At 38.2% G+C, this 72,089-nt stretch overlaps 4 protein-coding genes and 1 pseudogene across 5 annotated transcripts; 2 read left to right on the forward strand and 3 right to left on the reverse strand.

The window, feature by feature from the left end:
- Positions 1-4,192: 4,192 nt before the first annotated feature.
- On the reverse strand, positions 4,193-11,982 carry LOC137965956 (uncharacterized). Its single transcript, XM_068812367.1, has 7 exons — positions 11,556-11,982; positions 10,501-10,677; positions 10,195-10,344; positions 8,284-8,385; positions 8,127-8,197; positions 5,041-5,108; positions 4,193-4,726 (listed from the first exon to the last, which is right to left on the reverse strand). The coding sequence occupies exons 1-7, from the start codon at positions 11,781-11,783 to the stop codon at positions 4,485-4,487; spliced, it is 1,038 nt and encodes a 345-aa protein (XP_068668468.1). The 5' UTR covers positions 11,784-11,982; the 3' UTR covers positions 4,193-4,484.
- Positions 11,983-23,452: 11,470 nt separating this feature from the next.
- LOC137965303 (uncharacterized mitochondrial protein AtMg00810-like) lies at positions 23,453-24,424 on the reverse strand. Its single transcript, XM_068811624.1, has one exon. The coding sequence runs from the start codon at positions 24,422-24,424 to the stop codon at positions 23,453-23,455; it is 972 nt and encodes a 323-aa protein (XP_068667725.1).
- Positions 24,425-34,669: 10,245 nt separating this feature from the next.
- LOC137965305 (uncharacterized mitochondrial protein AtMg00810-like) lies at positions 34,670-35,478 on the forward strand. The gene is made up of 2 exons (XM_068811625.1): positions 34,670-34,740; positions 34,842-35,478. Exons 1-2 carry the CDS (start codon positions 34,670-34,672, stop codon positions 35,476-35,478), a joined length of 708 nt encoding a protein of 235 aa, XP_068667726.1.
- Positions 35,479-36,998: 1,520 nt separating this feature from the next.
- LOC137966022 (BEL1-like homeodomain protein 9) lies at positions 36,999-43,338 on the reverse strand. 2 transcript variants are annotated; one of them, XR_011116174.1, is made up of 5 exons: positions 42,139-43,338; positions 39,320-39,681; positions 38,883-38,943; positions 37,871-38,534; positions 36,999-37,525 (listed from the first exon to the last, which is right to left on the reverse strand). XR_011116174.1 is itself a non-coding variant. In XM_068812461.1 (4 exons), the coding sequence occupies exons 1-4, from the start codon at positions 42,988-42,990 to the stop codon at positions 38,007-38,009; spliced, it is 1,803 nt and encodes a 600-aa protein (XP_068668562.1). In that variant the 5' UTR covers positions 42,991-43,338; the 3' UTR covers positions 37,870-38,006. The 2 variants fall into 2 exon arrangements, 1 of the variants encoding a protein (XP_068668562.1); XM_068812461.1 differs by lacking the exon at positions 36,999-37,525 and having other exon boundaries at positions 37,870-38,534.
- A 9,881-nt stretch (positions 43,339-53,219) lies between these two features.
- On the forward strand, positions 53,220-55,475 carry LOC137965031 (pentatricopeptide repeat-containing protein At2g22410, mitochondrial-like; annotated as a pseudogene).
- Positions 55,476-72,089: the final 16,614 nt, after the last annotated feature.

Consider the following 72,089-nt stretch of genomic DNA (forward strand, 5'->3'; position numbering starts at 1 on the left):
AAGCATTGAATTTTAAATTGGAATCTCAATTCACCCCACTCTAGAGAAGCCACCTGGGCCAACAAAAAGTCTACCAGTGGAAACAGGAAGATGAATTGTCCCAATGACTGCTTCGCAAGCAAAAATTTTGGTAGTGAATTGTTTACTTCCACAAGGGAAAACTTTCACTCACAGATGTGGTTTTCCTTTGAGTGTTTTTAGAAGTTGGGCAATCTTTGTTGTCTACTTATAATTTTCCTAGGTACTTATGAGGACATGTTTTTAGTGTAGCATATCTTATAGACCAAATTCCATCTAGAATGTTGGATCTTAAAACTCCTTTTCAACTTCTTAGACTAGAGGAGGAGATTTTTTCACTACCTTGAAGGGTGTTTGGATGTTTTTGCTTTATTCTTATAGCGAATGTTAACAAATATAAAATTGACCTTTGAGTTGTCAAAGATGTATTTCTTAGCTATTGTAATATTAAAAAATGATACACAAGATCTTTACCTAGTTACTTGAGAGTTTTATGTAACTCAAAATATTACCTATTTTGGATCACCATATTATACCAAATAGCTTCCACCTTTAGGGGAGAGGTTTAGTACTACTTTTCGTATTTAGAATAGTGTGCCTACTTTGGTAGTGAACATTCTGGAAGAGGAAGATAATGTTTAAAGTGTTGAATACCCACAATGTGAAGATAACACACATATGAATTTAGACCATGACCAAGTTGTTGATTTGGATGTTGATGATGAATCTTGTGAGTTTCAACATTCTTCTCTTCCATTTGATGATCTTGATCTTCTTATTGCTAAAAGGAAGGGTATTCACTCTTGAACCCAACATCCACTCTCAAATTATCTTAATTATGAGTATATTGGTCCATATCATAGAATTTTTATTGCAAACTTGTCTTCCTTAATTATTCCCAAGTCCTTTTCAAAGAGAGTGTTTGTTCCTCAGTAGTAGAGAGCAACGTCGGAAGAAATGGTAGCTCTTGAAAAAATTGGGGCATGGGAATTGATTGAACTACCTTCACATAAGAGGCCAGTAACTGGGTTTATACCATAAAGTACAAACCTCAGAAAAATTAAAAGGTATAAAGCTTAAGTAGTAGCTAAAGGGTTCTAGCTAAAGTGTTCACTCAAACCTATGGGAAAGATTTCTATCAGGCTTTTGTGTCAGTTACAAAGCTCAATACTATATAAGACTTATTCTCCCCAGCTTCAAGTAAGGCTTTGAGTTTACATCAATTGGACATTAAGATTGCCTTTATAAATGTAGATCTATAAAAAAATGTAGATGGTTTCTCCTAAAAGTTGTAGAAAATGTATATGTGAACCAAAAAAGACATTTTGTGGATTGAAACAATATCTTTATGCAAGGTTTGAGAAGTTCTTATTGTTTATGATTTAACAAGGTTATCACCAAAATAATGTTTGTCATACTTTATTTATTCGGCATAGTCATCTGATTTGACAGTCTTAATTGTCTATGTAGATGACATGGTGATCACAAATACTAATGAGAAACTTATTGTTGAAATCAAGATAGCATTGACCAGAGAATTTGAAACTAAGGACTTGGAAAATCTGAACTATGTTCTAGGGATTGAGTTATATCAAAAAGGATTTCAGATATTTATCTTTCAAGAAAAGTATATTCTAGGTTTACTCAAGCAGAGTAAGCCACGTGCTCCTCTTGAAGTGGGACATAAGTTATGTCTTACAAAAGGACACTTATTACTTAACAATTGTAGACATCAAAGGTTGGTAGTCAAACTTCTATATTCGTCATTAAATAGTCCTAATATTGCTCATTCAGTTGGCGTTATTAGTCAATGTATGCATGCTTTATGAGTACCACATACAACTATAATAGAACATATGTTGAAGTATGCACTCCAGGTATGGGTCTTTTATTTGAAAAAAAAATGACTTATATATTAAGACTTATATAGGAGCAGATTGGGTATGGAATCCATATGGAAAAAAAATAGTTGGTGGATATTGTTGCTTTGTTGGGTGTATTCTGTATCATGGAAAAGTAAGAAACAATAAATAGTGGCTCGTTCAAGTTCAAAAGTAGAATTTAGAGTTATAGTGCAGCTTATCTTTTGCAGATAAAAATTCTTCTTGGTGATTTGGGTATTTCTTTTAACTCTCCTTTGAACTTATATTGCAAGCTATTATAAATATTACCAACGACCCAATTTAACATGATTGCACAAAACATATTGATATTGATAAAAAAAAAATTTGCATAAAGGCTTATTTCGAAAGATATTTGCATGCCTTATATTTCCTCAAGCTTCAAATTGTGGACGTCTTCATTGAAGCTCTTCCTAAAGCACAGTTCAAGGATCTCACATGCAAGCTAAGACTTCACAAAATCTACATCTCATATTGAAGGGGAGTGTTAAAGACATGCATTGTTTTTATTTTTCTCTCTTATGTAATTTAGTGGTTTTCTTGTAATAAGTGAGAAAGTGGCAAAAGTTATAATTATAAGCAATAAGTTTGCACCACCTCAAATAATAGGGAGAAAGTGGTACCCAACTCCTATTTTGTTGACCTTGGTTGACTCAATTTTTGACATAATGATACCAAAACATAAGCTAGTAAGTTGATAATTGTAGATGAATAAATGCACATTGCCTTCAAGAGACACACATAAAAGGCTCATGAAAAAGAATTGGCTAAATCAACACAAAAGACCTCAAGCTAAAATAAAGAAAAAAGAATCTTAAAGAAGCACTTGTAAAGAAAGATAAAAACTTGAAAATCTAGAGTCTAAGTATCATTGAATGTCTTACGAACTCTAGCTATATAAAACAATAGTCATCCAAATTCCAATTTTTAGGTAAAAATGTGTTTGGAGCATTAGGACATAAAAGGTTTTCTATTTTAAAATCTCATAGAAATGTTTTAGAAACAATTAATCTCTTAAATTTGGCCTCAGTCATGCTTAGAACTTACTTGCATACATTGCCCAAGAGGTATGGTTGATCAATGTCCTAAATGTGTGATTGATCATCCAAAATGTAGCAAACCTTCCAGCATAATGCATGATTGATCATCCTTTATGATACATAATCGATCATCCAAAATGTTGTAACGCAAGACTTATAATACATGATCAGTCATCCTTATGTGCATAATTGATCACCAAAAATATTGCAAGGCAGGAATTATAAAGTATAATCGTTCTTTATGGGCATCATCAATCATGTAGAATGTTGTTAGGTTTGCATAAAGCATAATCAATCATTTAGATTTTCAAAACTTTGAAAAATATGCTTGATTGATCAATAGGCCTCTTGGGATTAAAAAAATATAACTATTGGCATTGAATGATCGATCGATGAAAATGTATGATCGATCATCCCTCTAGAATATCTTTTTGTACAATAGTAAAAAATGGCTAATTTTACTAAGAAACTTATAAGTAGAGATTAAAACTTATCACTACGCTTTGAATGAGACTTTGAGCTATACCAAAACCATTTACAGAGAATTTAGAACCAAAACTTTTGATTTTACCTTTTATATGAGAAAAAGTCCAAATTTACCTAAATTTCCAAATTATCTGCATTCTTCTTGGCATTCCTAGCCAAATCAAACTCCACATACTTCATCAAAAAATTGAAAGTTTTGATCTCACTAAGAGTTAGGTATCTCATTAAAAGAAAGGTGTAACTTCCATTTTTCTCTGTTGTATTTTCACTATATTTGAAAGAGGCTAACCTTGAGAGTACCCATTAGAGCCAAAATCTAGTTATAAAAATACCTCTTGGAAAGATTAGGATACATAAAATTAGATATTATACATGACTTAGAGAGCTGTAGTGAATCTTTTTTGTAAACTAATAGAGCAAATTGGTGATTTTTTTTTTTCCAAACAAGTGTTATTGGTTGGTAGTTACCACTGAGAAAACATTGAGGGAAAAAATTGCCTCTATAATTGTGTGCATGTGCTTGTAATTTTATCTATTTATTTAATTTGATTACACTCCAAGTACTTGAAAGATCCAATAAATGCAGAAGACAAAGGCACATGCATAAAAATAAAAAGACGAACCAACATAGAAATCTAGTACAAGAGAGTATTGAACGTCAAACTTCATTCAACCGCATGTAAGCGCTGCATCACAATCCGAATAAGTGTTCACAAGAACTGCAACTATTAGTGACAAGATTGAAACAAACAAGAAAAGCCCAAGGCTAAAAATTTGTCATTAATGAATAGTGAATGTAACACTACTAATAAGCCCTTGCTGGGACTTCCGAGCTTCAACAATGTTCCCTATCTATACACTATAATTTTCTCACAAAACTTACCACCGTAGCAGTGTTGGTACGTAGCGTCGGGAACAACAACAAAAAAAAAAACTCTCTTTCCTACCTCTATAAAGAACTCAAGTAGAGGCACCAACAACTCAGATTAGGGAGACCGGAAATTTATGTAGAGTATGCAAAAGCAAGCATTCACTGCAATCAGTTACTGGCTGCCGAAGCTGACAACAACACCTTCATTGACTCGTACATCATAAATACGATTCCAACACTTGGAACAACTTTATAGTACTCCGGCAAGATACCTCTGTACAACCCCCTGAAACCTTCTGTATGAATTATGTCCTGGAATGTTCCAAAGAGACCTGTTTTGTATACGCGAGCCCGACCACCTGCCCCTTCCAACTGCATTCTCCGCCTCACAAGGTCCAGAGGGAAAGTTGCTGCAATATTTAGAGCCAAAAATCATCAACCTGTGATTTTTTTTTCTTCCAAAAAGTGATAAACCTATGATTTAAGTGGACCAAAATTTTCAACTTGTAAATGGAACTACACAATGACTAGGCAATAAACATCATCTTTGCCTCGGCTACTTTCAACAGCATAATACACCAGGATGTGACAATCATAGAGTCTGGGTTCAGGAAACTCCAAGCAGCTTAAAACAATGGTACAAAGTATATTATTTATTTAGCTTTAACAAGTAGAGTTGAAAAATAACAATGCCAATCCTAATTAATCAGTTTCCATTACTTACCTGTGGATGATGCAATGCCAGACAAACTCCCAGAGGCTAAGCTAACCAAGACACTAGAATCATGAGGCCTGGTGTCAACGCACACATAATCAGGTATTAGTATCAAGAAATCAACTGTTTAAATTGTATAAGTTTTTTTTTTCTTTCTAGTGTACAACCTATAATTAAGACTGTTGAAGAGTACGCATGAAAAAATCTTACATCACTCTCACAGCAACAAGTCTCACAAAACCATAATTAATATGATGAAGTCCTACAGGAGTCTCACAGAAGAATCACAGTTAAGGGTGTTTTAGTTATGTTTGTTTTCTATTTATGTTCAGTTGTTCAATTGTTCTAGGAATTATCTTTTAATGTTTAACTTTGTGTATAACTGGGACAAAGGTAGTTTAATTGTAAATAAATTCTACTTGTTTCTTCTATTATAAATAGAGGCTTACTGTACTTAAAATAAAAACATGTCAACAAATTATCTCTTTTCCAAGAATACAACATGGTATCAAAGCAAGTTTTGTGACTTAACTCGGTGAACCCACAGAGATAATGTGATCCTTTTCTAGTTTATCATCTCTAGTAGTTTAGGTTCATATTCTACCTTTTTCTTTCTTTCTTGTCCCAATATTTGTCGTTTCCTTGGCGTTCACACCCCCATAATGAACTTTCCGTATTGCAAATTATATACTGATGGAAAGATATTTGAGTCTACTTTCCAATGCAAAATGAATCTTATAAATCGGAGTTTCTACAAAAAGAGGTCGATATTTGAAGCAGCAACAAAAGTTCGAGCAGCAGAAAGCTTCAATTTTTCAGCCGTTTTATGACTTCAAGAACGAGACTTTATATGAAGAATTATATGTCAAAATAAATATCTGTAAGTCTACTTTCTAACCTATTAAACCAATTCTCAATCTCGAGTTTTCTACAGAGATCAATATCAAAAAAGTCAATAGTCATGTTGGCCAAAGAAGAAAGAAAATTCAATTTGGCCACATTGCAAGATCTGAAATCTATTAGATACTTTCTCTCAAACAAAATATATTTCATGAAGGAAAGTTATACTCGAATAAAAGATATCGAAGTTTAATTTCAGAAGGAGTAACTTTCATGTCTGTCTGATCCGTATGTAAGGAAATATTCTCATTGGAGTCGATAAGGGTCATGCTACAGAATGAATCAAATTAAGTGGTCATAAAAGATTCAAGATCAAAGTTTTTTTGGTCAAATAGGATGCCAAAATTAAAACTCTTTCAGTCTAGTTTCTTGAACAATAAACCATTTGTGATTCTGAGCTATATTTGAGAGATATCGAGATCAGAAATACCAAAGGTCAGTTTTGCCGAAAATCTCTCCTTTTTTTTTTTTTCTATTATCTCTCCATGCATTGACATGAATTGAATTTCTATCTTAGAATCCTAGTTTTTTAGCCAAATTTCTCTTCTAATCAAAGAGTTTTGGTCAGACTTCATCAACCTATGATGTGCTCGTTCAAGGTAATGAATATCCTGCTTTGATGTTGCTTCAAGTTTATGCTTTTGTTACTTGGTTGTGTATCTTCTACATCGTCAACTCCGAAAAATTGCAATTACTCCAAAAAAGTCATACTTGGTAAAATTTATTAAGTTCTAGTCTAAATTCATTTGGAAGTATCAGTGTTGCATAGACACCTCCTTCTTCCGATTAAAGTTGTTTTCCTCTAGTATTTCTTTAGTTTATCATCTTGTGTTTTTATTACTTCAGAGCAATGCATAAACCCACTATCTAAAAAACATATAATTGTGTCCAACATCTAGCTTGAATTAAGCCTTTTATTCTTCACCCAATAGGTGATTTGTGATTGAGCTACCTTTAAAAAATGAATAGTCTCTTTATTGTGCCCTAAAGTTGGGTTCTTTTTCCGCCTTCAAAATTGAGCGGAGTGTGTTTCAAACTATGACCATTTTGACTGGTGTATGGAGTTTTGTCGTACGGCTATGAGTGATTTTCTTCCCCCATATTGTGTTTTGTCCAAGCTAAGTTTCTATATTTTTTTTATCCCCAACTTGGAGGAGAAAAGTAGAAAAAGAAGTACAACAAAAAGGTATGTTATTTTACATGTTCTGGTAATTTTTATGTAACCAAAGGGGTAACAAAAGATGAAGTTTTTGTTAAGTTGTGGAGCCTAATCAACGCCTTACGCTGAGTCCGTATGCGGATCGACCTTCACAATAAGGTCATCGTGGGGGTTGGAAGGGGGGCGGGGAGCCCTCGAAAGGTTCCTGATATATTGACTATTGTTTCATTAAGGGCAATTTGGGGATTTCACTCTTGTATCGTGGTTACGCTAGTTTTCTCTTTATATTTTAGGCACCACTATTAGGGTTTTATCATCCGAGGAGCATCATTAGTTGCGATCGAGAGAGGTTAGAGAAAAAAACTTGTAAGTGTGTGCGATTTCTCTTGTAAACTATTTCATCTTCATAGTGGATTACTGCAACGGCATATGACAGGACGTAGTCTCACCTTGAGGAGAACATGTATAAATCTTCTTGTTATTTTTGTGCTTTCTATTTTTTCTTCTTCCGCAATTATTATTATTGCTCTCATTAGTTTGGAATTAGGGCATTTAATTTTTAACAATTTTTGCATCTATGAAGAATATTTTTCAACAAAAGAAAATTGAAGCCAATAATCTTTTTCATTGCAAGCTAAAGTTATAAATAAACTCGAGTTTGAGAGCGAGTGTTGAAGAGCAGGTACGGAAGAGTCTTACATGACTCTCACAACAAGAAGTCTTATAGAGCCATAATTAATATGATGAAGTCTTACAGGAGTCTCATAAGAGGAGGTCTCACAGAAGAATCTTAGTTAAAGGTATTTTAGTTATGTTTGTTTTCTTTTTATGAGCAATTATTCAATTGTTCTAAAACTTATCTTTTAGTGTTTAACTTGGGGTATAACTAGGGAAGGGTAGTTTAATTGTAAACGGATTCTACTTATTTCCTCTGTTTATAATAGAGGCTTATTGTACTCAAAATAAAAACATTTCAATGAATTAATTCTCTTTTCTAGAAATTCAACAAAGACGATCCTTGTAAAGGATTTCGTACCTTCTTGACCGCCATGACGATCTCAGTGTCTCATAAACAGAAAAGCTGATTGCTATACTAGGTCCAACACCCTATACATTGAAACAATCATGTTAAAGATCTGGCAGGTGACTGAGTACAATACACAAAAAACTAAAAGCACCATAAGAGAACATACCAATAATGTAGCTCCTAGGCCTTTATACAAGCCCTTGATACCTTCATCTCTACAAATGGTGTACAGAGTATGAGAAATGCCTCTGTAGTAGACGACATTCGTCTGCAAATCAAGAATAACGATAAGTAAGAATACCAATTACAAACTACAATCCTTCCATAATAAGATAACAAATAGGTGCCATATAAAAATTGACATACAAAAATTTACATTGGATAAACTAGCAATCATTGGTTACTTTAAGGTAGACAGAACTGGAAATCAGACCTCATTAATATCTACAAGCAACTAAATTTTATAGAAAAAGCCTGAAAAACATATTTTAAGGACGATATCAGCAAGTTGTTTAGAGGCACCAATTAACCACCATAAATTGGTGGTTTTATTCAAGCTGACAGAATGCAACATGGATAAGTTATAAAGAATGCAGATCTATACAGAAGTCTGGCCAAAACCAAATCATCTGCAACACATCAACAAGGACACTGAACAGCAATACTTGAAAAAATACTTACATGTGATGAGTAATGTAAGGTCAGCCTGAAGTCAAGACAGTTTAAGGAAATGGCTAATCCCACACGGCAGCATTGCACTAACAGACAATCAGGTTAGGATGACACTATTGGCAGATTCAGCACATCCACTTGCTTCTATCGTGCACCTTCTCTCTCAGTTGGATGTCCAAGCACCACGTACTTTCTTGTGGTTTAGGCACTTATATGATGAAATTATATCTCTATGCAGTTATTTGCAAGGGACCTGACAGCACACTCATACTGCAGCCAACAGTGAATCTGTTCAGCCAATAAAGCAAGGAGTCTCTTGCTCCTCATTTGTCTTTAGGAATTCTTTCTGCTTGAGGCTTCCCTGTTTTCCTTCATGTAAGATTCTTTATTTATTAACAAAATGTAAGTTAACAAAAAAAGAGTTTGTTAAGGCTCACACGCAGTTTATAAAAAGGGAGGTCATCTACCACAATAAGCATCCCTTGCACAACAACTACAAAACTTTCCCTTTGCCACAAAAAACTTCAATTACTTCCTTAAGTAATACAACTTGTACCTTTCTCTCTATTCATCCAAACTTGTTAGTCTTAACACACCAAATTTCTCTTGCATTCGATGCATTGCTGACAACAATGTGCGAGTTGTCCACGCTTATCAGTATCTATGTTTTTAAAACAAAACCTTACTTCCCTAGACTAAATGAGGCTGTCAACCATCCAAACAATCTTTTTACCAACAAATTTCTTTTTTTTTTTTAAAATTTCAAATTTCAACAAATTTTTCAATCCCGCTGACCCATGTTTACACCACCCCTTTTCTAATTTACTAGTCAGTGTCTCACAATGTCAGTTAACTATGTCATAGGAATCTTCACTTCAGGAATAATCACCTTTGTCATTCTAAAGTATTAAATTGACACTGATTTTTATCAGACCTCCAACAAAACTGACAATCAGTATGAAATTGACAAACTGATTTTTATCATACCTCCAACAAATCTGACAATCTTAACACACAGATGGAGGATCACCATATGATGACTCACTTATTTGCAGTAGCACAACTTGATTATCAACAAAGACAATTAACTCATAGCCTAGAATTTTAGTGCTCATAAATTACTTTCTGTGACCATAAAAGAAGTAAAATCAATCAGAAACCATTCCAAGGCTCATTCACTTCCTTTTCGTTTCTGAGAAGGAATGCAACTCACCACTTCAATCATCCAGTTCTAACACCATGCACGCGTATCCAATTAACCCGATTTAAAATAATACATGCATATTTATACACACATACACACTCCATTAAGATCCCCTTGCTTTTTAGGAAAGAAAGATGACAGAAATCATTACACATCTCATGCCTATGCAAAAAATAAAACTTTGACAAGTTCTAGAATTACCTGTGCTGCCAGCCGTGTCCTCACAAGATCCAGTGGATATGTCATCGTTGCTGCAGTTACACCGGACAATCCACCACCCAATAATCTTACACAAAGGTCTGCACTTAAATTTTCTCTGTGAGCCTCTAATCCAGGTATTGACTGAATTAACTGCAGAAGATAAAAATAAGACTACCAATATATTTATACAAACAAAAAAAAATGAAGAAATAAAAATTTAGCAAATAAATGCTTTAGCCTTTTGTTCACACAAAGTTGTAGACAAATAAAAGTAAACGAAAATATTTCACTTTTTTTCTCACTGACATTCTTGTAGCGCTCATAAGCATAGAAGCTGATAGAAGAATAAGGAAGACGATGTGCGATTGTGACCAAATTGCCCCTCCAAAATGCTCGAAATCCTTCTTCATGGACAATACGTGAAGCCTCTCGGATTATACTTGCATTCTGCAATTTTGCAACATCTGAATGCATGCCTTGGACCTTTACAAAATGGAATGGGATATCAAATTAATTACACTTGAGATCAAGTTAGAAAGAGAAAAAGCATTTTTTCTTCTCATAAAAAAGAAAGCCACTTGACACAAGAACTTCATGTTGCATATTGAACTGATCAAAATCAAAAGTATATAAACAAAAATAGCCATTCAAGCAGGAAGCTGGTCCAAATAAAACAGGTTTTCAGACTCAATAATTAATATTCTGTATAACCCAACATTTCCAAAGAACATACAAATATGCTCAGGTATGCCGTTAGTTAGAATGGCTACAAAAGTAACCCAGAAAACGGCTACAAAAATTACCCAGCAACAACACAGTCACTTGCAGGAATACCACAGAAACTCATCTGCTCATGAGGAGAATTTTGCAAAGAAAAGTTCTCTTTATGAAATATGTTCAAAGAACGACTTGATAAGTTACAACAGGGGCTTCACTGTGTTTGGTTACATAGTTATCAAGTCAAGATGTTCACCGGTTTATTAAATAAAATTTAGTTTTAATAAGAGGAAAACACATTATTCACAAAGACCTGCAATACCCTAAAAGGTTTTAGGTGATATCAAGCCGATTACATTAGAAAACACAAGTTCAACATTTTTACTTGTTTATGGGGCAAGGTCACACCTTTCAACACAGTGATGATCAACCCTCAACTCCATAAAACCAGGGGAAGCAATGATGCTTAGATGTGAAATATTTCCAATTCATGACCCGAAACAATCAAATAACCGAAAAACAAAACCCCAAACACCTTTAGGATTTAGTCCTTAATTCCAACATTTCACCAATAAGAACACCTTGAAATTTCCCAATGTAGCTCTATCAAGAGCATAAGTACAAAAGTTCAAATTCCCGAATACCTGGAAGAGGATAGTGAGGCGAGCGAGCGGCGCGGTGCAGGTCTTACTGACAGCACCAGCGATGCCACCAGCAAGAAGCTGAGAAACTGTGCCAATCTGGGATTGTTGTTGCCATGACTGTTGTTGCTGTGAATGATATTTACGTACACCTCCTTCACCATGGCCAGAACTTAGAGGTCTCTGTCCACCGCCGTCGACGACAACTCCAACTCGGGCCTCCGTCTGCATTTCTCCCTCTGTGTAATACCCTGAAATCCCTAGGAAAACCCAACCTTGCTTCGCATAGCTCTATTTCCGCTGAGAAAAACCAAGAAGGGAACAACTGGCCCGTTTATTCCAATGGAGAGAGAAGCTTCAAAACCCGAAAGGGCGATTCAAAAGCTCTTTAAACCTTTTTAACGTTATTCACGTTGAGGAGAAAATTAGATAAATCAGAAAGTTAGGGAGAGAGGAGGAAACAGAGATTGTATGGTATAACACAACCCTAAAGAGTTATCGTTAAGATTGCAAGGCTCCAAAGCGTAACTTCGGAGACACGAATCGAACCGACACGGCCAGAGCGACTATTGGTTCAGACTAATAGGCTGAGATAGGACTAGTGGTTTATTCTTCTACTCTTCCTCTATCATCTCTGTTTTTTCTTTTGCCTTCAACTTCTATTGATTTAATATTTCACTTGGCATTTGGATGTTGTTATTCACACAAAGGCACTCAAAGCAAGGACATAAGAGTTTTAGTAGTGTTAGTTTTACCTTATTTTGTAATAGTTTTCTATAAATTCTGAGACATTTCATTTTGTTACAAATCCAAGATGCTTATCATTTCAAATCCTCAAAATCTAAAACATCTTATCTACCCTTTTAAGGGTAGAAGCTAACCAATCTAGATTCATTCATAATGGTATTTGAAAATTGAGATGAGAGCATTTGTTTATTCTTCTCCTCTTCTTACATCATCTCTAGATAGTCGAACCACAAATCTTTTCTTTGAATCTAATAGTTTTTTTCCTAGAAATAGGAGCTAACAACCCTTCAAGTCCAAAAGGCCCTTCTTATCTCATTGATTGTGATATACATAGTGAGGAACTTGTAATCCTCCCCAGATGCTGCATTGGGATTAAATTCGGTATTCTTATTTTTTGCCTTTGTAATTACCTCTCGAGCTAGAATCTTTTTAATTGATTAATAGCTAGGTTGTAGATGTCATGATTTGAAGTTACCTACTCCCCTTTCTCATCTTTAAACTTCTTTATTTAATTTATTAAGGAAGCATAAAAGAATTGACAGTTATTATATGCGTATTTTCTAAAGTTTTGACTAGCTTTTGGTTATACTTTGTCTTTTTTTCTTAATTGTTGAATATATTTCTCCAAATAATTGACCTTCATTTTACTATTAACAAAAATATTTTCCATTTTTAAATTGTCTTATCTAGTTTTGCATTCATATTCCCAATGCTTTTTTGCTCTATTTCTACAATCTAGTCTTAAAGTTTTTTAGTTTTTCACATATCAACATAAAAAGACAAAGACAAAATACTATTTTTTAATAACAAATTCAATTTCATTGTAGAACGTATTTATAAACACAAGATAGTTACCAATGAACAATTAGGTTTCATCTTCGAAAGTTGGGCAAACAAAACATATCTAATTGTTGCATAGAGTGATTAAAGTAATTTTTAATGATAAAATTATGATTTCATTCTTAAAAAGTTGGCAATGAAGTATATATAGACATGGATGTTATTCACAAATGAACAATTGACCCTATTCTTGAAATGAAGCTTCAAATTTGAAAGATTATAACCTTCTAAATAATCTCATTAATCTTTCTCTTTGTTTTCTACTTTTTTTTACTCACCCATGATTGCAAAGAAATTGTTGACCTTGGTTGACTTACTCCCAGATTGTGATGATAAAAAAATCAAGCTAAGTAATTGATAAATTTACAATTCGTAGTATATCATATGTGTTTCCTTCAAGTGACTCAATTACAAGGTTCATAAGGAAGAACTGAAAAATCCAACACAAAACCTCAATCCAAATGACAACTCAAGATACATTGTAGAAACACCTTGGATAAGAAAGAAGAATTGAAAATCTAGAGCCTAGTCAACATTAGAAAACTTTTCAAGAACTCTAATATATAAAGAGGATAATCATCAAATTTCAAAACTTTTATGTAATTTTTTTTTTTTTGGAGCATAGGACATGCATATTTTTTTTTTTTTTTCAAAGCTCATCCAAATATTTTGAAACCGTTAAAGCAACAAGTTCTGAATTGTATAGACTAAAAAACAACATGAATGGTCAACCTTTATAAGGCATGATCAATTAACCTTTATAAGGTATGGTCAATCATACAAAAGAAGCAAGTTGTCAACATAAAGCATGATTGGTCAACCTCTTTAGGAATGATTGATCATCTAGTATATTGAAAGGTAGGTTCATAAAGCATGATTGATCAACCTTTGACGACATGATAGATTATACAAAATTTTGTAGGTATAAGTTATAAAATATGACCAATCAATCCATGTATAGATGATCAATCAACCAGAATCCTGCCAAGCCAATGTATAAAACTTGATCGATCAACTTATTACAAAAGCACAAAAAGTAACCTTAAAAATGGCAATATCAATTATAAGGCAAAAAAATATAGCCACTAGGGGTTGATGGATTGATCAATGAAAATGGTTGATCAATCAATCCTTTAGAGCAACTTTCTATACAATGGCTTTAAATGGTTAGATTCACCAAGAAACATAGGAATAGGGACTCAAACTCATCCCTCAATCATTCTTGAGCCTTTATTGGCAAACTTCTCACTCAAGAAAGATTTTTAAGTACACATTTTCAATATTTTTCAACAAAGCAAGGGTTCTTGGGCTGTGATTATCAATAGGGGAACATTAAGAACAAAAATTATTGGCCTCTTTGTAGTTTTGCATTTTGTTTATATTTCTCAATTTTATTTGCATAATGAACACTTCAAATTTAATTTTTTTTCTCAATTCACCGCCTCTTGAGAAGCCACATAGGCTGACTTTGAGAGAAATATATTCAAGGCATATGGTTCCAGCTTGTAATTTATCCTTGATGAAGTGACATTCAATGTCAATATGCTTACTTCTTTCATGGAAAACTAGGTTGGATACAATGAGTATCGACTTAATTATCACAATGGAGTTTCATCGAAATGTCTTTGTTGAATCCAAGTTCAAAGAGAGGAGATTTAACCGAAACCATATCACTCATTGCATGTGTCATAGCCCTATGTTATGTTTCTGCATTTGATCAAGCAACCACATTTTTCTGCTTGCTTCTCCAAGTTACTAAGTTACCTCCTACTAACGTACAATAAGCCGAGGTAGATTTTATATCATCTGAAAAACCAGCCCAATAAGCATTTGGAAAACTTTCAATGTTAGTATAACATGTGTACAAAGACAAAGTCCAAGAGATTTCTTCAAGTACTAGATGATTCTCTCCAAATCTTGCTAGTGGAAACTTGAATCTTATGCATATTATTGAATTTATGGAAAATATAAATACTTTATTGACGTATTAAAATTAGAGTACACGAACCTCTATTTATAATAGAGGAGGTAATAGAGTCCAATTACAATGAAACTACCTTTGTCGCAATTACATCCAAACTTTAACCCTTAAAGATAAGTCCTAGCATAATTAAATAACTCAATATAAATAGAAGACAACATAACTCAAACTAGAACTCTTCTATGAGGATGTGACCATAAGATAAAGATGTCATCTCGTGGCTATATTTGTGGGTCCCACTTGATCTTCTAACCAGCACATGGTTATCTTTATGAGTCCTTCTTGATCTTCCAACCAGCTTGTGGTTATCTGTGTGCGTCCCACTTGATCTTCCAACTTATGTAAAAAGGATGTCAACTCGTGGTAATCATGGTGGGTCCTACTTCTTATGGGGCTTGGGCTCATCTTACAATACTCTTGTATATGTGTGTCTTCCTTGTCGTGTGACCCATCTTATAATACTCTTAGATATGTAGGTCTTCTTTGGTCGTGTGGGTTTTAGCCCATCTTCCAACACTCTGTTGTGCACCTAGCCAATACTACCCAAAAGACGGGCATGTTAGGTAGCGAAAAGCCAAATACATAACCCATGCCCACAACATCACACCCGCCCTCACGAGCCGACGTCCACGACAGCTTAACACATAGTGATGAGGTCCCACAGGTCCCATAACCCATAGGGTGGTCTGTGTTTTGGATTCACGATTGCCCACGCCGCGCCTCGAACTTGGGACATAGCGCTAGCTCCGATACCAAATGTTGAATGTTGTGCACTTAGCCAATACTACCCAAAAGATCGGCTTGTTTGGTAGTAGAAAGCCAAGTACATAACCCAGGACCACAACATCACACCCGACGGAGGCTTAACACATAGTGAAGAGGTCCCGCAAGTTCCATAACCGACAAGGTGGTCTGCATCTAGGATTCGTGATTGCTCACATTGCACCTCAAACTCGGGACGTAGTGCTAGCTCTAATACCAAATGTTGTGTACCTAGCCAATACTACCCAAAAGACCGGCTTGTTAAGTAGCAGAAAGCCAAGTACATAACCCAGGACCACAACACACTCTCCTTCAAGCTAGGGGTGAGAGAACATCATGAACTCCCAACTTGCTGCAAATGATGTATAAGATCTTTTTGTATAAAATGGCAGTCCTCTATATCTTCCAACACTCCCCCTCACATTGGTGGCTCTTCCATGAGGCCCAGTTGGCATAAGATAAGTGAGAGTAAAATCACTCTAAGTCATATGACATTGCACCATACTCCAGTAGGTTGGAGCACACTCCTATCTTCTATAGGTAGTGGGTCTATATGCAATACTCAGAAGTGTAATAAAATTCTTCCATCACCGTGTCCCTCCATTGAACAATGACTCTCAAGTGGTAGGGGTAATAAATATCAATTAAGGGGGGTATAACATAGATGTAGTAATAAGCTCTTCCATCACGGTGATGTAACATAGATGTAGTAATAAGCTCATTCATCATGGTGTCCCAACCTGGGCATAGACTCTCACAGGTAGAAATTAATAGGTAACATCGATATAGTAATAAGCTCCTCCTTCATGGTGTCCCAACTATAGCAACACTCATAAAGTTACAATAAGGGTTGGCCCAAAGATATTTGTGAGAGTCAAATAAAGGATGGTATGAGAAAGGATACTGAGGCCACCACTTCTTCAATAATAATATCTCATCTAAAGATACACAATAGCTGCAGCTGAAATGAGCTTGAACCCATATAACACGAACCAAAATAATAAACCTTGTAAAAGGACCCATGAAATAATCCAATGAAAAAATTTCCTCTTAGATGCAAAAGCTTCATCTTTTGTGCTCCCCCTTTCTTGAATATTTTGGTCACATAAAACTTATCTACGACATATGGTATAAAATACTTCTTTCTTGTACTTCTTCTACTTCTCCCCCTCAAGCTGGGAGGTAATGGCAATGATCCCTCCTTGAACCAAATATCATAGATGTAATAATAAGCCCAAATAACATAGATGTAGTAATAAATCCTCAAACCAGGCAGAAGTTAGATATTTTCCTGATATAGCAACTCAAAAAGTGACACAAAATAATTGGCCTAAATTCGGATATTTCAATGCAACAGGATACCAGCATGACCTTTGATTCTTCCAATGTGTACATATCTTTAAATATAGATTAGATTGACATGAACTTTTATCCTTATGAAACTTGAATTAAATACCTTTCATCCAAGTATAACTTCTCTTCATAAATTATACTTATTTAGAGATAAATAATTTGATAGATTTCGATCACTGTAATCTGGCAGAACTATGTACTTTTTTCTCCTTTTTCCAACATGACCAATGACTCTTTCAAGATCAATATCTCCTTATAAAAACACAGATCGAGAATTTGTTGAATATTTAAGAAAATAGATTTATAGATGTTTTTTTAGTATACAATTCTCCATATAAAGTCTCGTTCTTCATAGCATACAGTACCTCAGAAGTTGAAGCTTTTTGCTGTTGCTCGGACCTCTTTTTGCAATCTGACCTTTGCTGCTTCAAATATCAATTTCTCTTTGTAGATAACTCAGATCAAGAATTGTTTGAATAGGTAAGAAAATAGACTTATAGATATTTATTTTTTTATATAATTATCCATATAAAGTCTCGTTCTTGATAGCATAAAATACGTCAAAAGTTGAAGCTTTCTGCTGCTACTTGAACCTTTTTTGCAATTTGACCTTTGCTGCTTCAAATATCGATTTCTCTTTGTAGATAAATCCGATTGAAAAAAATAATTTTTCCTTGAAAAGTAGACTCGAATATATTTCCTTCAATATATAATTTGCAATATGAAAGCTCATTATAGAAGTGAAAAACCTAAAACTACTAACGAGTGAAGGGACTGAAAAAATAAATACAAACTTAAACTGCTGGAGATAATAAATAAAAAAAATCACATTACCTCCTCTGTGGGTTGAACAAGTCAACTCACAGAACCTGCTCTGATACCATGTTGAATTTATGGAAAAGATAAATACTTCATTGACTTATTATAATTAGAGTACATGAACCTCTATTTATAATAGGAGAAGGTAGTAGAGTCCAATTACAATGAAACTACTTTTGTCCCAATTACACCCAAACTCTAACACTTAAAGATAAGTCCTAACATAATTAAATAACTCAATATAAATAGAAGACAACATAACTCAGACTAGAACTCTTCTATGAGTACGTGACCATAAGATAAAAATGTCAGCTCGTGGCTATCTTTGTGGGTCCCACTTGATCTTCTAACCAGCTCGTGGTTATCTTTGTGACTCCTTCTTGATATTCCAACCAGCTTGTGGTTATCTTTGTGAGTCCCACTTGATCTTCCAACTTATGTGATAAGGATGTCAGCTTGTGGTAATCATGGTGGGTCCTACTTCTTATGGGCTTGGGCACATCTTATAATACTCTTAGATAAGTGGGTCTTCCTTGGTCATGTGGCTCATTTTACAATACTATTAGATATGTGGGCCTTCCTTGGTCGTGTGGCCCATCTTACAATACTCTTAGATATGTTGGCCTTCCTTGGTCGTGTGGCCCATCTTACAATACTCTTAAACATATGAGCCTTGTTTGGCCATGTGTTAAGCACCTAGCCAATACTACCCAAAAGATCGGTCTGTTAGGAGCGGAAGACATAGGTATTTAACCCAGGACCATAACATCACACCCCACCTTCGCGAGCCGACGACCACGGTGGCACAATGACATTGGCCCAACCGCGATAATACGTAGATGTGACCTACCAGTAATTTTAATCTAGCCTTTGCGCGCCCCGGGACTCGAACTCTAGACGTGGGAGCCCGTTCTGATACCAAATGTTAAACACCTAGCCAATACTACCCAAAAGACAGGCCTGTTAGGAGCGGAAGATATAGGTACTTAACCCAGGACCATAACATCATGTAGCCCATCTTACAATACTCTTAAATATGTGGGTTTTCCTTGGTCGTGTGGGCTTGAGCTCATCTTCCAACACTCCCCCTCAAGTTATGGGTGAAATAACATCATGAACTCCCAGCTTGCTACAAATCATGTATATGATCTTTTTGTATAAAATGGTAGTCCCCCATATCTTCCAACACATATATTGATTATAACACTTAATACAAAAGAAACGTTAGGTTTAATCACAGTAAGATAGATCAATTCCCACATCCACATCCAACACATAACCTTACGTTCATGTTCATGGGGATGTCAACAGGTTGACATCCCGACATCCCTATTTCCTTGTGCAAATCAAGCACATACTTTCTCTATGATAATATGGCACAATACTTGGACTGTAACACCTCAATTCCAAGAAAATATTCAAGAAATCTCAAGTCTTTTGTCTTGAATTCTCTAGATAACCATTCTTTCATCTATTGGATGCCTTTTGAATCCAATAATATCACAATAATAACATCCACAAGTAGGAGAATAACTCCCTTGTTAGTATGTTTTACACTACGGTATGATCCATCACACATCTTTTAAGATTGAACCAAAGCATCACTCTACTAAATTTATCAAACCATGCTCTCAATGACTATTTTAGCCAATATAATGATTTTTGTAGTTTGCACTGGAGCTTCCTCTCAACCACAAATCCAGATGGTTGATCCATATTGACCTCCAACTGGAGTTCTCCATTAAGGAATGCATTTTTAACATCAAGTTGGTGTCAAGACCAATGAAACTTTGTAGCAAGGATGAGAAGAATTCTTATTGAATAGAGTTTAGCTACATGAGAGAAGGTCTCCTCATAATCAATCCTATAAAATCGAATATAACCTTAGATACTACCATCTAGATTGTGTTTGACAGTGAATACCCACTCATATCCCACAATCTTCTTCTGTGGTGGTAGGGAAACCAACTGTGATGTTTGATTTTCATATAGTGCTGCCATATCTTCTTCCATTGCCACCCTCTATTCTAGATGTTTAAGAACCTCCTGATATGACTAAGGAATAGATATAACAAGAAATGGAAGCAAGAAAATCAAAACAACTGCGAGATAAGTGATGTGATGACATAAAATTAGAAATGGGAGAGGTGGATGGTGGAGTACAAGACTGGGTGGATTCTATTTCAACTGCATCCTAAACTGATATCAACTGTACCTTCTTATCGTTTTTAGGATTCTTGCTTGTGGATGAAGATTTTTCTTTAAGATTTGGTCACTTGTTTGTTCTATGCCCTGCCTTTCCACACTCAGAACAAACATCAATCTTTTAAAATATTTGTCTTTGTTCTCTACATTGGCCCTTTCTAAAAAAATCTTCTTCCTATACATCCTTTGAATATGTCTAGTATTGAAACTCATTTCAACGGGGCTTGCTCTCTAGTACCATCATTCACATTGGATTTATCCTTAGGAACAAGAATTTTCTTTATAGGTGTTCTTCTTCTTTTTCTTTTGGTTCCAAACCATATGCTTGAAAGATGCCTAACAACTCTTCCAAACTCATGAATCTAAAGTTAGTATTCTCACAAATAACAATTTTTCTCATGTTCCATGACTTTGAAAGTGCCTTGAAAGCTTATCATTGTGTCTCGAAAGGGAAATTTCTTCCCCAAGTATGTTCAAATCATTGATGATATGAGTAAGCCTAGAGTCTATATTAGCATTGGGTTCACCTATTTTCATTTTGAATTCATCGTATTGGCCAACCAATAGGTTGATCTTAGAGTCATTGACTGTTATGAACTCAATAGCGTGCCGGGTAACTCAGCGGCACCGTGGGTGAGTCTCTGACTACTGCATCTTTTAATTACATTTATGTTTTTATGCTATTTCGGTTTACATATGCCTCAAAGGTATTTTTGTAATTTTTGCCCTAAACTCATGTTGGCGTGAACTATTTGTAACGCAGAACTGTATAGGTTGATCTTAGAGTCATTGACTGTTATGAACTCAATAGCGTGACGGGTAACTCAGCGGCACCGTGGGTGAGTCTCTGACTACTGCATCTTTTAATTACATTTATGTTTTTATGCTATTTCGGTTTAAATATGCCTCAAAGGTATTTTTGTAATTTTTGCCCTAAACTCATGTTGGCGTGAACTATTTGTAAGGCAGAACTGTAAATGAATCGTCAAGACTCATTTTACCTCCAAACAGGATCTGAGCTCTCCTTCTAGAGCTCAGGATCTGGAGTTCCCCTTGAGCTATAGTTATCCCCCCATAATCCTATCTTATTGTGTTAAATCATAAGGTTTCCTACAGATCTAAGCATTGAACAGCAGCCGAAGCTTCTCTGGTTTTAGTTGCTGCTGTCCGTGGTGTTTCACGGCAGAAACCAGGCACAGGTAGACGAAGCGACATCTCGGGGAGCTGCTGCTGAGGTGGTCGGATAAAAGCCAGTAGGTGGCGTCCTACAGCAGGGTAGAAGTGTAGTTGTGTGTTGAGAAGGTCCCTAAGCCCGACGACAGCAGAGTAGTGCTGTCGGATTTCCGTTAGGACAGCAGGGCTCTGTTCAGACATTGAGCTACAGGCGGTCCCTTGCTGTCCAGCCACCGAGCACGACCACGGTGGAGTTCCCTTTTCCCGGTGACGGCAAGGAGGTAGCCATCCGATCTGGCCAACCTCCAGCGAGCTGCCCTGTCCATATCGATGAGCTACGGTGATAACTAAATTTCACGATTCATTAAGCAACAGCAGCAAGCGGTTGACCCTAACCTACCCAGATCTGTGGGCCCTCTCTCTCTCAGACACTGTTGCTGTCTAAATCCAGTCCAAATCTGTGGGCCAGACCAGTCAAAATCTATGGGCCCTCTCTCTCTCAGACATTGTTGCTGTCCAAATCCAGTCCAGCCCAGATCTATGGGCCCACGCTCTCCCAGACACTATTGCTGTCCAGATTCAATCCCGATCTGTGGGCCAGACCAATCTAGATCTGTGGGCCCACTCTCTCACAGCACTGGATCCATCCGTCCATCGCGATCCATGACTCGGGACCCTAACATCTTGATATCAGAGCAGGGTAACATGGGGGACCCGTCCCACAGTGAAGAGTTAAAAAACCTTGCTAGAGAACGACAGACAAAAAAGAAGCTCAAATGGCAGAGATGATGGAGCAAATCACAAACAGAGTTTCTGATATTGTGGCAGGATTAAACCGACCCCCAAACACTATACGAAGGATGGAAGAACACTCTTACAATAGAGGAGGAGAACAACATTCTGGGCGCAATGGCCTTTTGGCACATGGTGGAAGGTCAATACCCAAGTACACAAAAATTGATTTTCCCACCTACAACGGGTCAATCAACCTCTTAATTTGGCTACATAGATGCGAAATTTTTTTTGCCCACCAAGGCACATTTGACATGGATAAGGTGAGTTTAACTGTCTTCCACTTGCTGGATGAAGCTCAACTCTGGTTCCATCAAGTGGAATTGGATTGCCTGGTCGTTCATTGGGAAGAGTTTAAAGAGTTATGCATGATATGGTTCGAACCGCCAGCTTACAGCAACCCTTTGGGGGACTTGGTCTTGTTATGAAAGACCGGTTCAGTGGAAGCATACCAGACTCAATTTTAGGAAAAATTAGCTCGAGCTAACCACCTAGTTCGACAAGACCAGCATGTAAATCTGTTTATAGTAGGGCTTCTTCATTGAAACTGGAGGTGGAACTCCATGCTCCTACTGATTTGGGGCGAGCGATGAATTTAACTCGGGCAATGGAAACAAAATAGCAGATTCGGAATAAGAAGAGGGGCTGGCAAGGGGGTAGTACCCTCGGTTGTCAAGAGGGGAGGACTAATTCGCCTCTGGTGACAGGGTCACCAGCGCCCACCACCCAAATCGACGCCTAGACATCCTGTGGCAGCATCTGTAAATTACTTTGATTTTTTAGATTAGAGTGTTTTCATTATTCTGTAAAAGTCATAACTATTATATTCGATTTCACTAGAAACCCTATTCAGAACGAAGAAGAAAAAGAGAAAATGACAAGGATACCCTTAGACAAGAAAAAGACAAAAATGCCCTATCTACATGCACCCCCCCCCTTAAACTTATGACGGAGCAAGTAACATAAGCTTGCCTATGAGATGATGAAAACGAGAAGCGGTATGCGATTTCGTGAAGACATCAGCAAGTTGAGATGTGGAGGAAACATGGGGCAAGGTGAGAGAGCCTTGTAAGTAGTGATATCGCACAAAGTGACAATCGATCTCAATATGCTTCGTACGCTCATGAAAAACAGGATTCTTGGCAATCTGAATGGCACTTTGATTATCAGAAAACATAGGAGTGACAGACAGTTGAGGGAAGCCAAGTTCTTCAAGTAATCGACGAAACTAAATTAATTCAGCAGCAGCGGTTGCCATAGCCCGATATTCTGCCTCGGCAGAAGAGCGAGAGACAACTGATTGTTTCTTACTCTTCCAAGCCACCAAAGAATTACCAAGGAAGATGCAATACCCAGTAGTAGATTTGAGATCTGTCAGATCACCAACCCAGTCAACATCAGAGTAACCAGTGAGAATCAAAGAGTCGAAAGACAAAAGTAAACCATGATGCAAAGTGTCACGTAAGTCACGTAAGATACAGAGAACGACCGTCCAATGTACTCTACGTGGTGCGGAAGAAAACTGACTAACCACATGAACAACATAGGTAATGTCAGGACATGTTACCGTCAAGTAAACAAGTGAACCAAGTACCTCTCTGTATCGTGTAACATCAAATAACAATTCACCATCTGTAGGGCTAAGGCTATGATGGAGTTCAATAGGAGAGTCCATAATCCGATTATCTGTCAATCCTGCTCGACTGATCACATCGGAGTTGTATTTCGATTGAGACAAAATATAACCTTCAGGAGAATAGGCAACTTCAATACCCAAAAAATACCGTAAGTACCCAAGATCCTTCATTTCAAACATAAAATGAAGTTGTTTTTTAAGGTCTGCAATCCCATTATCATCATCACCAGTCATAATCATATCATCAACATACAGAAGAACCACAATATGCCCCACAATAATTTTACGAATGAACATGGCAGAATCATAATTTGAAGCAACAAATCCAAGACAAATCAAAGAGGAGCTAAACTTTTCAAACCAAGCTCGAGGAGCTTGCTTGAGACCATATAAAGCTCGTCGAAGATGACAAACATGACCAGAAGTATGAGGAAGGCCTGGTGGTAGCCGCATATATACCTCCTCGACCAAATCACCATTTAACATTGCATTCTTAACATTCATTTGATGAGGATGCCATTTTTGAACAACATCAATAGAAATCAAGGTGTGAATTGTCTTCATTTGAGCAATAGGAGCAAATGTCTCATCATAATCAAGTCATTCGGTTTGTGAGTATCCTTTAGCAACTAACCGAGCTTTGTATCGCTCAAGTGTACCATCAGACTTAGTTTTTACTTTGAAAATCCATTTACAACTAATAGCATGCTTACCTGGAGGAAGTGGAACTAACTCCCAAGTACCAGTTTGGTGCAGGGAGGTAAGCTCATCATTAATGGTTTGTAGCAAATTTGCATGTGATGTTGCTTCCTTGTATGACTTAGGCTCAACAAAAGAGTGAATCTTAGACAAAAAGGTCAAATAGGTGGAAGAGAACAAAGATGAAGATGGACTATACCTCTGAGAGGGACGACGAATATAAGTGGAAACGCGAAGTGTGGCGGATCACAAGAGTCCAGAGAGTCGAGAGGGAGAGGCGCTATAGGAGAAGGTAAGTTAGGTATCTGCAGGTGACTGTTGCAAGGGCATATGAGAGGAAACAATAGGAGGAGAACACTCAGGATGCGGTGGTGAATCAGTGGACGGATGGTAAATGATTAATTTGTCATCATGGGGCTCATCAAACACAAAAGGATCAATGTGTAACAATTCTGTATCATGCAAAACAGGAGTAGACAAGGGAATGCGAAAGCAAAAGACCTGTTCCAAAAACTTAACATTTCGAAAAACAAAAGTCTACCAGACTCAGGATGATTACATCAATATCCTTTTTGACCAAAACCATAACCCAGAAACACACATAATGCAGATTTTACAGACAGTTTAGTGCGATAGGAAGTGGGTAATAAAACAAAACATGCACAACCAAAGACACGCAAATGCTCATAGGTAGGACGAACACCATACAACCGTTCAAAAGGTGAGATACGGCCAAAAATGAAAGAAGGAATACGATTAATCAAATAAGTGGCAGTATGAAGGGCTTCCCCCCAAAATTCAGATGGGCAGATGCATGGACTAGTAAAGAGCGAGCGGTTTCAATAATATGACGATGTTTGCATTCTGCAACACCATTCTGCTGAGGCATATAAGGACAAAAAAACTGATGAATAGTGCCCTCAGACTTAAGAACATTCAATAAAGATGACATATATTAACCACCTGAATTAGAGCGAAAAAATTTAATGTGAGTGGGAAAATGGGTTCTCACCATAACACAAAATTGAGCATAAATAGAATAAAAGTTTGATTTTCGATGCATAAGAAATATCCAAGAGAAACGAGTAAAATCATCGACAAGCAATGCATAATAGCAGGCCCCACCTTTAGTGGTTACAGGTGCAGTCCCCAAACATCGGAGTGAACAAGATCAAAAGGAGAAGAAGTAACAAAATGACTTATTGTAAAAGGTAAATGACATTGTTTGCCAAGATTACAACCAACACAATCACCAAGATTGAAAAATTTAATAGTAGAATCTAACATATTATTTGTGATCATAAACTTTAAAAGAGAAGCAAAAACATATCCCAAACGAGAATGCCATAAGTAAAAGGGATTATTTATAGAAAGCAAATCATGCAACGAGGATTGAACTGAAAGACTAGACTCCTGCAAAGGTACTTGCAAATTCAAGTCATCAAGCAAGTAAAGACCACTTTCTCTATGGCCTATCCCAATCTGCCTCCCAGACTTGCAATCCTGTATAAGACAATGATCAGAAGTAAAGGTAATAATAAGACCTAAATCAGTAAGTGTGCCAATTGAAAGAAGGTTAACAGCTAAATGGGGAACATGGAAAACATCAGATAAAGACCAAGTAGGGTGATTAATAGTTCCAACAGAGGCTAATGGCATGTGAGAGCCATTAGCAGCATGGATGTTAACTGGATTTGGAGGCTGAACACAATTATGTAAAAGAGACAAATGGGGTGTTATATGGTGTGTGGCCCCAGAATCTAAGATCCATTTATGAGTGTCACTAGAGCCAGCTAAACAAGATATACCTGCATGAGATGCAAATTGAGTACCAGGAGCAGACGACTTGCCAAGAATGCGTGCGATCTCGACTGCTAATGATGATAGATCAGGCGTAGAATCACTTAAAATCACTACTAATAGGAGCATAGGTAGAAGGTGCATATGAATAATCCAAATATCCAACGGCGGCAAATGAACGAAAACCTCGATGCTGAGGTTGACGACTAGAGTCATGATGTTGTTTAGGATCGAAATGGCCTTGATTTTTATTATTTAATATGGGGCACTGTCATTTTCAAATACCTTTACCATGACAATAGGAACATTCATCTATTGCAACTCTCCCTTTAGATTTCCCTGAGGACTGATGGGCATTGGAGTGTGTTCCAGAAACAAGTACCTGTGATATATCAAGAGATGATGTCTTACTGGAAGAAATCCCACCCAAAGACCTCAACCGCTTCCTCAGCCAACAATTCAGATACAACTGCAAACAAGGAGGGTAGAGGATCTCTATGGATCATGGATCCTCTTATTATTTCAAAATCACTACGAAGAGCCATAAGAAAATCAGTAAGCTTGCGATCATCACATGCTCTGGTATATTCAGGTAGCTTCCGAAATGAAGGGGGGTCCACCATATATAATTGATCCCAAAGAGGTGTCATAAAAGAGTAGAATTCTTGAATGGTACGGTCACTTTGCTTAGCGGACCAAAGTTCTGTCTCAATCTGATACCTTTTTGAAAAGTTTGTCTGTTCATACAGAGTTTCCAAATAGTCTCATACTTCTTTTGTAGTCTCATACTTCAAAAGTTGCATGCCGATAGATTGATCAACGGAGTTGTTGATCCAGGTGATAATTTTTGCATTATCAGTCAACCACTTCTTATTTTCTTTTATGAAGTCAGTGGATGTAGATTCTGGAACAGTAATATTTCCATCAATGTAATCCCACAATCCTTTCCCAACTAAAAAATTGCGCCTCACTAACTTCCAAAGAGAGTAATTACTCCCATGTAACCGGATAGAAATAACATTCAAATCATTTGAGTAACTAATAGAATCCATAGAAATAATTGTCAATTGACTTTGCAAATGTAATTCAACAGTGCTAATTCTCCCAATACTAACCAAATATCAAATATCCAACTATGCAAATATTAATCCCAATACTTCCAACAGAACTCTAACAGCGGTGCACATAATTGTACCGAAAATTGACCAAATTCAAATAATCCTTAAGTGAAGAATCGAGCCCAATAGTTGCAATAGGCTTTCACAACTTTTCGCAATCTCAGAATTGTTCAATAAATGAACACAGAGTATATCTAATACGAAGATTTAACCTATAAATACCAACACTATATCGGACGGATGTAGATGCCGGTTTGAAATTCGATAGGTCAGGCAGAACACGGTTTCTCAGCAACGGAAACAGAGCCAAAGAAACCATGTGGGTCGGACAGAAAAAGATTTGTCAGCAACGGAAACAGAGCCGAAGTCTAAGTAGTAGAGGCAAGAGCAAATTCGACTCCCAGGTTCGAAGGGAGCGCCGAACCGACAATTCAGCCAGAGACCGAGCTTTTGCGGGGCTGCACGACGTCTTCAAGAACCAGAGGTCGCCAGATGATGAGGGAATCGACGATGCAAAAACTGCACACGAGCAGAACGAGCACAAACAAGCAAAACAAAAAAAATTGAATGCAAGAGCAAACGACTTGCCTTAGAATGCAAAATCGAAACAAAATCACTCAATTTCCCACTTTGATACCATGTAAATTACTCTGATTTTTCATATCAGAGTGTTTTCATTATTCTGTAAAAGTCAGAACTATTACATTCGGTTTCACCAGAAACCCTATTCAGAACGAAGAAGAAAAGGAGAAAATGACAAGTATACCCTTAGACAAGAAAAAGACAAAAATGCCCTATTTACATAAACTTATTTACATTAACAGCATCCCCTAAAAGCAGCAACCCTCCATATATCAGAAAATTAACACGGATGAAAATGGTTGACAGACGAGCGAAGAACCTATGCTATAATTGTGACGAACCTTACCGAGCAGGCCACCAATGTAAACGATTATTTTGGTTGGAATTGGAAGCATGGGCCGAGGAAGATGAACCACAGTAGATATTCCAGAGGAGGCCGAACCAGAAATTTTCTTACATGCCATTACCGAACAGAAGTCGGCCAACACCATGCAAGTCAGAGGCAAGGTTATTGACCAGGAACTCTAAGTGGGATTAGTGGACTCAGGCAGCACACATAACATCCTCAACGTGACCGTGGCAAAACACCTCCGACTTGGGATCCAACGTTACCCCTTTGCCACGGTTTCAGTCGCCAATGGTGAGAAGGTTCCAAGCTACAGGGTCAGTTAGGAGGTACACTTTTCCGTTGGTAACACTCCCTTTACCACTACATTTTTTGTCATCCCTCTCGTCGAATTTTATATGGTGCTCAGGTTAAGTGGTTGCAAACTTTAGGCCCCATTTTGTGTGACTTCTTGGTGTTAACAATGAACTTTGTGTCATAAGGCCAACTAGTACTGTTAAGGAGCAGTCATGCTACCGTCGGGGCCCCTGTCCACCTCTTACACACACAGCACCCTCTGGACCGCCACATGAACCAGTTACTAGGGGAGTTTATCGACGCCTTTTGGGAGCCACCCGGGCTTTTCCCATTGAGCTCCTGTGACCACAAGATTTGTTTCAAAGCCGGATCAAATGCGATGATGGTTAGACCCTACCGGTATCTGCCCCTTCAGCACGATGAACTTGATGGGTCATGCAAGACCATGTTGGAATAGGACCTTATCCACAACAGTCATTCCCAGTTTTCTTCGCCAACTATACTAGTTAAGAAGCATGATGGCACATAGCGGTTCTGTGTGGACTACAGGGAGCTCAAACGCTTTAAATGCTCCTTTGGGACAACACAGGTCACCTCTCTTGATAACATCAATTCAGCAGAAGGCATCACAGTGGACCCAACACAACTTGCAGCAAGCACCACCTGGTCTCCACAACACACCATTTCGGGTTATAAAGATTTTTAGGGCTATCAGGCTATTATTGGAAATTTATACAGAATTACGGTCCACTGGCCAGTCCATTGATCAATCTTCTCCAGCGCCACACCTTCATCTGGGCGGATGCAGCCACAAAATCCTTCATGGCCCTCAAGCGGGCTTTCGCTTCCACTCCAGCCCTCCAATTACCGGACTAGAGGCCCTATTTATTGAGCTTGGGGATAAGCTCTTTCTCCAGGGGGAGAGTGATGTTATGAACTCAATAGCGAGCCGGGTAACTCTGCGGCACCGTGGGTGAGTCTATGTATACTACATCTTTTAATTACAAATTTTTTTTATGCTATTTCGGTTTAAATATGCCTCCAGGGCATTTTTATAATTTTTGCCCTAAACTCATGTTGGCGTGAACTATTTGTAAGACAGAATTGGAAATGAATCGTTAAAACTAATTTTATCTCCAAACAGGATTTGAGCTCTCCTTCTAGAGCTCAGGGTGGTCCTTGAGCTCTAGTTATCCCCCCATAATCCTATCTTATTGTGTTAAATCATAAGGTTTCCTACAGATCTAAGCATTGAAAAGCAGCCGAAACTTCTCTGGTTTTAGGTGCTGCTGTTCGTGGTGTTTCACGGTAGAAACTAGGCACGGGAAGACGAAGCGACATCTCAGGGAGCTGCTGCTGAGGTGGTCGGAGAAAAGCCAGTAGGTAGCGTCCTACAGCAGGGTAGAAGTGTAGTTGTGTGTTGAGAAGGTCCCTGAGCCCGACGACAGCAGAGGAGTGCTGTCGGATTTCCGTCAGAACAGCAGGGCTCTGTTCAGACATTGAGCCACCGGCGGTCCCTTGCTGTCCGGCCACCGAGCACGACCACGGTGGAGTTCCCTTTTCCCGCTGACGGCAAGGAGGTAGCCATCCGATCTGGTCAACCTCCAGCGAGCTGCCCCGTCCATATCGACGAGCTACGGTGATAACTACCGGTAGGTAGCGTCCTACAGCAGGGTACAAGTGTAGTCGTGGTTGTGTGTTGAGAAGGTCCCTCAGCCCGACGACAACAGAGGAGTGCTGTCGGATTTTCGTCAGAACAGCAAGGCTCTGTTCAGATGTTGAGCCACTAGCGGTCCCTTGTTGTCCGGCCACCGAGCAAGACCATGGTGGAGTTCCCGTTTCCCGGTGATGGCAAGGAGGTAGCCATCCGATCCTGCCAACCTCTAGCGAGCTGCCCCTTCCATATCGACGAGCTTCGGTGATGACTAAAATTTCACGATTCATTAAGCAACAGTAGCAAACTGCTGTCCCTACCCTCCCAGATCTGTGGGCCGTCTCTCACTCAGACACTGTTGCTGTCCAGATGCAGTCCAGATCTGTGGGCCCACTCCCTCACAGCATTGGATCCATCCGTCCCTCGCCGTGTTATGTGATCCATGACTTGGGACGCTAATATTGACCATTCTAGTTCCTCCATGGGTCACTTCCAATTTATCTCAAATTTTCTTCGTTGTTTTACAAGTTGAAACTCTATTAAACTCATTTGGTCCTAAGGCACATAGAAGAAGGCTAATAGTCTTAGAGGTTGTTCTATGTTGCTAGTTATCTTTCCTAGTGAGTTCTCCATATTCTTTGGAGACCAAGTTGCCATAAACTATTTCTAATGGTTTAAATGGTTCATTCTTAGTTATATGTCAATCATCGATTAAAGGAAGAACTTCATTCTTACCTTCCAATATGCATAACTGACTCCATTAAATATTGGGGGATGGCTAGCTAATTGCCATTTGGGAATGAACATTTTATCTTGAGATGCCACTAAAATCAACTTAATGAAATCAAATAAAATTTTGATTTCAAAAAGTTTATGCCTGCTCTAATACCAATTATTGGCTCAGGTAGCTTCTTAAGACGGGAGTGAATTGAGAAACCACTTGGATTAATACAACACTTATAATATAAACCATAAAAGGTCATTTACATCAATTACCTAAACATAAACTTACAATAGCTCTACTAGACTACAAAAACCTAAACAATGTTGAAGATACTGCATTAAGAGACTGATTGAGAATCAATTGAGAATCATTGCCCTGTTTAGGGCCTTCCTTGCAGAGGAATTTGACCTTCCATTACAAGAGCTAATCAAGCTCAATCATTCCTTTTCTGTACAAATCAAATCTCTTGTAATCAACTGTAAATCCTTGTAATTGGGATATCACTCTTATAAATTAATGAAAGCATAGCACCCCATCAGTGTGGTGAATTTTGAAAATTGTTTTCATGGTATCAGAGTTTTATCTGGATTAACATCTTGTGATCCTCATGGCCTCAAATTTTTCTTTCGATCTCCTCCCCTTCAACACCTTGATTCATATGGTCACCATCAAGCTCTCGTCCTCAGATTATCTTCTATGGAAGAGTTAATTTCTTCCCCTTCTTGACAACCAAGGATTGTTGGCTCACGTTGATGGCACCCTTGTGCCACCGCCTCTGTCTGAGCCTCCCTCCTCTCAGACGCCAAATCCCAAATTTCAGGCATGGAAAGCAACAGACTAGCGCCTCCTCAGCCTTTTGCTGTCATCTCTTTCCGAAGAGGCCATGGCAAAAGCCGTTGGCCTGACCACATCCCGTGAGGTGTGGATTGCTCTAGAAAATTCCTTTAGCCACCGATCAAAGGCCCATGAAATTCGTCTCAAAGACGACCTCCAACTAATGAATCGCAGCACCCGTCTAGTCAGCACCTATGCTCGTGCGTTCAAAGCGTTGCGCGACCAACTCCATGTCAGCTGTTGTCCGGTTGATGACACCAATAAGGCTCATTGGTTCCTCCAAGGTCTCGGCCCAAAGTTCTCCGACTTCTCCTCTGCCTAAATGGCCCAAAACCCCTCCCTTGTTTTTCTAATCTGGTGTCATGCAGCGAAAGCTTCGAAATCTTCCAGAAATCCCTCGAGCCTTTGGCTACGGTGATTCCCACAGCTGCCTTCACAGCAAATCGAGCTCCCTCCCAGCATTCCGGCGGCTCCTCTCGCCAAAATCGTGGTTGTGGAAATCACCACAGCGGTTCTTCCAGTCACGGGCAGAGCCACTTCTCCAATCACGGCCATGATAAGGGCCCAGGCGGCGATTCCGGCCATGGCCAAGGTCGTTCCACCACCGTCGCCGACCACCGCATTGCCAGATCTGCCGCCAGGAAGGGCATTATGCTGACCGTTGTCGACAATGGTACTCTCGGAATGACAACATGGCGCATCTCGTTGAATCATCTAATTCAGCATGCTCAATGTCCAAAAATGCGTCTTCGTACCGGTTCATCGACACTGGTGCCTCGACTCACATGACCCCGGCCCACACTTCTCTGGATCATTCTGTCACCTACACGAGTAAGGATCATGTAATTGTTGGGAATGGTGCGTCTCTCCCTATTACTCATACCGGTCATCTTTCTCCTTCGTCAGATCTTAAATTATTAAATATTTTGGTGGTTCCCCGTCTTACTAAAAATCTTTTGTCCATTAGTAAATTAATGCATGATTTTCCTTTATCTGTTACATTTACCAATGATTTTTCACTATTCAGAATTGCCAAACGGGAAAGGTGGTGGCAACCGGTAAACGTGATGGAGGCTTATATGTGCTAGAGCGTGGCAACTCCGCCTTTCTTTCCGTTTTGAAAAATAAATCTTTGCATGCTTCATATGATTTATGGCATGCTCGTTTAGGACATGTTCATCATTTCGTTCTTTCTTTCTTGAATAAAAATGGTCAGCTTCATCTTACTTTGTTATTACCATCTTCAAAATTATGTGATACATGTCAACTATCCAAAAGTCATTGTTTACCTTATTTTCGCAATGAAAAAAGGTCATCTCATGTGTTAAAATTAATTCATTGCAATATATGGGGTCCTTCACCCGTCACATCGAATTTGGGGTTTATCTATTATGTTTTTTTTATTGATGATCATTCTCGCTTTACTTGGATTTATCCTTTGAAATTGAAATCTCACTTCTACAATATCTTTCATCAATTTCAAAAATATGTGCAAAACCAACATTGCGCTCTTATAAAAAAATTTCAAAGCGATGGTGGTGCCGAATTTACTAGTAATCGTTTCCAAAACCACCTTCGTACTTCTGGAATTCATCATCAGCTATCATGTCCATATACCCCTGCTCAAAACGGTCGCGTTGAACGCAAACATAGTCATATTACTAAAACTGGTTTGGCTTTGCTCTTCCATTCCCATATGTCTCGCTTCTGGGTTGACGCCTTTAGCACTGCTGCCTACATCATCAACTGCTTGCCCACACCACTTCTCGGAGGTAAGTCCCCTTTTGAAATTCTTTATGATCTTTCTCTAGATTATGCAAATTTTCATCCTTTTGGTTGTTGTGTTTATCTATGTTTATGTGATTATATGCCTAATAAATTTTCTCTACGAAGTCTTCCTTGCCTCTTTCTAGGATATAGCTCCTCATACAAGGGTTGTCGTTGTCTTGATCCCATCACCTCTCGGATATATATCACTAGACATGCTCAGTTTGATGAAACTCATTTCCCATCTTTAGCTTCTTCTCAAGCTCAACCCCTGTCCTCTCTCCAATATTCCAATTTTCTGGAACCTAGTTCTTCTACTCATCACATGCCTCCATCTCTTCCGGTGCCCCATTCCCGACATATTACTCCATCCGGCTTCCGTTCGTGTGTTATTTGTATTGATCCTGTGGATGAGTCTTTGCAGGCCCCTCATTCTCTTATAGGACGAACTCTGCCGCCAGCTGATTCCACTCTCCCTGGATCCACTGCTCTGCCACCCACTGCTCCTGTTGTTGCTATTCCGATAGGTTCTCATCCTATGCTCACATGTGCCAAGGCTGGTATTTTCAAACCCTGTCACTTAGCTGATCTTGCGTATTCTGGCTCTTCGGGTCTTCTTTATGTTCTCTTAACATCCACTGAGCCTAAAGGATTCAAATCTGCTGCCAAGAATCCTGCCTAGCTTGCCGCTATGGATGAGGAGGTTCAAGCTTTATAAAATAATCGTACCTGGATTTTGGTACCTCAACCGGGTCATACAATATTGTGGGTTTTAAATGGGTCTTTCGGACCAAATATTTGCTTGATGATTCTATTGAGCGGTTCAAAACTCATCTCGTCGCCAAGGGGTTTACATAAGTATCAGGTCTCGATTACACCGACACCTTCAGTTCTGTCATCAAAGCTACTACTATTCGAGTTGCGCTCTCGATTGTTGTTACTAATCGATGGTCTCTCCGTCAATTGGATGTCAAAAATGTTTTCCTCAATGGTTATCTCAATGAACAAGTCTATATGGAACAACCGCTGGCGTATATTGATCCTCGCTTTTCTGATCATGTTTGCAAGCTTCAGAAAGCTCTTTATGGCCTCAAGCAAGCCTCTTGAGCTTGGTTTCAGCAGTTCAGCTCATTCCTTACTCATCTTGGCTTCCACTGCAGTCGGGTTGACCCTTCGCTCTTCATCTTTCATCGGCACTCTGACATCCTTTATTTGCTCTTATATGTCAATGATATTATTATTACGGGCAACAACCTCTCTCTTTTTGGTAACTTCGCCAGCAAACTTCATTCTGAGTTCGCTACAAAGGACTTGGGTTCCCTCAACTACTTCCTTGGTCTTGAAGCTACACCCATCGCTGATGGACTATTTCTTAGTCAGCTGAAATACGCGTGCGACATCCTTGCCCGGGCTCAATTACTTGACAGCAAGCATGTTCACACTCCTATGGTGGTTTCTCAGCATCTATCCTTTGATGGTCAGTTATTTTCGGATCCCACTCTTTACAAATCTCATGTTGGTGTTCCTCAATATTTGACCATCACGCGTCCCGATATTGCTGATGTTGTCAACTCAGTGAGTCAATTTCTAAACTCTCCCACTACTGACCACTTCCTTGCTGTTAAGCGCATTCTTCGGTATGTCAAAGGCACTCTTCATTATGGTCTGTCCTTCCGTCCATTTGCTTCGCCAAGATCTTTAATTGCTTATTCTAATGCTGACTGGGCCGGATATCCTGACTCTCGTCGCTCCACCTCGGGTTACTCTATTTACCTTGGTGACAACTTAGTCTCCTGAAGTGCCAAGAAGCAACCTACAGTTTATTGTTCCAGCTGTGAGTCTGAATATCGTGCTCTTGCTCTCACGGCCGCCGAACTTCTCTGGCTCACCCGTCTTCTTCGTGATCTCAAAGTTTCCATTCCCGAGCAGCCACTTCTCTTATGCGATAAACAAAACGTTCTTTTCTTGAGCTCCAACCCTATTGTCCACAAGCAGGCCAAACATGTTGAGTTAGACATTCACTTTCTACGTGAACTTGTTGTTGCTGGAAAGATTCGCACTCAATATGTGCCCTCTTACTTATAAGTTGCGGATATTTTTACCAAAAGCGTCTCTCGGCCTCTATTTCAATTTTTTCGATTCAAGCTACACGTCTGTCCTAATCCGACGCTTAGCTTGCGGGGGGCTGTTGAAGATACTACCTTAAGAGAGTGATTGAAAATCAATTGAGAATCATTGCCCTGTTTAGGGCCTTCCTTGCAGAGGAATTTGACCTTCCATTATAAGAGCTAATCAAGCTTAATCATTCATTTTCTGTACAAATCAAATCTCATGTAATCAATTATAAATCCCTGTAATTGAGATATCAGTCTTATAAATTAATGAAAGCATATCACCCAATCAGTGTGGTGAATTTTGAAAATTGTTTTCATACACAACACCAATTTGTCTATACATTTCGAATCTTAAGGAATCCAATACCTTTTCCAAGTAAATATGTAACTAACTTGATCTCCAACACAACAAGACCAGGCACACAGACTATCTAAAAAGCCTGAAATAGAATTTTGGACTAGCCTACACAAGGTCCAGTTACAATGCAAGAGACCTGCTTTGCAACTTAAGCAGACTCGACGCCTCTTGTATAAGTAGATTTTGTAATAAGGAATCAATAAATTAAATACACCCATTCCTATGTGCCCATCAAAGTGAGAAAAAAAAAAGCTAAATTTGAAACCACTCAACCTGTTTTGAGATAAACAGTGAAAGATATACCATTTTTCGAGATTGCAAATGAGAGAAAAGAGAGATGTAAATCCCTTTATGTTGATCGCATATTTTTTCCCTTATACATGTCTTTCACTCTTATCTCCTTTCTCTTCTCTAATTTATCCATGTTTCTTAACAAGTTCTTCCACACAAATTCGAACTTCTCGTCTTTTATGGAACAGGTAGACTCAACGTACAGTTTTAGACTTGGACACACGTACTCAAACTTGCATGTAGCAGGTTTTTACAAAAACTCTGACATGCTTTTACTCATCCTGAGTTCACTCGACTGAATCATGATCAATCAACTCATCCCTACTATGAGTTGATGTGGAGAATAGCTGAGAACTTTTTTTTGGAAAATGAAAGAGGATTCCCACTTCTATTGCCACAGAGAAGGGGAGAAGAGTAACTCAATTTTCTCTTTCAGTGTATGTTTTTTGTTAGAATTATTGTATTTCATTAGAGGCAAAGAGCTTGGAGATGATCGAGTTTTAAAAAGAAGGTAAGACTGTCATATACCGTAAAAATAATTTGACACCCAACGATTTAATTGATTATACCAGATTTCTCTCATAACTTACGATTTCTGAATTATACATAAGAAAATCTAAATACTCATTAGCCAATCTTCATCACCTAAGGTATTATTGCTCAATAAGCCTCCAAAGAAGGACAAAAAAAATAAACGTAGACAGTAAACACCAGGCAGGTCCGGCCCCAGCCCGAGGTTCAGGATGATCCAGTCGGTAGCACTTTCGGAGACTTAAAACCATTTGTCCCACCATAAGAAAAGCTTGAAACAGTGCAAAGCAGTACACCGATACTTCACAAACAGTCGGAGCCAAATATGGAGCTTCCACTCCCAGAAGTCTACAGGGTCATTTGCCAGATAGAGCTCATTTCAGTTTCACAAACTCAAGAACGGTACAACACAGGAGCACCCTTTTTATTTGACGTAAGAGAATCTTTCCACTTCTCCTTTACATTAGTATCCGCGTTATTATCCTCAACATCACGAGTTTCGAATTTTGAACTGATCGCAGCAGAGATGAATAAGACCCTCTTTTTTTCCCTGCGACACACCAGCGAAGCTCTACATAATGAGATTCGGACATAAAGATAGACAATCATTACCAATCTCTTTACGAGGACCAAAAAAGCACTTATCAACTGAACCCATGCAATACTTCAACATTATTGGGATACTGCTGAAACCCACTAATGGTTTTCACGACCAACTCAATTTTGGTGATCTGAAAAGATCGACCCAGAAAGGTCTGAGATGTTACTACTTGCAAATGAAGCTGATTACCAAGTACTGACAACTACCCTCTATCCAGAGGTGTTCACAGTAGAAGGAAGAGTGTCTAAACATATAGATATATAGATAGACATATAGATATAAAGCCTTGCATACCTTTTAGACCATGAAAAGAAATTCTTCCATCAATTCTGCTCGTCCAAAACCTTGATGATCAGCAGCACTGGGTACATAGTAGTCCCCTCTAGATTCAGAAGGTGAGAAAGAAAGTGGCTGACGTTAATTATCAATATCAACCCACAAAGTCATGTAGGTAATGCCCTCCAAGATCCCTTTTTAATTGTCTGCTTTGGTTATCAAACCCACCAAAACCATAGGCATTATTGCTCTCCTCAATGCCAAAATGAGGGACAGCCAAAGGCAGAGGTTCAGACAAGTAGGTCACATTGTTTTGATGGAGCCCTAAAGTGAGGGAAACACCAGCATTTCCACGTGCCATGCTCCCACCAACTCCAACTGGAGGTAGATGGCTGGCCATGCTGTCATAAGTGAAATTCATCAACTGACCACTACCGTTTGGAATCTCAGAAAGTTCATTCCCACACCGTTTTGCAGATATATCTTGGTTTCTTTTGATAGAGCTATTCTGAAAAGGTTCACTGGAAGTGATAATCGGATCTACATGAGAACTGCTTTGTTTGTTCACATTCTGGCCATCACCTTCTGAAACCTTTTGACCTTGACTCATTTCTAGAGAATGGATTTCTTCAACCATGGGTTTCCAGAGCCTCACTCTAGCATTGATGAACCAGTTTGAGACCTACACATACATCATTGATTATGATATGGTTTTATATTATAAAAACACCATTTGGTAAGAGATGAATGGTTCACCATATTCTTTTTAACCCAACAAGTACCGGTGCATCAGCCAAAGCCTTAAGAATGTTCACTAAGGGCATTATAAAGGTAACTTCTGCATCCTATTAATCTACCCATAAGCTGGTATAATGTGAAAATCAGGTCGAATCAACTGATCCAGTTTAAAGGTTAGTAATCGGCAAGACTACAAAAGGATGGGTTCAATAAACTTTGATTCAAAAAGAGCACACAAGATACTCTAGTGCAATATCTGATTCACCAGGAAGACGGGAAGAACTTTAATTACCTGGTTCCTAGAGAGACCAGTCTGCTTGGCCAACATCTGCTTGTCTGTGTCAGTTGGATACCTGGAGAAAATAACAAATAGTTGATAAGAAAGATCAACAAACTTATCTTTCAATGCAAGATCACTAGGTGAACTTTGATGGTTACAAAAGCCAGAGATCCTCAAGACAGATTGGGGTTACCAAAAGAAACAAATGAAATGAGATTCAACTTAGATGGAGAACTCAGCCCCACATTTAATTTTGGAAAGCATCTATAAAACATACAACATCAACTGCAGACCAACTGCATCGCATTAGGCAGCTCTGAAGGCATAGTGCAAAAAAGGTTTACCATGCCATTTTGGCAAGCTTTACTTGTACATTGCACTGCCCTTTCAACCTTTTATGACTCAGCTTTTAATTTACAGGATGGAGAAAAAAAGCTAGATCTACTTACGGATGCAAAAAGTGTTCAAACAACCATGCTCGGAGAACAGCTACTGCTCGTTCAGGAAGCCCTCTTTGAGGACGCCAAATATGAGGTTGCTCAAGAATGCCTGGGCTATGAGCTGCTTGTTGATGGTGAAGGCTGTGATCGATTATCCTGAACTTAGGAACATCGTCCTTAACAAAGCTTTCTTCACCAATAGATTTGCGGAGCTGATCATTGATTGCATCTTTTAAGCACTGGAAGTGCTTTGATAAAGTTTTCAAAGCCAAAGATGTGAAAGGGGCTGCCATAGTGAGACCATGTACAGATTCAAATGATGCAACAACGGCTTGCATTTGTTGGTGGTATTGTTTGTATCTCCTGTAAACCTATAACAAAAGAGCCAAAACCAGAATGAAAGAGAGAGAGAGAGAGAGAGAGAGAATGTGTCCATTACAGAAAAATCACAATAGGAACAGTATGAATCAGGGGAAACCAGATAAAAAGTAAAATAAACAGGAACTGAAGACCAAGTTAAGATCTGCTGCTCCACATGGAACAGCAAATCTGTTTCCAACCAATCCAGTGGAGCTGTGAATAGGACCTATTCACATGGGGGTATGCCCACCCCTCAAAAACAATCAAGTGAGAACAAAAAAATCTATAAAAAGGTGCTGAATGAGCGCAGAAATGGCAACTCCTATATAGAATGTTTCCACAAAATTCTACACAGCTAATATTTAGTGGCTTTATTTCCAATTAGCCTACATAGGCTTTATTTATGGGTTACTGCACATCCATAGGTTTCAAATAATAACAATGCAACCCTCTGATATCAGAAAAATTACTAACATATTTAACTCATGTTTGGCATACAAAAAAGACATAAATACTCACATGCCTGTGATATTACAAGTCTTTTACAGTCCAGATTTATGAGTAATTCAATGTGGACCCATAAAAGTAATATAAGACCAACTAAACACTCATCCTAGAAAAAGTGATGGGAGACATGCCCATAAATTGATCAAGTCAGCCCTACATGACTTGCGCTGGCAAACATTGAACAACTCATCGTGTCTTTTAACATACTAAAGATATTAGAGTTAGCTAAAAGCACTAACTGATATGGCATGTAAATAATTACAGCAATGTCATAGGTGTATGAACACAAAATTTCAGAGTCCAGGTGAGATAGATATGTATGCCATATTTCAGGGGTGGTATCTAGGCAACCAACTCTTACCAATAGTAAGTGATACTGTAACAATTCTAGGCACCCAATTGGTGGCAGGTGCAGCAGCAGACAAGATAGAACTACTTTATGTACAAATAAATGGTACAATATGTCACTATAATTGATAACGAACCGAGCTTATTATTTTAACATATAGCCACTCATATTGTAACTAAAAGTAAGTTAAGTTAATCACATATTTACATACAAAATTCTATAGAGGCAACAAAATAAATTTGGTGCGAAAGCAAGCTAAAACATATAGGAAAACCCTTGTAAAATAATAAGCTTCATCTCGTATACATGCCTCACCAACAAGTTAATGACATTCAACACTATTTATATCTTTTGGACTCTTCATCAGCTTTGAGCTTTATATAAGACCACAAATTAGCAAGAAAGGTGAAAATCAATCCATAACTATGGTAGACTTAATGGCTTCAAGAAAAGCACCTTTTAGGTCATCCATGTTACCCTGTATAAAGATCAGATGCTAATCCAATTTATGGAATAGGAAGTTCCACTACAGAAGAGTTACAGTTATATGAGATAATCAATAAGAACACAACCAATACTACAAAAAAGTTATCCATTTGGAGAAAAATGAGAAGGCTGGCTTGTAAGCAATTCCAAAATGGACAAGACAGATACTGAACTCTCGCTTGTTTCACACTTTAATGTAATCTAACATTACCACAACATAATGTCTAGCATTCACCGTTAATGGCCAACCTAACCTTTGAAAATACTATGTTTAGTTAGGATTACAGTTGAAAATCTTATGTATAGTAGTCTTAAGTACCCTGAAACTACACGACTAAAATGATCACCTTCTAATGTATCTTGACGGCCACTCATAATGAAGATTCACAAATGACACCTCCAAATCAGTAAGCAGAAACCTCGAATAAAAATGGCTAATTAATATTGACAAGACTTGTCAACATCTACTTGGCAGATGACAGTCTTGGATGCCTCCTTGAACAAGGGAAGCTGACACTGATCTATGGCCTGGAAAGAGAGAATGCATCACTACCACCTGACATGTGTTTCAAACTGAACAATTTTACAGAAAAAAAAAAAAAAAAAACCAGTAGAATTACCTTCAATTTTATCTAAGGTTTGAACCTCTACTGAGAAGAAACACAAGCATACACCTTAGATAACGACTAACAAGGCGATTTGGGAATAGTGAAAGCTATTTGCGTTTGAGACAAATAAATAGTTACTTGAGCAGCAAAAGCAAGTTACTGTTCCCAACCCAACAACCCAATACAGAGTAAATGGACTGACGCAAATGAGAACCAGGGAAATGCTCTTGTACTCGCACAAAAAGTGAGAGCTAGATGTGTTAGGGTGCAAGAGAATAAACGTTCACCAGTTACCAACAATGAGATATATGCCATTGAATCCTAAACTTTAATTGAAAGTTGAAAAGCTGCCGACAAAACATCATGCAGAAAAAAAATCCTCTTCGCTCACTGAACTGCATTGACGAGAACAGCTTAAAAGGGAGCTTTTATTACGCTATTTAATGGTAAAGAACGTTAAGTAGCAAAAACAACGACCAACAGGAAGATGAAAGTAGACTCGAGATAGATACCGATACCTCATCCAACATCGATATAAGCCTTGTCTTCTTCCTCCGATACTCCCCAGAGTCGGCACTGGGGCCAACCCCTACTGGGTCGTCGATTATTTCGCTGTCACTCATCCTCTCCATCTCCACATCCATGGCGGAGATCTTCTCGAAGTAAGCTCCCTGACCGACGTTGCAATACTCCGCCAGCAGCTGCTGGGCCGGCTTCAAGAACCTCGACCCTTTCAAGACCTCAGCATAACCCGTGAAAGGGCCGACCGGACCGGCGCTCCGGGAGATGTCTCCACCAATAACTGCATAGCTTCCCACACCTTTGTCGCCTAACATGGAAGCATCGCCATTGAATGTGTGAGAAGAGAGCGAGAGCGATAAACCTTGCGTTGCTAGCATCGAGCTTTGACCCATAGGGAAAGTTTGCGGAGGCTTAAATAAAGCTCTAGCATCGTGAAAGGACTGATTGAAATCTCGGAAACCCGAGGGCTCGGAGGCAGCATAAAGAAACGGGTTACTCATACTGCTTCCGGGGTTTATAGAAAGAGAAGGCGGAAGATCGAACAAAAGATGAGAAGAAGAAGAAGAAGTGGAAGAAGAAGAAGAGGAGCAGGAAGACGAAGAAGAAGAAAAGAAGGGATCGCTCCTTTCAAAGGTTTGTCCGAAACCCATCAAGCTGAGGTTTTCCTCCTTGACAGCAGGATGAAGAGAGAGCGGACCCTGTGGATGGATGAAACTATCCCCCGTCACGCACCCTACCATGGGATCATAAACCGAGTGTAACCCCGTACACCCCTCCAAACTCCGCAGCTTATCACGTCTACTCTGCTGCGGGACATGAAAAGCTCCAAGCTCAAAGCCCTCGGACATCTCAGCGGCAAAGGATTGAAACCCGATCAAAAGAAGGCTAATTGAGGAAGGTGCAAACTAAACAGTAGAGCAAAGGCAACACGAACAGTTCCGAGTCCCGACCGAGACGATGCAAAGTATCAAGGACAGGTAAAACACCAGATTTAATGATGATGTATTAGAGTTCTCTACTAATCCCTACTTCTCTTCCACTTCCAGTTCTGGCAAACTCGCTGAATGAGAGAGAGAGAGAGAAATGGGTTAGAACTGCTGAAAGGAAAGGTATGATGGTGACCGACAGATGCCACGCGAGTGCAGGAGCAGAGGCCATGAAGGTAAGGCCTGAGCACCCACCTAGGGTGACCGACACGGCCGGTGGAGGAGCTGAAAAGAGGACAGCAAGACGCCAGTCCAGGGTCAGTAAGAACGTCTGACAGTGGATTTTGGAGAAGATGGAGTGTAAAAACTAAAAAAGAGAAAGAAGATAGCTTTTCTTAGGTTCAGATTTTAGAGAAGCCGCTGTAGCCTAGCCTGGAACAGGTGCTGCTGACGCAGGTGGAGAGCCCCCACCTTTAAGGCTTTAACGTACTCCTCGATCCTCACATCATTTTTTTTTTTTTACTACATTACCCAAACCTACCTCGTATTTATTTATTTTACTCCCAATGAAATTACCGATTAACCCCCCCTTCTCTTAATCGCCATCTCGATCAGGGGCAGTTTGGTTATTTTCCGGTTGTCGTCATCGTCCACCACGCGTCGGGCATCTGACAGGGGAGGCCGTACGGTTTTGAAAAATAAAGGAAGAGTAAGAAGACGGTCAAAATGACGTCGGCGAGTACGGGCACTGCGGGTGGGTAGGGGGGCTGGCGACCGCCAGATCTATTGCTTGCGGGGACCTGACCGCCCGTGACTGCCGTCGATTACCCAAACGGAGGGTTTTAAGGAAACTTTCTGATTAAACACCCGTGCCTCCTACTGTTCATTTCCTGCGCTTTCTTTACAGGAAAGACGAAAATGGTGGAAAGATCTGCTCACTCCTTTCGCGCTCTTTTGCTCAAGGCTAAAGAGGAAAGACGGGATTAAAGAAATGGCTTCCGTGATATTCACGGAGGAAGAGGCAGAAAGCGAGAACTGTTCGGCCCGTCAACGGACGCTGGTAAAAAGTTCCGCAGGAAAAACCCCGGAAAATATATTTTCTTTGTTTCCCGAAAAAGAAAGGAAATCTTCTCCGGAGTTGTGAATTTTTCTCGAGCGGAGCAATGGCGCAGCCGCTGCGTTTGCTGAAGGCCGTCCCTGCCCCACTGCCCCCTCCGTTGAACTCCCGGACATGTCGACGAACGGTGTACTGTCGACCGTATACGTATCTGCAAGTAGGCGTTCCTCTATTGTAGACGGAAGGCAAGGGATGCGTTCACGGGAGAGATTCTGAAGAAATCGGAAAACGAGTACGTCCAGGGTTTGATCAGTAATTAATTATTGTGGACAGGGAGGTCTTCCACGACAAAAAAGTCCGGACAAAATTCTCCGCGATTTGTTCAGTGACTAATGTCCCTCAATTTCACTGCCTCTAGCTGATGTCTCTCTCTCAAATATTGTGCTTCTTGTTAAGTGGATTAATTAATAATGACAAAGCGCAAAAATAAATGTCTAAGTGTGTTTATACCAAGGGACTTGAGAAAGTGAGTTTAGAACACAGGAAGAGAAAGAAAAAAATAAATAAAAAAAATAAATAAAGGGTTTTTTTTTCTCTGTTTGAATACGAAGAAGAGAGAGAAAATATATAAAAAAAATTTATTTAGTAAGTACAAAATAAAAATTAGTAATACTTTAGAATTTTGATGATTTTCTCTTAATTTTATGTGTTTTTTTAGAAATAAATCCATTAACTAAGAGAGAAAAATAAATTTCTCTTATATTTTCTTTTCTCTTTGAAAATCTATATTTTCACTGGAAAAATGATTTTTTTATTTTTTATTTTTTTACATTTTCCAAACATACCCTTAGAATCAAGTATATATTGGCTCTATAAACATGGGTGTCACATGTGCTACACTAAAAATTGTTTTTAATAAATTTTATAAAAATAATTACTTTTAGCATACCTATATAACTTTTTAAAATTATATTAATTAAATTCAAGATGCATATATTTGGAGGAAGTATGTATCCAATTGTCTGTTTGGACTACATGAAAGCCTAGGAGTCATGTCTTAGAAAATCACAAAAAAATTATGAAAAATAAAAAATTTAATTTAATTACATTAGTATGCACACATAACAATATAGAATGGAAATTCTAAATACTCTTGAAAAACTAAAAGTGAGGAGCTTGGAATGTATGTGGTAAGACAATAAATAACATAACAACATAAGTATGACATATTTTGTTATAATAAATTAATAAATAGCTCTTACACAAATTACAAATGTAAAATATCAAAAGAAAGAGGAATTCTAGTGTGGAACTCATATGCAGGCCTACCTTCCAAGAACACACGTTCATTGATACAAATTACTTTCGAATTGTGGCTCAAATATTAATTAATTTATTTTTATTATTTTAATTCATATTATATATTAACTACTAATATTTATTTTTTATTTATATCATTTTGTTGTATACATACTTATTTAATATTTTAATCTCATCCCTATGTACCATTTTAATTATTTGTAATTTTAAATATTTGTTTAACTTCATAAGTTAAAATCTTTGAGTGCACAAAAGTTATTACATGTTACCATTAAAAAAATGGTACATACTTATAGTTTACAATTCAACATGTTACCTAATTATTTCATTATAAGCTATTAATTTAGGTCTTATTAGTAAAACTTAGGTAGGTTTATTAGTGTTTTACTAAATTATACGTGTAACACACTACAAAAAAAAATAGTTTTCCGATGAAATTATTTTCACTAGTAAAACAATCTTTACACCTTTGTCTTTATTGGTGAATTTTATTTTTCATAGGTAAAAGATTTTCGACCAAAAGTTGCTTGCCCTAAGAAAACTTTTATTGTTTGGAAGATCCCCGTTTACAATCATTTTGATTATAATAAAAACTTACGACAATAATAGTGCACATTAAGTATGTCTTGTAGCACGAAATAGGCCCAAAGAAAATTTTTGGCAGCATTTTTTGTCAAACAGACAAGACCATCTCAATAGGCCTGAGAAGACGATTTGTTGGTTGGAGGAAGAGATTAGTCAAGCCTTTCCTAATCTCTCCTTCTCCTCTCAAATTCATGGTTAGTACCTTTCCCCTCCTTTCTCGTCTCTTTTTCTCTTTTCCTTTTAGTTCTATTTCAATCTCCCTCTCTCCCTCTCTCACTCTACTTTACTTCTTTCTTTCCCTTTTTTTTTTTTACTTTGTTGGATTTAGGATCCCGTGATAAGGTCCTCGATTAAAGTGGTGGGAGAGGAGAGGAAAAAGAAGAAGAGGAGAAGAAAGGAGAGGAAGAAAGAAGAGAAGAGGAAAAAGAGAGAAGGCTAGAGAGAGATGGAGCTCATGAGAGCTTGGGAGAAGGGAAAAAGGCTAGGGAAAAATTTGAGAGAAGAGGGGAAGGTTTGAATGATCTACCCCTCACTGTGAGCTTTTATTTATAGTTTATGAGAGAGTGTTATAATGATTACAATGCCTTTTAAGGCTACAACCTTTCAAAAAGGAAAAGGCATAAGTGTCTATACATCATCTTACATAATTACACCCTTATGTCATCCTTATGAGATAACACTTATTTACCCTTTGTGCCACCTACTTGACGTGGACATGCATATTAGCTTAATGCCACTTGAGGTGTCTTCTAACACTCCCCTTCAAGCTGATGGGGAGAAAACATTGTAGATACCCAACTTGCCGCTCATAGTGGTTAAGATCTTGAATGTAACTGGTTTTGTGAGAATGTCTGTCACTTGCCCTTCCGATCAAACATGACTAAGAGATAAGATACCAGCCTAAAATTTCTCTCGTATAAAATGACAGTCTACCTCAATGTGTTTTGTCCTCTCATGGAAGACATGATTTGAAGTGATATGAATAGACACTTGGTTGTCACAATATAATTTTATAGAAGCTCCTTTATAGAATTTCAATTTAGTAAGAAGGGAACTGATCCATATAAACTAACTTACTATGTGGGTCATAGCTCTATACTTTGCCCCTGCATTGGACCTTGCAACCACATTCAACTTTTTGTTTCTCCATGTTACTAGGTTACCTCCAACTAAGGTACATTACCCCGAATGGACTTCCTGTCAACGGGTGATCCAACCCAATCTACATATGAGAAACCTTCTATGTTATAGTGACCATGATTCGTATAGAGAATCCCTTTTTGCGGAGCTCTTTTTAAATATCTTAGTATCCTTTCCAAGGTTTGCCAATGGGTAAATTGTGGTTTGTGCATATATTGACTCGCCACACTCACTGCATATGATATATCTGGTCTTCTCACCATAGATCAATCTTCCCATAAAATTCTAATATTTACCTATATCAACATCTTCTCCAGAGCTTGCACATAACTTTACATTAGCATTCATAGGAGTATTTGCATGTCGACTCCCCATCTTCCATGTATCTTCTAGTAGACCCAAACATACTTTCTCTGAGATAATACAATTCCATGCTTGGACTGGAATATCTCAATTCTCAGAAAATATTTTAGAAGTCCAAGATCTTTTATTTAAATTCTTGACATTATCTTTTCTTTGACTTCTTTTATGATGTTTCCATCACTACCGATTAAGACAATATCATCCACATAATCTGCTAGTATTACTTTCCCTTGTAAGGTATCCTTGATGAAGACAAAATGAACTACTGAGCACCAGTTCAATCCAAACCATAACATTGCTAGAATAAATTTATCAAACCAAGCCAGAGGAGATTGTTTAAGTCGAAACCCCTCAACCACAAACCAAGTGGTTGATGCAAACATATCTCCTCTTTTATGTCCCCATTCAAAATATCATTTTTGACATCTAATTGAAATACATGCCAAAAGGAATTAGCATTTAGAGATAATAAGATGTGTACAAAGTTTAATTTAACCACTGGGGAAAAAGTTTCCTCATAATCCACTCCATAACACTGAGTGTATCCCTTGGCAACGAGTCGAGCTTTGAGGCGAGCAACAAAACTATCAGGATTATGTTTTATAGTAAAACCTCATTCACAACCCATGGGTTTCTTGCCGGGAGGAAGATGAACAAGGGCCTAAGTATGATTCTCATATAAGGCATGCATTTTTTCTTCCATAGCAACATTCCATCCTGGATGTTTCAAAGCCTTAGAGGGATCCGTAAACTCCACAAGTGTGGTGTTGGCCGAGTCTTCAGAGGGGCAGAGGAAGATTTGCATCAAGGGGCACAACTAGTTTTGGAGATGGTGGCATTGATGAAAGACCCGGGGGTGCATCTTTTGAAAAAATAAAAGGGTGCATACTAAAAATAGGCGACATCCCTCGAGGCAATTATCCTTTTAAGAGAGGGATTATAATAGACATAGCTTTTTTGGATACTAGAGTAACCCAAAAAAAATGCACTTAAGTGATTTCGGCTCAAGTTTACTCTTTTAAGGAGATGTGATATGAACAAAGGATGTGCAACCAAAAAATTTCAAAGGAAGGGAAAGAAGTCTTCAAATGGAAATAATAATGAGTATGATAATTTATGGCTAAGGACTGACGAAGGTAGCCTATTAATAAGAAAGCAAGTTGTAAGAATGGTACGAGGCCAATAGAAGTAGGGTACCTTGATAGAGTAGAGGAAGCCATGAGCTACTTCATGGAGATATTGGTTTTTTCTTTCAGTTACACCATTTTATTGAGGGGTTTAGGCACATGATGTTTGATGAATAATGCCATTATCATGACAAAATGATTGAAAATCACTAGATAGGCACTCTTTAGCATTATCTAATCGAAACACTTGTATTTGTTTTGCAAAGTGAGTAGACACCACAACTTAAAAAATTCGAATAGGGAGAAAATTTCAAATAGTTCTTTAAAAAGAAAGAGTCATGTGACTCAAGTAAAGTCATCAACAAAGGTGACAAAGTACTTGAGATATGTTCAAGACACAGAGTCCCCATACATTAGAATGAATTAATGAAAATGGAGCAATACCTTTAAGTTCAGTTCAAGGAGAATATGATGTCCTCTGGTGTTTGCTTAATTGACAAAATTCAGAATTGAAATTTGGTAAAACTTTTAAGGATGGAAATAAGTACTGAAGTGTTGTGGTGGATGGATGACCAAGCTAGTTGTGCCATAACTTGCCTCTGCCATATAAGTAACATTCCTAGTGATTAGAGGCAAGTTCAATTAATACAGGCCCCCTGTTCATGATCGCCACCAATCATCAGTTTCGTTGTGAGATCCTAGAAGACACAAGAAGAAGGTGAGGTGGTGATGGAGCAATTAATGTTAGGAATTAAATGCCCTAATTTTAAATTAACGAGAACAATAATAATAATCATGGAATAAAGGAAAAGCAAGCACGAAAGCAAACAAAAAGATTTATACAGGTTCACCTCAAGGTGAAACTACGTCTTGTCTTCCGCCGTTGTAGTAATCCACTATGAAGATGAAATAGTTTACAAGAGAAATCACACACTTACAGGTGTTTCTCTCTAACCTCTCGGGCTGCAACTCAAGATGCTCCTTGGATTAAGATGATTAAACCCTAATAGTGGCGCCCCTCAATTATAAAGAGAAAATTAGGGCAACCGCTATACAAGAGTAAAATTCTCAAACTGCCCTTAATGAAATAATAGTCAATATATCGTGGATCGAACGGGGGCTCCGCCCCCTTCCAACCCCACGGCGACCTTACCGCGAAGGTTGATCCGTGACCAACTCTGTGCATCAATTAGGCTCCACAACTTAACAATTAAAATGTTTGGTTAACTGGCTAATAGATAACAAGTTTAAAGAAAATTGAGAGACAAATAAAACATCAATAAGCAAAAGAGATGGATTAACAAGGGATGATCCCTTCCCAAGAACTTTGGTTTGGGATCCGTCGACAATGGTAATAAAGTTACTTGGTAGACATGGAGATAGAGAATGTAACAAATTCTTATCGCCTATAAGATACTCAGAGGCCCCAGAGTCTATAATCCAAGATGAAGAGGAGAGTTGGAGATGGACCCAAGCCCATATCACCAAGGAAGGCCCACACGTCTAAGTGTATGGAAGATGGGCTCAAGCCCACAAGACTAAGTAAGATCCACATATCCAAGAGAGGTGAAAGATGGGCTCAAGCCTACATACCAAGGAGAAGGTCCATAGGCCCACGATTGATGACATTATAGTACATAAAGAGTTATCTCATAAAGATGACATTGATGTAATTAGTTTAAGTTTTAGGGGTATTATTATAATATTATAATCTTATTCATTTATAAATTGAGCCTCAGGGGGAGGGTTAGGACAAGTTCATAGCCCTTTTTTCCTCGTATTTTCTCCCAATGAATCCCTCTCTCTTTTTCTCCATAAGATAAATCCGCTTAGTCTTGAAAATCAACGAGGAGGAAGTGGTTAAAAGCATGCTTGAAGTAGTGGTGGTAGTAATAGTAGTTGAAGGTGTTGGAGAAGATGGAGGAGATACCATCACAATTTTCATTTTTTGGAAGAGATCATAACTATCATCAATGAGAGTTTGATTTCCTTGTTGTGACTTGGACTAGGCAACATTCCTCATTTTGAACCGAGGCTTGGTTGATAGTGACCCGGTCTGGTTTGCCATGAAGCTTCCAACAGGTATCCACCAAATGGTGCAATCCACCACAATGAGTGTATACCCAATTGTCTGATCTTGAAGGACCCGAGCCATTCCTATCACTTCTTGCTTAACCTCTATAATTTCTACCGCACCCTCGGGTGTGTTAAGTTTTGGAGCCAAATCAATGTCCTACGCTGAGTTAGTATGTGGATTGACCTTCCGGGTAAGGTCGTTGTGGGGGTTAGGAGGGGGGCGGGGAACCCCCCTCTCGAGGGTGTGAGGGCAGAGCCCCTATCGGATCCACGATATATTGATTTCTGTTTCATTAAGGGTAGTTTGGAGATTTACACTTGTAATCTGGTTGCCCTAATTTTCTTTTTATATTTGGGGGCATCATTGTTAGGGTTTTTGTTATGGACCCTATTGCTGGTCGAGTCATTCAGAGGCGTCGTGACTGAGTCAGTTACTTAGTCATTAAGTTAATTTACTTTTTAAAGTTAAATATCATGGAGGGGCATATCTATAATTTTGTGCGCTTGAACCTTGTTAGCTTGAACCCTACTTAAGGGTGAAAGGAATGAGAAAAGGGAAGTCTTGATTTTAGGTTAAATAAGGGATTTGGAAATCTCCGCAGTGAGCTCTAGGGTGTGTATTTTTCTCAACGAACCTAAGGATGTGCATTCTCCTCAATGAACTTAAGGTTTCAAGTTCCCTTTTGAGCTTGGGTTTCTCCTCCTTCTTCCCAGCGACTCGTTGTGTGAGATCCGGGACCGCAACAACTTGGTATCAAAGCAAGAACACAATGAGCGATTCTTCAATATTGGAGAAAATACTTGCCATACTCCAGGATATGAGCAAAACAGTAAGAAAGATGATGCGTCATTCTTCCATTGACACGTCTGAGAAATGAACCACAATCGAGACACGTCTTGTTAGGGTCTCAGAGGGGAAGGTCACCGTTCCGGAAGAAGACAGTGCAGCCTCTATCTTGACGAATAATTTTGGCCATCCCAAAGTGAGTTGACCTAAATTCTCCGAGCTTAGAAATCCAAAGCCGAACTCCAAATGCAAAGCCCAAAGTCTGGAAATCCGAAGTCATGGAGACTAGAAATTTTTGAGCTGCCTCTGTCTCAGGTTATAATTGCTGTCGTCCTGAAGTCGTTCGACCTCAAATCTCCGAGCAGGGAAATCCAGAGCCTGGAAATCCGAAGTTGTGGAGGTTGGAAATCCAAATTTGATGGTTCCTTGTGCAAAGTGCTCTTCGAAACAGCCTAATTTTGGTTCGGAAGTCGTCAACGAGTGCCAACCCCATGCTAAATTTTGGGTACTGTTCACCGAAAAAAAAAGGTCAGGTTCTACTTCATATGAGGCTTAAAAGTTTTCTACCCAACAACTTCACTTTTCCACCGTTAGCGGTTTATACGAATAGGAAGGCAATAAAAATCCAGAGACTTTGATTTTTTAGTGGAAATAGTTGCCTTGGTGGAAGATGAGAAGTCTGGACCAATGTGTTTCGATCTGAAATTGCTCCAACAAGATGAGGCTCCTGATAGTGGTGTTGTTGACGGAATGGAGGTTCCCTTCGTTGTTGCTGCGTGTGAGAACATAATCAGGTATGAAATCTTTGTTAATGATTTTATTGAGCCACACAACATGATAAAAATGTGTGTTCGATAGCGTGACCCAAATATAGTAGTAAGGTATGCAAGTCTTCTACCACATCCTCATATCGTGTTCATTTCTATCATACATTGATTGGAAAAGAAATGAGAGCTGATGTCTGCCTTGATTGCCTTTGATGTATCCAAACTGAAGTTCAAATGCCATAATATGTATGTATGCCGCACTATTATTGATGTTTGTGGGCTCTGTGTTGATTACTTAAGGTCTAGGTATAATTTTGAGGGGCTGCTGGCTCAAAGGATTGTTCCTAATGTGTATGTCTTCAGCGGCCTCATGAATGTGAATGACCTTGATTTGAGTTATACAATGCATATCTACAAGCAAATGCAAATATTAAATGTCCCTGCTGATCTGGCGACATATAACATACTCCTAAAGGCCTGTTATCTGGATGGAAGGATAGAGAGGCCACAATACATTTACGAGGAAGTAAGACATATGGCATTAGTTGGGACCTGCCGATTGCATATCATAACCTACAACACAATTATAAAGGTTTTTACAGATGCCAAAATGTGGCAATTGGCATGGAAAATAAAAGCAGAGATGGTCTTTGATGGTGTTAGTCCCAATGTTGTCACCTGGTCATCATTGATAGGTGAAATTGCCAAAGCAGATCCAGTGGAGTGTGTAATTCACACATTTGTTGAAATGCTCCTCTCTGGCTATGCACCTAATGCTCAATGCTACAATGTGGCTCTTAATGCTTGTGTCGAGTCTTGCCAGTATGACCGTGCTTTTTCATTACTTCCATCTATTGATGAAGAATGACTTACAAATGGGAAATACAAATAATAACATTGATAGTGGGGACAACTCAGGTGAAAATGGGGCATGTAAGGTGGTTGCGCAAGGTTTTCTTGGTGAAGGTACTTGTGTTCTGTCAGAGATAGTAACTAAAAAAAGTAGGAGTTTAACCCTCCATCTTCAAGTGAGAAATTTTGTGCATGATGGTATCAAGTACATGGGAACACTTATAGTCTGGGCTGAAGAAACAGTTGCTGTAAGCAAGGTTGTAGAAGTCAATATGCAGCTTTTGAAAGCAATGGGGAATCCTCAGAGTGATGCACTGAGGATGATGAGATCAGTAACCTAACACTCGAGATGCTAATCATGTCTATATAAGAGGTGATCACTTTCCTGCTCAGCAGCTTTCCGTAGAGGCCCAAGAGGAATTTTTAGTTGTAGAGGAGTTGAAAGGACAGGCAACTACAAAAGTTTTATGTATTCAGAACAATAAACATGATCAATGGCAGCTAGATTTGCATGGCCTGCATGCTTCTGAAGCTATTTTTTCACTCAAAGACCCTCTTCACAGGATTAAAACTAACATGCCTTTTATTCATTTTGTATCAATGCTTTCTCCTGCTTATCGAGATGGAGTGAGTATGTCTTCTTCATCAAAATCTGTTGTGTGTCTTGAGATGAAGGAAGAGCTTCAAGCGGTAAAGAGATAGTAGTAGTGGCTCACTCAGACCAAATCATCCTTTGAAAACTTGCAAATTTTAGAGTTGTTTGATCTTGTCATTTTGACTACTGCCTACAAACCAGTGCTGAACATACAATCAATTCTGGAAGAGTCTGAAATTGTGAACTTGTATGGTGCACATATTTATTTGAGTACCTTGACAACACGGGGATGCAACAACCAGCATAGTTTTCCCACCCAACAATTTAACTATGGCTAGTTCCCTCCTAACTCTGCTAACATACCAAAGATGTGGACTAGTATGATTGCAGGGTATGATCAGAACGGGCAACCTGAAGAGGCTATTGGCTTCTTCAAGAAAATGGTGTCTACTGGTGTTAAGCTAGATGGTATTGTTGTTGTTTCAGTCCTCTCTTCTTGTGCCCAGTTGAAGGTGCTAGATATTGGTCTGTGGATTCATGACTTGGTTAATAGAGACAATATTCCTATGAGTAGCAAGATGGCAGTGGCCTTAGTTGACATGTATGCCAAATGTGGAGAAATCCAGGATGCCCATTGTGTATTTGATAGCATGGAGTAGCAAGTTCTACTAGCATGGAATGCTATCATTGATGGTTACTGCAAATTGGGAGATCTTACTAGTGCTCACTCACTCTTTGATCAAATGGACGACCAGGACATCACCACATTCAATTCAATGATCATTGGGTACATACAAGTTAAGGGTTTCACTGACGTTTTATTACTGTTTCCAAAACTACAAGCCTAGGGTTTAAAGTCTGATCCATTTACCATAGTGGGTTTATTCACAGGTTGCTCCAATCTGGGTGCATTAGATCAAGGGAAACTATTGCATGTTTACATCAAGGAAAGTTTTATTCATCAGGATGTCATTCTGGGAATAGCACTTGCCGACATGTATTCTAAGTGTGAGAGGATAGATCAATCCCACTTACTTTTCAACTGCATGTCGTAGAATGATGTTTTGTCTTGGACAACTATAATTTCAGGCCTTGCTATTCATGGGCAGGGAAAATTGGTTCTTGCATTTTTTTAGCTATGCGAACAAAGGCCTTAGGCCAAATAAGGTAACATACATTGGTGTTTTGTGCGCATGTAGCCATTTTGATCTTGTTGCAGAGGGCATTGTCCATTTCAAGGAGATGTTATCGATGTACACTATACAACCAGAGATTGAGCACTATGGGTGCATGGTGGGTCTTCTAGGCCATGCTGGTCTCCTAAAAGACACACTTAGTTCAACAGAGGCCAATGGAACCAAATGCTATCATCTGGGCATCCTTATTGGGGGCATCCAAAGTTCATAATGATATTGCTTTGGCTGAAAAGGCAGCTAAACATCTTCGTGTTCTCGAGCCACTGTAGGATGGAGTTTATGTACTCTTATTCAATGTTTATGCCGATTTAGGAAGGTGGGCTGATGCAGTTCATATCAGGAGCATGATAGAAGGCCGAGGTATTAGAAAGATAGCAGGGTGCAACTCTATTGTGGTGGGCAGTTGTGCTTGAAAATATCAAAAGGAGGATCAATAGGATTAGCAAGAAACTGAAGTTGGAAGACTATGCGCCAAGCACATCAGAAGTGTCGTCCTACCAAGCCTCCCTTGCCTTCGAGTTTGAGGACAAACTCTTTCTCCAAGGGGGAGTAATGTTATGGACCCTATTGTTGCCGAGTCATTCAGAGGCATCGTGGTTGAGTCAGTTACTTAGTCATTAGGTTACTTAGCCTTAAGTTAATTTATTTTTTTAAGTTAAATGCCATGGAGGGGCATATATGTAATTTTGTGCTCTTTAACCTTGCTAGCGTGAACCCTACTTACGTGTGAAAGGAATGAGAAAAGGGAAGTCTTGATTTTAGGTTAACAAGGGATTTGGAGTTCTCCGCAACGAGCTCTAGGGTGTGCGTTCTCCTCAATGAACCTAAAGATATGTGTTATCCTCAATAAAGGGTTTCAAGTTCCCCTTGGAGCTTGGGTTTCTCCTCCTCCTCCTTCATTCCTGCGAATTGCTGTGTGAGATCCGGGATCGTAACAGTTTCATCACCCAAAGTACTATCACCTGGAGTAAGATCATCAGTTGGAGGCTAGAAGAGGTTAGAGAAAAACACCTGTAAGTGTGCAATTTTTCTTGTAAACTATTTCATCTTTATAATAGATTATTGCAGTGGCAGAAGACAAGACGTAGTTTCACCTTGAAGCAAACCTGTATAAATCTTAATTGTTCTCGTGCTTGATTTTTCTTTCTTTAGTGATTATTATTATTGCTCTGGCTAGTTTGGAATTAGGGTGTCTAATTCCTAACAAGTGGTATCAGAGCTTTGGTTCGTGATTGATAGCAATGTTTGTCGGAGAAAGATCGGCACTCGGAATCAACAAGTTCGATGGTATGAATTTATCGTTCTGGAGGATGCAGATCGAAGATTATCTATACAGTAAAAAACTGTACACACCACTTTTGGATATAAAACTAGAAGGTATGAAAGATGACGAGTATAATCTCCTCGATAGATAGGTTTTGGGAGTAGTCCGATTAACACTGTCGAAGAACGTTGTGAGTTGTCGAAGAACGTTGCTTACAACGTGGTGTAGAAGTAAACCACAGTGGGGATGATGAAGATTCTGTCTGACATGTATGAGAAACCTTCCGCAAATAATAAGGTACATCTCATGAAAAAACTCTTCAATTTAAAGATGATAGAAAATACATCAGTGGCATCGCACTTGAATGAATTTAGCGTGATTGTCAATCAATTGACCTTCATTCAAATTAAATTTGATGATGAGGTTCGTGCTTTAATTCTTTTGAAGTCTCTACCAAATTTTTGGGAGCCTATGAGGGATGTCATCAACAATTCCGTAGGCAATAGGAAGTTGATTTTTAATGACGTTCGGGATACCATTCTTGCAGAGGAAGTTCGTAGAAAGGACTCCAGAGAATTGTCAACATCTAATTCTGTCCTAAGTGTCGATACTAGGGGCAAAAACTATGAGAGGAATTTCAATAAGGGCAATGGTAGAGGGAAGTCAATGAATGGTAGAAGCATGTCCAAATTCGGAAGGAATATGGAATGCTGGAATTGTGGCAAGTCTGGTCACATAAAGAAGAACTATAGAGCATCGAAGAAGGATGAAAAGAAAAGTGATGCTGCAAATGCGATGACTAAAGAGGTACAAGATGCTTTACTCTTTTCGGTTGATTGCCCTATTGACTCTTGGGTCTTAGATTCAAGAGTTTCTTTTCACACCACCACACAACGTGAGATCATGGAGAACTATGTTGCTGGAGATCACGGGAAGGTGTATCTTGTTGATGGAGAACCTTTGGATGTTGACGATATTGGTAATGTTAGTTTGAGGATGTCAAACGGGTCAGTGTGGAAAATTCACAAGGTAAGACATGTACCAAAACTGATGCGTAATCTGATCTCGATAAGGTAGCTTGTTGATGGAGGTCATAGCTTATCTTTTAATGGTGTTGCCTGGAAAGTCACTAAGGGAGCCTTGGTTGTTGCATGAGGGGTTAAAACTGGAACTCTTTACATCATTCCAAGTTGCAGAGACACGGTTGCAGTTGGTGATGCTGCTACTAATTCTGATTTGTGGCATTATAGGCTCGATCACATGAGTGAGAAGGGAATGAAAGTGCTTCAGTCCAAAGGGAAGCTATTAGGGTTGAAAAAAGTAAACAATAGTTTAGGTAAAGGCTATATTTTCAGCAAGCAACAAAGGGTTAGTTTTTCTAAGGTTAGAAAGAAGCAAAAGACAACAAAATTGGAGTTCACACAGATATGTGGGGGCCTTCAACTGTTACCTCCCTTGGTGGTTCTAACTACTATGTGACATTTATTGATGAAGCAAGCAGAAAGGTATGGGTTTATTTCTTGAAAAAAAAATTTGATGTCCTTGATACCTTCAAGAGATGGAGAGCAATGGTTGAGAATAAGACAAATTTGAAGGTGAAGTGCTTGTAGTCAGATAATGGGGGAGGATACATAGATAATGATTTCAAACGGTACTGTATTGATAATAGAATCAAGATGAAGAAGACCATTCCCTTAAAACCTCAACAAAATGGTGTAGTCGAGAGGATGAACAAGACCTTGAATGAGCATGCTAGGAACATGAGATTACATGCAGTATTGCCAAAGATGTTTTGGTCTAAGGCTATTAGCACTACTGCCTATTTGATCAACAGAGGTCCCTCAACACCATTGGATTGCAAAATACCACAAGACGTCTGGAGTGACAAAGAGATAAACCTTTCTTTCTTGAAATTTTTTGGTTGTGTTTCTTATATTCATATTGATTCTGTTAGTAGAAGTAAATTTGATGCTAAATCTAAGATATGTTTCTTTATTGGCTGTGGTGGCATCAAGTTTCGTTATTGCTTTTGGGATGACCAAAATTGTAAGGTTATCAGGAGCAAGGATGTGATCTTCAATGAGGTGCCCGTATAAAGACATGTTGAGAATAGAGTCTAAGAGCTCAAGTGATGAAGCCAAGAAGTCTGAAGTCATTCAGTTGAGAGATCTTCCAGTTATTGATAAGGAGAATATTGTGTAGGAAGACCAGGAAAACATACCCCTAGAAGTAAATCAGAACATTCATGTGATTGAACTTAGAAGATCTGCCAGAACTGGCAAATCACCATAGAGGTACTCCCATACACTGAATTATATTCCGTTGACTGATAAAGGTGAACTAGAGAGCTATGAGGAAGCCATGCAAGTTGATGAATCAATCAAGTGGGAGTTGGTCATGCGGGATGAGATGGATTCACTATTATCCAATCAGATATAGCGGTTGACCGAGTTACCAAAAGAGAAGAAGGCCTTGCAGAATAAATGGGTGTACCGAATAAAAGATGAACATGATGGCAGCAAGTGGTACAAGGCAAGACTAATGGTAAAGGGCATTAAAAAAAAGAATGCATTGACTACTCTGAGATTTTCTCTCCAGTAGTGAAATTGACTACTATTAGCACAGTGCTTGGACTAGTGGCAAATGAAGACTTACACTTAGAGCAGTTGGATGTAAGGATAACTTTACTTCATGATTATTTGGACGAAGAAATTATCATAATGTGGCTTCAGGGTTTCAAAGCACAAGGAAAGGAGAAAATGGCGTGAAAACTTCAAAAGAGCTTGTATGGACTTGTTAGAAGGTTGGCTCAAACCCACACATCCAAGGAAGAAAACCCACACATCCAAGAGGTGGCATTTATGTAAATAAGAAGACTTCTCTTAAAGATGGCAAGAAGATGTGATTATGTTACAAGGTGGGCTCAAGCCCACACATCCAAGAGATGGCATATTGGTAAATAAGAAAACTTCTCATAAAGATGGCATAAAGATGTAATTACTTTTCTATTTATGTCTCTTTTCTTGTAATGTTGTAGCCCTAAGGGCATTGTAAAAAAACTATAAATAGAGGCCCTTGGCTAAGAGGTAGAGCATTAAGTTCTCTTCTCTCTTCTCAAATTCATTCAAACTCTCCTCTCCCTTCTCTTAGAAGTTGCTTTCTAAACTCTCTTTCCTTTCTCTCTTCTTCTTTTCCTTCTTCTTCTTCTTCTCCTCTCCCTCTTTGGCTTGAGATCATTATGAAGGAGTCCTAAATTCTATATCTTATAATGTTGTAGCCTTAAGGGAATTTTAAAACTATAATAAAGGCCCTTGGCTTAGAGGTAGAGCATTAAGTTCTCTCCTCTCTTCTCAAATTCATCCAAACTCTCTTGTCCCTTCTCTTGGAAGTCAATCTCTAAATTCTCTCTTCTTTTATTCTTCTTCTCCTTTTTCTTCTTCTCCTCTCCTTCTTTGGCTCAAGATCATTATGAAGGAGTCCTAAATTCTACATGGTATCAAAGCTGAGGATTTATGACTCCCACGTTGAAGTGATGCTTAAGTACCTTTGAAGGTTTCATGCAAAATACTCTTGAAGGAAGAGATTCAACCTTGGAAAGATAAGTGATTTCTGTTTATATTTTTCCTTACATTCATACTATGTACTGAGCTCTTAATCTCTATATTACATCAAGAAACAAATGCCTTTCATATGAGATGTTGTGAAAGATAATACGTGGCATTTAAAGGATATTATGACCTTGATCTTCTTGTACTGAAATATTGCAAGTTTGATCATGATAGATTGCCTACAAGGTTATGAAGACCTATTGATTATGAAGTTGATGATTATATGATGGAAAAATAATATGAGACTTGCATGAGACTTAGCTTGATCTCTCATTATTCAAGACTAATAGTTTACTTGATTTTTTTGGATTAAATCAAGTTGGTTTATGATTTATGGTACTCAGATTCTCCAAACATATAGAAATTGTTTGAGGGACTTTGCCGAGCTCAAAGAGCAGTTGGTTTTTGGTGATTTATGATTTTTTGGAATTGCTAATTCCTTCTCCAATCCTTTAATACTTATGAGTAATTTCATTGCCTAAAGGATTTGTGGAAATGAGTAAGGGCAAAGTGTCTTTTTAAGTGATAAATATGACACCTATCATAAGGAAAAGTTAAGCAATGCTTGGAGTTAAGAACCAACCACGAGTTCTTGAGTTTTTGAATACCAAAAGGAAGATTTGAGTGGTATTGAGTGAGTAATTGATCTACTCCACTTAAGATACGATTTTTGGTTTATTTGGATGGCTAGTGTAATGGAGAAGAACTTATCTTTATTTGAAAGTGACTGGTATTTGAAAGAAGGTTGTTCAAATTTGATTAAATGGATTGTTTTTAAAATTTTAACAATGAATATTTTTGGCCAATATGAGCCACCCAAGATTGGGGTTTCAGTTTGAATACAAGTTCGAATTTGTTGGACTTTTAAGGTCCTTTTTGAGTTTAAAATTCGAATTGGGAGGAAGGCAACCACCTCACTCAAGTTACCTCTTTTTTTGGATAGCATATTATTGCTTTAATTGATTCTCAAGCTTGAATATTGGATTATATCAGTTCTACTTCAGTCCATATCTATTCTTCAATATTGGATTATAGCAATTGTGCCATCTTAATTGGAGTTTTAGTTTGGTTGGGTCTTCATCAAATCCTCCTCTTGTTTGTGCTTTAAAAAGCATTGGTTGACTTAAGATGGCGGAAGGAAATACAAGTAGTAAAAGTGACATATTCAAAATGACTACTATTCCCTTAAGGGGATTATCCAATTATCTTAGTTGGTCTCAATCGGTAAGAAGACTTCTTATTAGTTGAGACCTTCTTGGTCACTTAACCAAGCCTTTTCCATCAATTGATGAAGAAATTCAATCCCATTTAAAGTGGGTTAAGGATGACAATTTGGTAATTAGTTGGCTTATTAATAGTAAGGAAGATGGGGTGTGGCATCGAGCCAAGTTGAGCCCAAAACTGCCTATGTTAAAGCCGAGCTTGATTTAAATATTTCGAACTCAAGTTCAAGCTTGAGACGAGCCCAGCCTCGAGCCTAAAATTGTTATTGAGCTCGAGCCCAATAATTTTAACCGAGTACGCGGTCAAGCTCGAGCCGAGTTTGAGCTCCAACATACATTTAAAACTTTTAAAAAAATACATGTCTCGATTTTGAGCTCCAACATACATTTAAAACTTTAAAAAAAATACTTATCAAATAAATTGTATATAAAATTATGTATACATTTTACATAAAATTGGGCATGACTAGAAAGAAGACATATACTAGAAAGATTTTATCTAAGTTCTGTGAATTAGCAGATGTTCCTTGACAAGATCAACCATTTGACACTAAGGAACTTTATCCTACATAGACTCCATTGGACAGATATAACAAAAATGTAGAGAAAAAAGCCAAAGCACTTGTATGACATTGAAGTAGTCAGCATTTGTACTTTGAACAATAAGTATGAAAAGCACTTGTTACAATTAATTGTTCATTACCCTTCTAGAAGAGTTTTTGCCGTGTAGAAGTGTATGAAATCTATTTTTACTTTAGACCATCATGAACTGGTACTTCTATACATTAGGTCACATTTTGATTGATGATTGGTCATTTCCATACTTCGCTCAACTATCTCATGTATCTGTCTTTACTTAAGGAGTACTAATTCAAAGGGAAAAAATTTCTAGACTAATTCATCTATACTAATTGTTGTTAGAGGTTTTTGAAAGCGTTCAATTTCCAAATCATTTCTCTAGCCTCCTCCAAAAGATAAGATGTAAGAAACAAGAAAATTGAATCATAATGAAGAGGTGACCTGGTTTTCAAACTCTAGCAATGTCCTGCTTCTCATAGATAAGGGAAAGTAGCAACACAAGAACCACTAGTATATTCTTGAAAATGCAACTCCATGTTTCCACAAATCCAAAAAATTCAACATATACAAAAGACTAATCACTAATTTTCTCTTTAGGATTGCAAATATTCATGATCATAGCCTTGAGCTGAATTCAAGTCTAGCATTAATTGCAGAAGAAAAGTTGCATTTGGTTTTAGTCATAATGGTTGCTGCAAATTCATCAAATATTCATTTGAATCATAGTAATATACTTGAACGTAATTGATGTGTATTAATCCAAAAGGGACATTTTATGTCGAAATAAAGATTTTTTTAGATCAAACTAAAGATACCTTCCCAATGTCTAACATAAACTTGTTGTGATTTGCTTAAAAGGATTTTTAATGCCTATTGCTGGATTAATAAAACTCAAAAGGAAGGTTGTGGCTTGAGGGAGAAACTAATAATAGAAAACATAAGAACTGGCCTAGTATATGATGATCAAAATGGAGAAAAAACTGAGTGGAAGCTACAAAAATGAAGAAGAAGACACATGGCATTTATGATTTTCTATTTAGTAGAATAAAACCCAAAAAAAATATGTATATCCCAGAGAATTCTACTAATAAAATATACGGTTTACTCTTTAATAGAGCCAGAGATTCCCTTTTGAAAAGGTGAAGGAAACACGCAGAGGTGGTGAATTAAAACATTAATTAAAAATAATTAAAATACAAAACACAATAGAATGGTAAGAGCTAAAAACATAAAAATCAATAGTAGGGGAAAATGAGATTACCTTTGAAAAATAACTAGGAAGGATCTCCTAAAAGAACATCAACATGAGGCATTTGTCCGATCGAAGATAAATAATGGAATACAAAAGATAAAAATTAAAAAAATAAGTGTTAGATTGGCGTTGAAAAAAAACCAGAAAATTAAGAATAAAAGAACTTACCTCTTTTCGTCACTTGCGTCATCAAGGAAGTAGTTCAGTGGAAGAAATCGAAGAGGAAGAAGATCAGAGAGGAAGAAATTGAAGAGGAAAAATTCAGACACCGAGACTGAGGTTGTGAGTAAGGAATCAAAGAGGGAGAATGTGGAAGGGTGATCTCTATTCCCTGATTCCTGTCGAGAGAATGAAATCGGAAGAAACGAAGTCGAAATGAATCGACCTCCCCCTTAACGCTCGCTCCTGCTCAGGGCTCCCGATTTCCCCAAGTCTTGCCTCTCAACTCCCCAAAGTCGAAATCACAATAACGGAAGTCCCGAAGTCAAAATCCTAGGCTGCTCGTTAAGTTAACGAGCCGACTCATGAACTTTCGAACTAAACCATGCTTCAGTCTAACTCGACTTGTTAACTTAAATGAGCCTTTTTTAGATCTCGATCTCGATTTGGGATACAGATAAATCGAATCGAACCGAGTTGGAACCGAGCCTAGTTCGAGCCACTTGCAAACCGGCTCGGTTTGATGCCACCCCTAATAGAAGAGCATGTAGCCAACAATGTTGTCCACTTAGAATTAGCCAAACAGAATTGGGACACTTATATTAAGTTATATCCTAGTACGATTTCTTTACAATAGTTATTTGATGTATTACAAAACATGCTTAGTACTATGCAAGGAGATAATATTCATGAATTTTTGGCCCGGTTTTGGGGTCTACTTCAAAAGTGGAAGATCACTTAGCCATACTCCACCGATATTTCGGTTCAAGAGTGGCAAAGGGAGGCTTTAGAAGCAGAAATTTGTTTGAAAAATGTCAAGCCATATCTTGAAGTTCCTAAGACTCAACTTCTTTGCTCCTTCGCACTACCGTCCTTTGATGAAATGCCACATTAATGCGAATTCCTGATCCATCTCTTAATTCAAATAATGATGCTTCATCTACTATGTATTCAAGTAATAGAGGTACATCATTCTCCGATTGAGGCCACGATAGAAAATCTAGAGGAGGCCGAACAAGAGGTGGTAGAACCGGTCCCAGCTACTCTCGCACAAAGCCTCGAATATGCACTAATTGTGGCAGTCAAAACCACTTTGTTGAAAATTTTTGGAAGCTTCAAGGAAAACCGAAATGGGTCACGACTACTCCAGCCTCCGTTACCAATGATAAATGGGAAGAAAAGGTTTGAATCACAAATCGGGAAGATGACTCTCACTCATGAAGAGTATGTGTTGATTTTCAGGACTCCATGGATTTAGCTCATGGAGAAAAAAAGAAAGACACCCATTGGGAGAAAACTAAAGGAAGAAGAGGTTATGGACTTGATGAACTAACCCTTCCCCTAAAGTTCAATTTATAGATTCATGAAACTAAATTATTACAATTTTTCCTATGGAACTTAACCTTAATCACATCAATGTCCTCTCTATGAGGTGACACTTTATTTACCATTCTGCCATCACTATGTGGGCCTATGGGCCTTCTCCTTGATATATGGATTTTGAGCCCATCTTCTACATCTCTTGGATGTATGGGCCTTCCTTGGTCTTATGGGCTTGAGCCCATCTTCCAATACACTTGGACTTGTGAGCTTTCCTTGGTCGTGTGGGCTTGAGCCCATATTCCAACACTACCCCTCAAGATAAATCAAATCGAACTGAGTCAGAACCGAGCCTAGTTCAAGCTGCTTGCAAACTGGCTCGGTTCGATGTCACCACTAATAAAAGAGCATGTAGCCAACAATGTTGTCCACTTAGAATCAACGAAACAGAATTGGGACACTTGTACTAAGTTATATCCTAGTACGACTTCTTTAAAAAAGTTATTTGATGCATTGCAAAACATACTCAGTACTAAGCAAGGAAACAATATTCATGAATTTTTGGCTCAGTTTCGGGGTCTACTTCAAGAGTGGCAGATCACTCAGCCATACTCCACCGATATTTCGGTTTAAGAGAGGCAAAGGGAGGCTTTAGAGGCAGCAATTTGTTTGACAAATATCAATCCATACCTTGAAGTTGCTAAGACTCAACTTCTTAGCTCCTTCGCACTACCGTCCTTTAATGAAATAAGTGCCACATTGCTGCGAATCCCTGATCCATCTCTTAATTCAAATAGGTGTTTCTCTGTAATTTCTCAGGCTACAACTCGAGATGCTTGTCGGTATAAGTTGATTAAACCCTAATAGCGGTGTCCCTCAATTATAAAGAAAAATTATGGCAACCACATTACAAGAGTAAAATTTTCAAATTGCCCTTAATGAAATAATAGTTAATATATCGTGGACCAAACGAGGGTTCCACCCCCTACACCCCCAGGAGGGGGGCTTCCCTTCTAACCCCCACAACGACCAACTCAGCGTAGGGCGTTAATTAGGCTCCAACAACTTAATATGATATACCCCAATGAGAAGATCAAGGTATGTGAAATTATATAAAAAATCAATAGATTTTAATCAGTTTTGTGGATCTTCTAAAAAAGGAATTTTCCTTCTATGAGTCACGCAACAACTAATCATGCAACTCCAGCCTTTTCTTTCCTTTTGTTTCTCTTAAAATTTTAGGGAATAAAATCAAGAGTCAATCTTAATGATAGAACACCTCCCAATGTGAAAGAAAAACATGTAATATTTCAAAAAAAATATCTCTTGCACCAATGCAAGCAGCTACATGAGTTCAAAAAAAATAAAAAATTGTACTTTGATGTCAACCTTCTACCTTCAACTTATGTAAATATAGTCTTTCAATCATAAAATACCATGGACCATCAATAGGATAGTAAGGTTCCATTCAAAAAATAAAGAACCAGAAATCCACAAGTTATATCAGTCTAAAAACTGATCTCCTTTACCGAAGATAGAATTGAATAAATATATCGATATCAACCAAGTTGAAGCTAATATAAGTTGAAATAACTCTATCTTTTGAAATCAAAGTATGCTTAATAAACCTTGAACTTTATGAGATATATAGTAGCATTCATCTCAAGGAAAAGAAGAGAAGAAAAAACTTATCTTTGTGAGCCAAAAGAGGTTCAAAACCAAAATTTGTTCAATACCTCAACTTCCATTGAAAGAGTTGATAAAACCTTGTTTAACCAACATCATAATTTTGGGATCCCAAACCTAATACTTTGATACCATATTAATTGAGGATCCCATGATTAGGTACTTGACCAAGAGGGTGAGAGAGGAGAGAAAGAAAAAGAGAAGAAGAAAAGAAGAGGAAGGAAGAAGAGAGGAGAAAGGTGAGAGAGGGACGGCTAAGGAGATGGAGAGAGAGAGAGAGAGAGAGAGAGAGTTTGAGAGAAAAGAGAAGAGGGGAAACTTAATTACCTACCCCTTTCCTTGAGTCTCTATTTATAGTTGATGAAGGAAGTTTACAATGATTACATTGTCGTTAGGGCTACGAGCTCGCAATAGGAAAATACATAAATTGACATACATCGTCTTCTCTAATTACCCTCTTGTGTCATCCTTCTGAGAAGAACACTAATTTACACCATTTTCTATCTATTTGACGTGGGGAAGGTATTAACTTAATTGTCCTTTGAGATGTCTTCCAACAAGCATGAAACATAGCTCTAGCCATTTCAATTAAGGTTCGGCGTCTTCTCTCAAAAACACTATTTTTTTGAGTTCGAGGACCTGAAAATGTATGGTCTATACCATGCCTTGTAAAATATTCCTCAAAGTGTGAATTTTCAAACCTCTATAGTCACTCCTAATCTTGACAATGTTATAGTGTTGTTCTTTTAAAACTTTTCTCACACAGTTTGGCAAAGGCCAGAAAATCATCATCCTTGTGCACTAGAAAATCTACCCATGTGAACCTTGTGTGTTCATCTACCACCACTAAGGTGAGACGCTTCCTGTTTAGGCTTAAGTTTGAGTAGGTCCAATTAAATCCATGTGGATTAGTTGAAGAGGATGAGTGGTTGAAACTACATTCTTACGCTTGAAAGAAAATTTGTGTTGCTTACCAAGTTGGCAAGGATCACGAGGCCTCTCTCTTGCAAATTTTTTATCCAATAGACTACTCACTAGGTTTTTCTTCACTAATTTATTCAAAGAATCTATTTGCACATGTCCTAGTCTCTTATGCCATAACCAACATTCATCGATTTTTCCACCCAAACTGATGGCATAAGTTGAGGGTAAGTCAACTATGTTAGCAACATAGAGGTTCCTATTTTTATGTCCCTCTTGAATTAGTTTATCATTTTTGTTCTTTACTAAGCATTTGTCTTTTTTCAAATAAAATTTTATTTCCTTTACCTCAGAATTTATTAATGCTAAGTAAATCATGTATCAGCCCTTCTACATAGTATACTTTGGATATGAAAGAGGTTGAAGTACCGATTTTACCAATTCATTTTTATAGTACCTTTGTTATTGTCTCCAAAAGTTACATGACCACCATCTTTAGGTTTGAGTTCAACGAACTTCCTCTTATCACCGGTCATGTGCCTTGAGAAATCTCTATCCAAAATCCAAATATTTTTCAGTGCCTTGGCTAGGAGACATACCTACATAACTAAAAATTTAACTCTTAGAGATCCATTTTAAGTTGTGTTCTTTGGGATGACATTTGACGCACTAGGTGATTTGGGCTTCCAAATTTGTTTGCCCATGTTCTTTTGGCTTATCACAATCATTTCAATTGTCTTGGGTACACAAGTTTATTTGATGCCATTTATGTTCTCTACTTGGGAAATGTGAGCATAATGACCATCTCATTGCAATAGTAACATCTAACGTGAGGAATGGGAGAGAACACTTTGTTTTGCTTATTTTTGTTCTTCCCAACTTTCCTCTTGGGTATGTATTTGAGAGAGAATTTTGACTTGTTGTTCTAAGTCTAAACTCTTCTTTTTCTAAAGTAAGTCTGTCATATGAAAGCTTGTCAATCAATTCACTTTGTATTGAAGCATTGGCCATATGGCTTTCGTTAGCTTCCTTCAAGACACTAAGTTCTCCCTTGAGCTTTGCAATCTCATGTAATTGAGCATAGAATTTCTCATTATATTGGTTAAGACTATGAATTGACTTTTTGTTGGAAGATATGATGTAATTAGGGTGTCATTGATGTAATTAGTTTATATTTTTTTGTCTATTATTTATTCTTACCAGGGTGAAGGGCATAATTATAATATTTTATTTTTATCAGTTATAAATAGAGCTTATGGGGGAGGGTTTGGACACAAGTCCATAACCTCATCCTTTCTCTCTTTTCTTCTCCAATGTGTGTTCTTCTTCTTTCTCCATGAGGTAATCCATGGAGTTCTGAAAATCAACATGGTATCAGAGTATTAATTTTCAGGACTTGTAGCTACGTTTTTTAGAATTTCAAACTTGTTTCTGTTCGGTGGAAGATTGAGTTGCTGATGGTATCTTGTCGGTTTACAGCATTGGTTTTTTGGCTGTCTTTGATGGTTGCTACCTCTCTGCCATTGATATGTCTTGCTAATACTTATCATCATATTTTTGCTGGAATTTTTCTCTCCAAGACCTGATGTTATCCTCTAGCATACTGATCCTGGTGTTATACATTCACAATTGCTTTCATTGATAATCTCTCTTCGTCTGATTTTCTTTTCTCTCAAGATCGTTGCTTTTCCGGTAACTACTTGCTGCTCATTGATTACTCCATCATCCAGACTCTTTTCTCTTCTGAGAAATGAAAAGATAATTGGTATGTCTAACTACATACTGATTCATCATTGATTACTTACTGCTTACTGAACGCTAGTTCTTGCTTGCTTGTATGCTGAATACTTTTCTTGGTATCATTTGGTTGAACCCTATCCTTGCATGAAAAGAGTATGAAATAGTAGGCTATAGACTATGGGCTATAAGAACGAATAGCACTTCTGGTTGGAGGATTCATCACCCATTCAAGTATGAAAATAGGGTCTTCTTTCTGGCACCAGAGCATTCAGAAGTTGCTGGACTTGGCATTCAGAAGTGGTATTCGGAACTCTCAACTCATTCGGAAGATTTACTGATCATTTGGCTGATCATATTCTACTGGAAAACTTCTAGAGCACGTACTAGAGCACTCAAAAGTTGTTGGTGATTCTGTTGCTGGCAGAATAACGAGCACTCGGAAGTTGCTAGATCTCACTGATTAATTTCTGGATGATATCCTGATCTTGGAAAGCTCTACGCTGGAATTACGTTGATATTTTAAAGCTGCTAATTATATCTGGATCCTTATCATAGTCCCAAGTGATTGACAACATTAAGTCCATTACATCCTGATATTACTGTTGGATCCTAAATTTTCTGGAAGGTTGCTGTCATCCTGGTAATACGACATTACTGTTATCATCCTTCATCTCCTGGCGTTACGGCATTGACATCGTTAATCTTCTAGATTATCTCTGCAATCTTAAACCGAAAAGTGACCTCATTCATTGCTCGCTTGTTGTCATCTTGCCTGACAATCCGATAGTGTATTAAGTTGCTATCATCTTGTTCGGTGATCACGACGACAACAGTTTGTACTGATATCGGCTTATTCTGTTACCTATTCAGTTGCTGGTGTTTATCTGGCTATGAATGCTGCAAATCCATGTCACTGCTACTGCTGCATTGCTGGAAGATTTCCTGGTTGACATGCTCTGTTAATCTTCCATCCCAATCAGAAGTTTCACATTGCTTTGTTCTGCATTGCTATTTCAGTCGCTTCTGGTTTCAAATATTTGTCTCCGCTGTCTCTCTGCTGGTTCTATTGTCTATCGATTATTATTTCTAATTGATGCCAAAAATTTGATCTTGGTTTGATCTTGCTCCGTTCGGAAGCCAGCGTCTCACTGGATTTGATCTTGGTTTGATCTTGCCCCGTGGAAGCCAGCGTCTCACTAGAAGATGAAGACAGTGTTTATGTTCACTGGTTATTGTTGGAAATATAACCGACGCTCTCTCTCACAAAGAAATTTTAACGCTCTCGGACAACAAGCCTTCTTGAACTTTTCTCTTATTTCTGGATTCTAGATTACATAGTTTATGGTCCTATTTATAGACATTTAGATTTAATCGGCACCGCATACACCTCTCATCTTTGCCGAACACGTTTACTGGTTTTGCCGACTTCCTTGCTAGCGCATTGTTCTTGCCGACCTCCTTTGCCAGCGCATTGTTCTTGTCGACCTCTCTTGCCGACATCAATTGTCCCAACACATTGAAAATCCGAAGCTTCTTTTTGCTGGGCTTCATGGATCAAGATTATGATCCAACACTCCCCTTTAAACTTGATCTTGTAACTCCAAGTAGAGTTCTTAATCTTATGAAGTCTTCCCTTGTCAATGACTTGATAAAAATATTAGCAACTTGATCTTGTGACTTCATATATTCAGCTTGCACATCCATTCTTGCAATGCACTCCCGTATATAGTGGTAACGAATGTCGATGTGCTTGCTTCGATCATTGAATATTGGATTTTTTGCTAGAGCAATGGCTGACTTGTTCTCAACATAGATTCTGGTAGGCTCTTCTTGTATTAAGCCTATTTCTTTCAATAGATTTCTAAGCCAAATAGCATGACAAACACATGAAGTAGCTGCAACAGATTCTGCTTCACAGGTCGACAATGTGACAATTTGTTGTTTATTTGACATCCATGTGAAAACGGTATTTCCCATGAAAAATACAAATCTAGTAGTACTCCTTCGGTTGTCTATGTCTCCTCTTGTAATTTTTTAGAAACTGAATAGAACAAGCCTAAGTTAGTAGTACCTTGTAAATAGCGAAGAATTCTCTTTGCGGCCTGGAAATGGGTGGTTGTTGGAGATTCCATGTAGCGGCTAACCAGTCCAATTGCATAAAGAATATCCGGCCTTGTACATGTAAGATAACGTAGACTGCCTACCAAACTTTTGAAAAAGGTTGGATCTACGTTTTCTCCTTCTTCATGCTTGGACATCTTGATTCCGTATTCCATCAGTGTGTTGGTTGGCTTGTAATTTTCCATCTTAAACTTTTTCAAGAGTTCTTTTGCATAACCTTCCTATGAAATAAAAATTTCATCTTCTTCTTGCTTCACTTCGATGCCAAGATAATACGCCATGAGCCCGATATCTGACATCTCAAATTCTGTGGCCATTTCTTTCTTGAAGTCATCAAATAGGTTTGGATTATTACCTGTAAAGATCAAATCATCCACGTATAGGCACACAATCAGTACATCTTCCTCTTTGATCTTGATATAGAGGGCATGCTTGTATGGACATTTTGTATAACCATGCTCTTGGAAATACTTGTCAATCCGGCTATTGCATGCTCTTGGTGCTTGTTTTAGCCCGTAAATAGCCTTCTTTAACTTCAAAACTTTGTCTTCATTTCCCTTCTCTTTGTAACCTAAAGGTTGCTCGATGTAAACTTCTTCTTCGAGAACTCCATTTAGGAATGCAGACTTTACATCCATTTGATGTATTTTCCATTTGTTTTGAGCTGTAAGAGAAATGATTAGTCTTATAGTTTCTGAACGGGCAACAGGAGCAAATACCTCATCATAGTCAATGTCGGCTCTCTGGCTGTATCCTTTGGCCACTAATCTTGCCTTATGTTTTTCGACGTCTCCCTTGGCATTTCTCTTTGTCTTGTACACCCATTTAACACCAACGGGTTTATGCCCTTTAGGGAGTGGAAGAAGTTTCCAAGTATTGTTCTTTTCGCTAGCCTTAATTTCTTCATCCATGGCATTTTGCCATTTCTTCTCTTGAGCAGCTTCGTGGAAGCTTACTGGTTCACAATCAACAAAAAGATGGAAAAGAGTTAGATTTACCAGATGGCTCGGTTTCTTTATATATTTCTCGAAGACTTCCTATCCGTGGCGCGATTCTTTGGTTCCCACTTGAATGTGACGAAGGTGACTCATCTTCTTGTGTATTTGAAGTAGATGGAGTCATTGGCTCTAGTTGTAATTCTCCATTTTGTGAGATCGATATTGGCTCATCTTCAGATGGAGGGGAGATATTAAAGTCACTGTTATGAGATCCAAAATCCCATAATCCTTCTTCGTCAAACACCACGTCTTGGCTGATTACTGTCTTCTGACTGTCTGGATTAT

The sequence above is a fragment of the Aristolochia californica genome, unplaced genomic scaffold, assembly GCF_029961685.1.
Source record: "Aristolochia californica isolate CCGP_79_NKW_82.1479 unplaced genomic scaffold, dmAriCali1.0.hap1 SCAF_5, whole genome shotgun sequence".
Lineage (NCBI taxonomy): Eukaryota > Viridiplantae > Streptophyta > Magnoliopsida > Piperales > Aristolochiaceae > Aristolochia > Aristolochia californica.

What these genes read in the sequence shown, in the direction of transcription:
- LOC137965956 (XM_068812367.1), bottom strand. Translation starts at nt 11,783, where the DNA reads ATGCAGACGGAGGCCCGAGTTGGAGTTGTCGTCGACGGCGGTGGACAG. An exon ending in GGACACGGCTGGCAGCACAG is followed by an intron (nt 8,386 to 10,194) that starts GTAATTCTAGAA and finishes CTTGATTTGCAG; the next exon opens with ACGAATGTCGTCTACTACAG. An exon ending in GCCTAGGAGCTACATTATTG is followed by an intron (nt 8,198 to 8,283) that starts GTATGTTCTCTT and finishes TTCAATGTATAG; the next exon opens with GGTGTTGGACCTAGTATAGC.
- LOC137966022 (XM_068812461.1), bottom strand. Translation starts at nt 42,990, where the DNA reads ATGTCCGAGGGCTTTGAGCTTGGAGCTTTTCATGTCCCGCAGCAGAGT. An exon ending in TTATATCGATGTTGGATGAG is followed by an intron (nt 39,682 to 42,138) that starts GTATCGGTATCT and finishes CTTTTGTTATAG; the next exon opens with GTTTACAGGAGATACAAACA. An exon ending in TTTGAACACTTTTTGCATCC is followed by an intron (nt 38,944 to 39,319) that starts GTAAGTAGATCT and finishes TATTTTCTCCAG; the next exon opens with GTATCCAACTGACACAGACA.
- LOC137965303 (XM_068811624.1), bottom strand. Translation starts at nt 24,424, where the DNA reads ATGAAGACAATTCACACCTTGATTTCTATTGATGTTGTTCAAAAATGG.
- LOC137965305 (XM_068811625.1), top strand. Translation starts at nt 34,670, where the DNA reads ATGGTTATCTCAATGAACAAGTCTATATGGAACAACCGCTGGCGTATA. An exon ending in ATCCTCGCTTTTCTGATCAT is followed by an intron (nt 34,741 to 34,841) that starts GTTTGCAAGCTT and finishes CTTCCACTGCAG; the next exon opens with TCGGGTTGACCCTTCGCTCT.